The sequence below is a fragment of the Melanostigma gelatinosum genome (genome assembly GCF_949748355.1).
Source record: "Melanostigma gelatinosum genome assembly, chromosome: 8".
Classification (NCBI taxonomy): Eukaryota; Metazoa; Chordata; class Actinopteri; order Perciformes; family Zoarcidae; genus Melanostigma; species Melanostigma gelatinosum.
Genome location: NC_136641.1, coordinates 16,414,467 through 16,486,555, shown reverse-complemented (window position 1 = coordinate 16,486,555; position 72,089 = coordinate 16,414,467). Strand labels below are relative to the sequence as shown.

Here is a 72,089-nt window from a genome sequence, read left to right as displayed (position 1 = left end):
ATGTCTGTTCTGACGTGTCGTTAAACAGCCTCCCAGCTAAGCTGATAAATGGAGGGATTGCAGGCATGGTAGGAGTCACCTGTGTGTTCCCAATAGACCTGGCCAAGACCCGCCTACAGAACCAGCGCAGCGGGCAGCAACTCTACAAGAACATGTAAGAGCCACCCAAGCCAAAAGAAAAGATGACGGATGGCCCCCTTACCCCTTCTCACTATTTAGTATTTACCTTTTTAATAATTACCTACCACACATCATTTGAAAACTATCTCCTTGTATGAAGACTCTTCCCAAGTTTTAATTTTCCAAGCCCTGACTATTTTATTAACACTCACTTAATTATAATATGCATAAACATGAGGGTATCCTTTAAATAATTTGCATAATTATCAATGTCTGTGTTTTTTCTCCTTCAGGATGGATTGCCTAATAAAGACAGTTAAATCAGAGGGCTACTTTGGCATGTACAGAGGTAACACTATTCTCATTGTTTGTAAAATACTGACATTTTTAAGATGTGCCTGAATAGTCTCCTTGAATAGAATATCAAGACCTGTGATACACTTTGATTGGCCTGAACCAAACTTACCAATTTCATCTGACTCCCAAAGAAGGATGCTTTTCTTATGCCACGTTTCTTTAATTATTATTGATTTTCATCTGCCATGCTGTGTCATGGCTAAGTGCTTGGATCAAATTCCATGAAAATAGATTAATCAGTGGTTCATCTTTTGTGATCTCAGAACCACAACTCACTGCACTGAAGCAATGGACATTTTATGCCTCACATAAATCATTGTTGCTTTATCTGATTGACAACCTCTGTGATGTGGAATTCATTTCTTTAACAGACATCTTGCTACATCAATGGTTCATTAGTATTAAGTTTGTCAATGCTTGTTGCAGGCGCAGCAGTAAATCTCACCCTGGTAACTCCCGAGAAGGCCATCAAACTAGCTGCTAATGACTTCTTCCGCCACCAGTTGAGCAAAGATGGGTGAGTAGTACCACGGATTAAGCCGGACAACGTGAGTCCCTTTTTTTTTTTTTTAAATAACCCTGTCCATGTGTTGTCAGTGGCAGGTTGACTGTGTTTAAGGAGATGTTGGCAGGATGCTGTGCAGGAATGTGCCAGGTCATAATCACCACACCCATGGAGATGCTCAAGATCCAGTTGCAGGATGCTGGCAGGCTAGGTAATTACAAGAAAGTCAGCAGCAGCAAATAATGCTTTGATGTGCTCTTTACGTCCTCAACAGTTACCCGAAAACAGTTACAATATGTTTCCTCTCTCTGCCAGCGGCCCAGCAGAGGGTGGTGCCTAGTGTAGTGACGACTCTAAAGATGGGGGGGACCAGCGCTGTTGTTAGCCGTTCCTACAACGCCAGCCCTGCGCCTCAAGTCACGCGAGTGTCCGCCACACAGATCACCAGAGAGCTGCTGAGGACCAAAGGAGTGTCAGGACTGTACAGGGGACTCGGAGCCACGTTGATGAGGTGAGATGGGATTTCATGCTTGCTCTTGCTTAAAGCCACAGTTGACAACTATAATAAAATTAAAGTTTTGTCAAATTTGCTCAAACTGTCAGTATATCCTGACGGTACATGAGATGGATAATCTGTGAAAAGAAATCAGGTTCCTCTGCCTGAAGGAGCGGCCATTCTCTGCTCATGAACTCCTGTCAAACGAAGCAGTGCAGATCAAATATGAATCAAGATTCTGTTACTGTATTGCGTGTTTCTTACCTGAAATGTTTTCAGAAACATGTTAACTTGTACTGTTGAGCTGTAAAATGAGTTTGCGACCCGGCCGCCATGTTTAAAATCAGTCGAGCCAAAACCAAGCACCGCCCACAGAGCGCTTCTAATTTTGCAGCTAAACCGTAGACGAAAATATGTTCCTGAGAAGAGAAATAGGCAATGCAGTAACAGAATCTTGATTCTTCTTGATCAGCGCTGGCTAGTTTGACAGTTTGATTGGTTCATGAGCAACGAATGACAGTTGCGTTAGAGACTCCTCAGGTCTGATTGGTTGTTTTTCTTCGGGCGCTTGATTCTTGCAAATGCCATTGGGAGCACTAAATGTTCTCTTTCATGGACTACTGTCAGGATATAGTGACAGTTTGAGTAAATGTGACAAATATATTTGTATTACGTTAAGTTGCCAAGCAAAGCTTCAACTGGTTTTCCAGTTATTGTGGCTAACATGCAATTTTTTTTGTTGCCTTTTTAGGGACATCCCGTTCTCCGTTGTGTATTTTCCTCTTTTCGCACATCTGCACCAGCTCGGCCAGCGCTCATCTGAAGACCCATCTGTGCCCTTTTATTGGTCCTTCATGTCTGGCTGCCTGGCAGGATCCATCGCTGCTGTGACTGTTAGCCCTTGTGACGGTCAGTGACTCAATCTATGATGATAACTGGTCACCAAACATAAGCATTATTGACTGAAAGTTTAAAGTTGTTTCAAAGGTTTTTATCAATTCTCAACTAATATGCTTGGTATGTCTGGTGCAGTGGTCAAGACAAGGCTACAATCACTCAAAAAAGGAGCTAACGAGGAAACCTACAATGGAGTGGTGGACTGCATCAGGTAAATAAGTCATACAGTCATCGAACAGAATGCCTTTCCTTCCACAGGGTTTGCATGAATGGCACATGTTGCATGCTAACCCTGCACACTCTCCTCAATTGCAGAAAGATCCTGAGAAAGGAGGGTCCTGGAGCGTTCCTCAAGGGGGCCAGTTGCCGGGCCCTAGTTATTGCCCCACTCTTTGGCATTGTACAGGTTGTGTACTTTGTAGGAGTCGGAGAGTTCCTGCTTGGGTACACGCCCTCCAACATCTACTCTACATAAACAAGCTGTTTCCTAGTCTGTCGACCGCTTTATTAAATTACAGGCAGCTATGCACTGGGCATAGCCATGGACCTAGTTCTCTACCACTGTGTACCTTCTTTCTTTTTGGAGGCTTTCAGATGAAAACGATAAAGGGACCAGAGAGATGCCATTTTAATAAAAAATGGTTCCTATTGTGCCTTTAGCATGACTTGGTCTAATTTAAGAGATTGAAACCTGTATTTCTATCTGGGCCTCAGTGGAGCATATTGTGAGAGCAGAATTGCTTTCCTCACTAAGGGACTAGATAGACCTACATTGATCACCACTGCACTCAGATCAGACTCGAGACCTGTCACACCAAACCCTTCCCATGTTTTCCTAGATTCAGCCCCCATCCCTCATTATGCCCCATATTAATTGCCCTTCACTGCAACCCTAACCTGTATATCCCCTCCAACTGCCCCATGTTGGACACCACTAGGTCTAACGACGATGTTGCAAAAGAGACCTCACAGTGCAAGGGAGCGTCTACTGTGTAATAACAAAGGCCGAATGTTTAAACATTACTTGAATAGCTTCAATCCTGTTTTAAAGGGTTACACGTGAAACAACATGGATGTTGACCCCTATCATTTGATAAATAACATTTTTGACAAAATAATTGTCAGGTGTTTTCCTCCGAACAACCTGGTCTGGAAAACTGATTGTTTAAAAGGTCATAGCGTTCGACTGAATGAACATTTGGACTTCCTGTTCACCTGTATGATACAGGAATCCTCTGTTGAATTACTTTCTGTTGCAAGGAGTAAATTCCCTGTGTTATTGAACTGTTTGTCCATTCTCTTTGTCTACACTGCTTTACAGTTTGTCACTAAACTGAAACTGTTCATCTGTGCTTTCTGGTGTTTATTTCTCAGGACAATGTTGTCGAGGTGTTTGGGTTTTTTAATGGACACTGTGGGCAATCTCTGTGGGTCCATCAAACTCTTTTTTTGACTTTGGAGACCTGCTTTTTGCAGAGAAAGAAATGGCGTTTGACGGTTAGTCTCGCCAGACCTTTCGCTGTGGTCTGGCTCCACACATTAACATTATGCTGTAGGGGAAAATGCCCCGGCTTGTATTTCTTTAAACACCTCACAATTGTCTTGCAGCACTAAGCACAGGATGCAGCGATGGATAGATGGTCGATGGAGAAGAGAATGCTGGCTGAAATAGGCGGCCAGTGGTTGGCTTATATACCCACAATCTACATCTGAGGCAGACTAGATGGTGGTAAACTAGTCTAATGATGGACAAGACTTTATTTATGTGATTTGATATGTTTTTTGGACCAAATCTTCTGGAAAAGGTGTATCATGACCTATAAACAGCCACTTTCTCTTCGTTGACATTGGTTGTTCGTGACTGGTCAGGTGTTCTTGTCTGTTAGAGATACAGGAGCCCTCACAAGTGTATCGTGTATTAAGAAGCAGAACGGAGTGCAATTTTGGGCTGCACTCACCCCCTTATGGAGAATTTCATTGGTCAAACTGTTTTATGTAAATGTGTATCTTGTATTTTTCATTTGTCTCAAACGTTGCCAAGTTAAACTCAAACTGAGAGCAGTTAACATTTTAATATGTTCAAAAGTGTTTTAACCAGTTTAGAGGACAATTCATTATTTTTAACTTCATTGGAATGAACTTAATTGAACTACGCATGTAAATAGATTTGTAAATGCTGAATAAATACTTATGAATGCAGTGTTTACTTGCGTTATTTGTAGAGTGTGTGCAGCCTGAAGAGTTGCATATTCAGTCATGTATTCTCAGGTAGGGCTGTAGGGGATAGTGACAGGTTGACTGTAGACGGTGTCATACTTTTTCTGATGCAATCTTAAGGGGTGTTACCCTGCTTATTTACACATGCATCACTGGCACGGATACGTTTGAGGCTGTACAAATGCTCATGCTGCAGCGTTGGGGTAACTCTACCCCGGGGAGTCCTGGAGCCTCTGCTGCATCACAGGCGTAACTAAATATTCAGCTGTCCTTTCAGCTCAAGCGCAGAAAGGTGAAACTCTGACATGAAACACATGCGACCAAACCTGGAAACCTATTTAATCAGAGGGTATTTAAAATCCTATCTGCTGGGAAGGAAAAAAATAAATAAAATCACGTTATGATGGAATAAGTCCATGTGTTTCTGCAACCATCATTTTCAATGGCTACATGGGTCATTTTGACTACAAGCTGCTTTAAAGCCATGTTTAAATATAACTCATTCTTGGATCTATAGCACACTTCCTCCTAATGCATATTTATGTGCTACAGTGAATTAGTACTGTCTTATCTGGAGATTACGTGATTCCTTCAAAAACCTATAAAGTAAGCCTACCATATTAGGAAATCTACTTAATGTGTTAATGTGGATTTATTTTTATTTTCCGTAACCAATAATTGAAAGAACAAACTAGGCCTTTCTTCATTAATGAGTGTAAATAAAACACCACCATATTCAGATAAGATCTGATGAAAGTATCGGCCTGTTTAAATTATATTTGGTAAGGTGGGGAGGTTATATTTCAGTGTTGGAAAGGACTGAGTGCAGATTTAGCCAGTGGAGTACGTGACTCAGTCTGTGTGTAATGGAGTTTGATATCACGACTTAGAAATGTCTTTGGTAACGAGATCTAACAAGTTATTCAACATGTCAGAATCAGAAACGCAAATGCAAAATACTCAAACCCCACCTTCCAACCTTGTCCAAAATGTTATCTTTTACTTTGCTGAGAAAAACACACAAACCCATTAAATCTGGAACAACTGATGCAAAGAGCTGTTATGTCTTTATTAGCCAAGTCATGCACACAACTGCATCACTATAGTCTCATCACTTTACTAATAACTGATCTGTTTCAAAGATTACTACTTATTTCAATATAGCAGGAAATACATATAAACTATCATGCATTGTAAACCCCTGTGAGGAAATAAGACACAGGAAACGATGTGAACTTTAAAAGCTTTATTAAACTTCAAACTATCTTCTTGAGAAGCCTGGAATGGTATCAAAATGAATTAACACACAATCAACTACGAAAGGCTCGACTGTGTACACGGCGTCTTTTTATGTGCACAGTACGTTACATCTCCAGAGTTGTTCAAACAAATACAACTGAGAAACAGCAACAGCTTTGTGGATTGAGTCACACTTAACTGTGCCTAGTTCATCCGATTTGAACCTCACAGAGCCTGTGAAGTAACAGTCGAGTGACTCTGTTGTGTCACTCAGAGTAAACGCCACCTTCTGGAGTGGGGGGAAAAAAAGCCTTTGTTGTGTCACATGACACTGAAATGTTCTAAAATGACCAAGAGGCTTTTGAAACAGTTGGCAGAGAAGTGGTTGCTTTCACCATCTCTCGGCAGAGAAGAAGTGTCGCACACCAAAACAATAATGGCAAGTCCAATGTGTGTGACAAGTCCTTGCAGTCCAACTCTACAAACATATGTACACTTTTGCTACGTTCTGACAGGCCCTTGTTCAAATAGCTCGTTATTAAAGAAAGGCACATTAAGAAGCTGTTAGTTGTGTGGATTTGCTTTGACTATCGCAAAGTCATGACTACATGAACACCATACTACTACTACAAGCTCATATCTACACACAGCTTGTTAAATAGTGACTATCAAATCATCCACGAATAACGTACAACTACAAGAAAAGTCACATATATTTACATACCACAGTCCTGTAATAAACCCTGCAGAGTTAACAGTGGCCTGAGTGAACCTGGGTAAATAAAGGTTATTGGAAGTCGGGCATTTCTGTCTGCTGAGGTTGAAGAGATGAGAGGAATACAGGGGTTTTAAGGCACAGAGGGGAAAAAAAGATGGAGGTGGGAAGAGATCCTACTGGTTTGAATAACCCAATTTCCCAGCCCCAGTGCCTATTCTCAGTTGACTGGCTAGCCTATATTTAGCCTGTAAACATCCACATGATCTTGACATACAGTCAACATAGACTCAAGGATACTCTCTTCTGTAAGAGAGCATTCATATAAGAGGAGCTAAAATAAAATTTGGTTTTCAGTTCAGCTGGTGTGCGCTTTCTATTTTTGGATTTACATTTCCGCTCCAGGCAGCTTTTGACTCTTGGCTTGAAATCCACCACATACCTGCATTGTTTGAAAAATATAGAATGCACGGTTTGTTGTAAATGGACTAAAACGTAAGGAAGAGTTGGGAAAAACATATTCACATTATTGCCAAGAGTGAGATGAGAAGATCAATACCACTCATGTCTGTAAAGTAAATATGAACTACAGCTAAACTAAGATAATCCTCGACAACACAGTGAATAACTGCAGATTTTTTTTGTCGAGGAAAATCTATGTTGATTGTTAAGTTCACACAGAGATTGTATACTGTATGTGTGTGAGTGAGGGCACAGGGGCTGCATGATGGATGCATTCCCGAAACATTCACTGGCCATTCCCTCTCGACACCAGACTCTGATTCCACCAATCAGGATTCACTACGAGGTTCCAGCCAACCTTTTTTTTTTTTTTTTTAAGGCTGCGATCTCATGTAACACAACATTGCTTTCACCTCTCGGGTTTGCTCTCTCGGGGCTAACGTTTCCCACAGTCGAGGGGTCAGTGTCAAGGCTGTGTGAAAAAGAATTGACACTACTGCGACAGTATGTGGGTTAAAATGTATAATGGTGACCAAATGGCCATGAGGAGGAACACAATTTGACAGATTGTCAGGTCAACATCAGAAATCACACTGATCCTGCTGTTTTGGTCTTATCAGAATGTTCTGGAAGGTAGAGGGGGCTACTTTGCTTGTACAAATAATAAAAAAAAGAGAAAATAGTGGAACATCAGGCCTGGAGAGCTGGTTTTAGCATCATAGTGGAAAGGATATTTTTGAACATGATCTATTTCCTGGCTCCCTGGATGGATGATGGACTACGGTTGAGATTTGATCTGAAGGCTGTACAGTCTTTTGGGGCTGGGTGCAGAAGAGGTAGAGGTCGAGGGTCCAGCTTAGATGACCTCCCTGCTGTTGCGAATGGCACAGCAGAGCACCATACTGAAGATCATCCCAATGATCTGTTGGGACGAAAACAGATTTTGAACAAAATCGTTCTCGCTCGCAATGCGTGCGTATTTGCGTGTGTTTTCAAGTCTTCTCAGATGCTGACTCACCATGACTCCAGCGATGCCAATGCCCACGTATCCAATGATGAAGAGCTTACTGTTGAAGAACTCCTTGATGCCTGTCTCACAGTCCTGCAGACCAAAGATAAGAGGAATCAAGCAGTGTGAAGTTGTCGTGAACCAGGATGATTTGTGTGACGCCATGACTCAGAGGGCCGGAATTTTATTTCCTCCCCGAGTCTGGAGCTGGTATCAGATCTTACCTTTGTGTCTGCTGCGGGTTCAGTACACGGGCTTTCTATGGTCCCACAACAGTTCAGCTGAAAGTGGAAAGATAAACATAATATGATGTATGAGCAGACATAATGCATTTTCTATGCATTAAGAAAAAAGTGTTGCTCTAAATATTTTCTTTTAATACTTACTACTTTCTGGTATGAGATGATCAATGTGCTGTTATTGTTTTCATTGTAGGTCGTTGTGTAGAAGGTCTGAACGTCTTTGATAATCTGTGTGATAGTGGACAGTGCATGATGTGGTGCCATTAGCATTCATTTAACTAAATGTACTACTTAAGCTATCAAATATTGGATGTACCTTGTCCTTGTTTAAGAATCCAAACACCCCTGCTGCCAACTCCGCACCAAAGATGATCAACAGACAGGCAAAGAACTGAAGGAATCCACAGAAACAATAAAGAGGGACAACAAATAGGAAGGTGAAATATATGTCAACTTAAAGATAATTAAAAGGTATCGAACTAAGACAGAAGCATTTCGGTTCAGATTTTGCTCTTGTGGTACGTATGCATTTGTATACTCACTGAACCCAGCAGGCATTGAGATTCCCGAACAGCTCCACAACAGCCAAAGAAACCAACCAACATCACCAGACTGCCAGCACCTATCAGGATATAGACACCTGGAGGAACACGGAAAAAGACACTGATGCAATTATAAACAAAAATGCAGGAAATAAAGATACACTCTATTCAGCAACGTAGAGAAAACATGCTCAGATTTCCCCATCTAATTCATCTGGCAATTAAGATCTATAGAAGCACCAGCAGAGGGAAGCACAGAGCTAGAAATGTAAGTCATGATATTCTAGGTTGCCGAGCAGACTGGTGACGATGGTATTCACATTTAAGAATGTGCTCTTTCTGTGGTTAGTGCTTAGATCCTTATTTTTTAGGAGTGGATCCACTTATTGTGCCTTTTAATTGGGTCCTCATTTGAGATGCCTTGTAAATAGCCTTGTTGCCAACAGCCTTATTCAAGAGAAGCTCTAAGTGGGACCTCCTTAGGTGCACTGATCTCCCATCAACCCACTCATTGGGAAAACAGGACTCATACAGGTGGGGTCTGTCGCCAGGCGACAACTCTGCAGAGGATGGGGTGAGTGAGGACGCGGCCAGCCCCCTGGGTGATACGTGCTTAGATGGAAACAGGAGAGGAAGACCGTTTACAGGATCCTGATGTGTCAACAAAAAGACTTGATGTGACACAATAATTGCGTTGGGTGCGTCATTTGTTTTGTTAGGAAGGAGAGTTTAGCTGCCGCCTTAAACTTGCTCTCCCTGCGGTCCGCGAGCTGTCTGTTCTGGAAAAACAAAATCCGGTGTTCATACACAGCCAATCGTTTATAGTCGTGCACATGACAGGGTAGTGGTCCATGGATGGGTAAAGAGAAAGGCAGTGGGAGACAAGTAATGCAGCTGCATTCACAAACTGAAAGAGACGCTGTTTCTCCACTTGGGTTTCCCTTCAGCGCTTAGTCTGAAGTTGTTTGTCGTGTTCTTATAGTAACTGTTGAGCGCTCTCAGCTGTGTCTGTGGGGACAGCGCACTCAATGTCAAAGCCATGTGCAGCACTATACTCTGAGAGGACCTCACTTCAAGAAGCCCCCCCCCCCCATCCTCAGTCAAACCGCATAGACACCAGAGTCTTAGTTCCCATACAAACGCACAGAAACAGGAAAGACCTTGAAGGTATTACAGGCTTTTGCAAGAAAAAAAACTCCTCCTACTGACCAACATTACACAACCTTCAGAGAAGAGAATACAGTAAACATCAGGAGGAGGATGGTTTAGTCTGGAGATTGTATAACTGACATTATAAGTATCACACTGATTGCTGTGACCAGAGAGAGGACGTGGAAGAATAGTCCGACACAAGACAGCTCAGCACCTCTTTCTTTTCCCTTTTTGTCATTTCAATTGACGTCCCGTGTTGTTTTTCCTTCAAATCTTTGCCATGGATCCGCATCTGTTTCTATGAGTGACCTCTTCCAAATGCTCTTTTAACCGTCCCAACACTCAGTGTCTCCTCCTCCTCCGTCTCAAAAACAAAACAATATATAATCACGAGCAACAACAATACGTACAGCATGTTCTTACACACTTACACTGTGTGCACATTGACTGTAGAGAGGACCTGAGGTGCGTTGTGGTACTCACCAATGAAGAACGTGTCTGGAGCCTTGTCAACATTGAGAAGAGACACAGTTTCTGGATCGAAGCGCAGCCACAGTCCCACTGCCAGAACAAACGATCCCATCAACTGCAGAGAGAGGAGGACTTGTAATAAGCTAGACAATGACCACTTATTTCAGACGCATTGAACAACAAATGCAGGACCTCTGTAGACAAGTAGTCCACAGTCATGCGCTGTCGAGACTCATGCAGGCTTCAATTGTAACTGAACCCTAATAAATAGCAACTATAGATGTAATAAACGTTGAAATGTCACATGGTTGCAGACGGTCCTCAATTCAGTCAGTAAAGTAGAAAATCAATGTTCTTGGTTTCAGCATTCATCACAGGAGTGTAAGTGCATGGGTTTTCCAAATGGGGTTTTCCACATAAAGCAAATGGTGCTGTGGAGTTTCCACTCCGACCCTCCACCCTTTGCACGTCGGCAACAGGAGCGTAATCTCTGTAAGAGTTGGCAAAAATGGAATGTTTTTTTGTCAAACCAATGGTATGAATACTTGTCAGTATCATGGGTGAATCATATTTGTGTTCTAGATCCCAGCGAAATGTAACTTTTCTAACTTTGAAAAAAAATAAATAAAACGTAGCGATTTTTGGCGTCCCAGTAGGGAGAAAATGACCCGCTTGGCTGCGGGCAGCAGTGTGGCACCTTGAGCTTCAACAGGCTCTCCTGTTTGTTTGGAAATGTGGCTACATGTTGCTCATAGTTTCCTTCATCTAAACCACCATCAGCATGCATTGAACAAAACCCTACTCCCTGCAATGGTCTGGCAAACTCACTGCAACAAAAAACTTTTATTCTCTTAAGTGGTCAAAAGTTGAAGACCTTGAAGTAAACGCTTCGTTTTCAAGAGATCTGAGATGCTCTCAAGGACAGAGACTGTGGTGGGCACACCACTGATGGATCAATACTGAGAGGTTCTAATGATCACTGAGCCTATGCCCCCTGAGGATTATGGAGTCTAAAAACCTTCCGAGCTGAGCTTCAAAACAACACAGTGTGTGTGTGTGTGTGTCTGTGTGCAGATAAATAAAATGATGTGTCGAAATGGAGAGTATTAAGGAGTGCATGTCACATGGTCTCTCTGTGTGCTAGATATCAGAATTGATGTCGTGTGACTATTTGTTTCTGTGTCCTCTGGCTCGGTTATGTGAATTTATTTAGAGAAACAAACCCCATTCCAAAGTTCAGACAAAAACAAACTGCTCCACGTTCGTCCACTCAAATCCACTTAAAAAGTCTGCACAACTTTCTACACTCCTCTCCTCCTCCACTCCAGGTCCTCAAGTTATATTGTACAGTGTTGGTCTGAAGTAAAGCCAGTAGCTTATAGCTGTAACGCATCGGAATAAGACAGGTGTTGGGAAGCAGGCTTCCTCCAAAACTAAAGATTTAGCGTCATGCGTGGTGATGTGTGGGACAGCTGAGCTCTTGGGGTTTCAGGATTAGCAGGTCCAAAGTGATAAAGCACATTAAAGTGAAGACTGCAGATATGTAGACTTACTGAGCCAGGCTGGATTAGTGCGTATGAGGGGCTCTGGATCTATTTAACCCTGGTATTTGTCGGAGCACCCGATGGTGCGATGGCGTTGTTGGGGGTGTGAGGAGAGGACTGCTGCCCACTGAATCGTGTGGATGTGCACACAGCGCTAAGTGTTGCTGTTGTCCCCAAGCTAGGTCGTGTTAGTGGTGTAGGAGGAGCAGATGGTTGTTTCACAATTGCAAAGAGCTCAGCCGAACCTCATTACTATGACGGCTCCATTTAAAAGCCTTTTCAACACCAGATGCAGTGAATGGCTACCACACTGAAAGTTCTCATTTTAGAAAAAGGCATCCAACACTGCAGGCAATAGCTGACATATTAAGCACGCTCTCAACTCTGGCACTCACTCAGTCATCCCAAAGGTCCCATTAACCCCCTCACTGCTTACATACCCCCTGCTTTACCCCCCACCGCTTCATCCGCCATCATCACCCCGTCTGACACCAGACACACCCCTCCCCTCCCTTCTCTCGGCCCCTCTGCCTCTCAAATCTACCAGCCCGCCCCCTGATTTATCTCCATGTATACCCCTCCTCTACCCCACCTAATCTCACCCCCCCCCCCCCCCTCCCTCCAAACCTCACCCAAAGGACAAAGACCCACTGTCTCCCTGTGACTATACGTTTTGGCGCACAATAGGAGGGAAACAGACGGACACAATGAAAGAGAGAATGAAAGAGGGGAAGAGAGAAAGGAAAAGAGAGTGTAAGTCGTTAGACGACCCATCATCTTTTTTTCTTTGCCTGCGGACATGGAAGACAGAAGCATCTTATTCAGAGACAAAGTTGAAACTCCAACCTGTGGCCTGTACAGGCCCTGCATAGCGTATGTGTCTCTAAAACGCAGATGGAAGTTAGAGTCGCAGAGTTACCTTACTCTCTATGCCACATGTGTCAAACTCAAGGCCCGCGGGCCGAATCCGGCCCGCCACGTCATTTTACGTGGAAAAGCGGTTTTCCAACGATTCAAAAAGATCGACAAATCATCCCAAAATGTCCACGAAGAGAACAATTGATGCAGAGGGAAGAAAATGTAATGAAAGATGGGAAAGCGAATACATGTTTGTGCTTCAAGGAGAAAAACGTGTCTGTCTTCTGTGTTATGAGGCGTGTCGGTGATGAAGGATACAATTCACGTCGGCATTTTGACACCAAACACGGAGCTAAATTTAGCCTCCAAGAAAAACATCAAATTGTCCAAGAATTAAAAGGCAGAGTGCAATCACAGCAGAATATATTCACACAGCTTACAGCCCAGTGCATGCTGAAGGTATGTGAGCAGAGCTCCGACCACATACAGACTTTTACAAACGTCAGTTTGTGAAGAAACACCATCGCAGACCGAGTTCATGAACTAGCAGCAATCTAACAACACAGCTAGCTAAGAGACGAGCAGGTACTCGTCTTCTTCATTAACTGTTGATGAAAGCACAGACAACACGGATACAGAGCATCTATCCATGTTCATCAGACCTGACTCTCAGTGAGCAGCTCTTGGATGTAGCTGCCATGCACAGGACGACGACAGGGAGGAACATTAGTGATGCAGAGAGGTGACACAAACAGCTTTGAACAAAGTTAATGCAATAACTTGTGTTTGATATTTGTCTTTGTTATTTTCTTTAATAGTTTGATCTTTGATAGAGTAATGTGGGTTTCTTAACCCTCAATTAAAATGATTTATGTTATAATAACAGAAATGTGCTTAAATATCATTTTACATTGATATAACTGCATGTACAATAGTTTTACACTTGAATAAACAACAATCAAATGCAGAGACAGTTATTTAACAATATGTTAGGGAGAAGTTAGTGACACAGTCTTACAGTTACAACCGGCCCTTTGAGGGCGACCGTGATGCTGATGTGGCCCAGAGTGGAAATGAGTTTGACACCCCTGCTCTATGCCATAACACCTTGGAAGATAGTTTATGTGACTGGATATTTCTCGACAGGGACACAATTCTCACTGTTGCAGCTTTATTGAGGTTATTTTACAGGAACAAGGCCTACTTTTTTAACAGGGCAGTTCAATTGTGTTTTTGTGAGGGGGATTTCCATGAAACAGGGGCTGAGCTGACACAGGACTGTGGTCTTGGTCAGAGACAGTCTGAGCCATTATCCACTTTCTAGGTTAGACCTTATTTTCAGGAAAAAACAAAAAAGCAGTTTACAAAAGCAAAACATCTGTGGACTACTTTAAACCGAGCAGTAATTATTGAGTGATTTAAGCTTGTCAAATATATTTCAGTCTGGCATATGTTTAGGAAAACATATGCAAGCGCACATTAAAAAAGATAGGCAGAGGGAAAGTGTAAACAGGAGGGGGATCATTATGGGTGGAGTAAATCCTATTGTACTCTGCCACAGGGCGAGGGTGTGGGGGGGGGGGGGGGGGGGGGGAGTGTGGTGGCACACATCAACCTCCGCAACACAGACTCGTGTGTTTGTGTCGTGGTGCTCGGTTTTTGTTTGGGTTTGTTTCCTGTATTAGTCCGCCCCGCCCTCATGACTTTCACCTGTTCCTCGTCAGTCATGCTGTGACCCGTCCCTTGTTATCGGCCTCCTTTCCTGCCTGACGTTTGTACTCTTAGTCTGGAAGCTATTTTTGTTGCGTTCAAATATCATCGCTGAATCTGCAAGTCTCTGCATTTGGGTTCCTTCCCGCCTGTTCTGCTCCAGCAGCCGTGACAGTTTGTAGGGCTGAATATTGGGATAATATATACTGCCAATGCTGATTTTTACCAGAAATCTTCAAAATGTTGGACGCCTCTTCACAATAAGCATCCTCACTGTGTGTCAATTGTGATAGTGAAATTCTTTGTTACAATCGATAAATCCATCTTTTAATCCTGTCTTACCTTATTGTCTATAAACAAGTGAGATGTAGGTGTCGTGTAAAAGTGCCTTCTATCCACCCGACACTTTTACACGACACCTACATCTCACTTGTTTATAGTCCTGTCATCTGTTCGTTGTTTATAGTCCTGTTATCTGTTTGTATGTGCACTTTATTTTATATTTCATCTTTATTTTATATTTCAAATATCTTAATTTTCTCAAAAATAAACATCTCAGCTGTTTGATTTGGGAAAGTCCAAGACATGAACTTGCCTCAAAGCTGTTTGAAACTGCGACCGTATTACGGGAGAAAATGTTTTCTTCGAAAGATCATTAAAAATGCTGTTCAGTTGGGAGTGTCATTTTGGAGACCAGGTTGCTCATTTCAGCCCTCAGAACTCTCACCAGAGAGGGAAGATGTTGGCTCTACAATTGCTGTATGAGAAAAAACAATGACCTTTTTACAAAATAATTGAATGGAATACAGACAATATAGGGGTCAGTCCCAAAGTGTGTCATATCGGTTGTTGTTGATTAGTAGAGAGAACACTGGGATATTTCACACACATCACGAGTAAGCAACGCTTGCCCCTCACTGTTAACCGCCCAGGCTTTTTGACTAAATAGGGCAGTCAGTGAACTACAGCACACAAACACAGGCCAGACAAGCCAGCAAGGTATTGATGTTCCGTCGTAAGCTGTTGTATTTGGAGCTATCAGCGTAATATATACAATCGTGTGGCCTGCATTACATTGACGCTTTGGCGTTGGAGCCCTGCAGGAATCTCACTCCATCATGCTGAGACAGGGAGTCATCGAGATGCATGAACACATAGCCACTTTGTACGTGTTGAGTGATGAGCATGTTTTGTTTGTGCTAAATGAGGATGGTTGGATGACGCTCTTAATTATTTTGGTAAAACACAACTTCATTTTGTGTTTTAAGTGTGTGAGTGTCAGCATGTCCCAGGGGGGGATTTGAAGGGAAACATATCTGCCCCTCCTCCACACACACTCTTCTCTCATCATCTCGCACTCTACCATCAACAGAGGGGGGGGGGGGGGGGATTGGGATGCAGTGATTATGAGAGTGATCACTGTTCATTAGCAGCTGAAAAAGTGCAGGGAATGTGCAGAACTTGCATGCAGTCAGCACCAAAAAGTGGAGCACCCATATTGGTGTTTCTGTGCAACATGGAACACACACGCACATCCACAGAATATCCCGCTATCCTCATACCGATCTGACTTTCTATCTTTATCTGGGTCAGCTGTCCCTCTTTTGCCATGTGAGCGCACACACACGCACATTAATATCCCTCTCAATCTCCCAATGACCCTTTTCCCTCCTCTCACATTTGCTGTCTTCCTTTCTGTTTTTCATGAACAGGTCTCTCAGGCAGTCACGCATCCTCTTTTTTCCACCTGTCTGTCACCTCTCATAATTCACCTCTCTGTCTCTGCAAGTGCCCACATTCAGTCAGATGTACTGAAAAAAATGAAGAAGCAGATTTCAGCAACAGCCACACCCATCCTGGATGTGGGGATAGCCGGTAAGAGGCGATAGAATAACTTGATGATTGGACCGGTGGGGTCGCTGCATTAAGGGCTCCGGCAGGCCTGATGCTTAGCCAGGCAGGAGCAGCACCCTGAAGTTATGCTGCTATTGTCCCGCTGTCACAATGGATCCATTCACGCTGCACTCAGCGCCTGATCCACTCCACAGATGCTTGTTGGAAAATCTTTCTCTCGCTCACACTCACACACAAAGGAGCGTCCCCTCAGTGGAGTGAGAACAGTGGAACAAAACATATCCCAAAGTGCACTTTTACACATACACACAAGGTTATCCAGTAACTACTTGCAGATCTGAAATTAGAACGTTCATTTACAGTATGCGGTGAATGGACTTAACAAGGATGGCAGGGTTTAAGGAGGGCAAAGCATGTCTGCAGGACACACAAACACACGCACACCTTTCACATCCACCAGACAGTTTGGGTAAAGTGACTCTCTTGTGCCTCCATCTGAGTGCCCGAGTGCTGCTTTGTAAAACAAAAGATCAGCAGTTGAGCTGATCTTGTGCTCCTGGTTGTAACTTCCCGTTTATCAATCAGCTCTGCAGCTCTGTTTGTGAATGTGGCGCGCGGAGCAAACTGCTGAGTGTGTTTTCCATTGCTTTCGCTCAATCTCTCCCCCTTCTCTTTGTCTTTTCATTCAGTCTTCCTTTTGAAAAAAAACACGCTTCCCCGGGAAAATGAGGGCGGGTTTTTTTCCCCTCTGTGGAAAATCTGATTTGAACCCGGTGAGACAAAACGAGGAACCTCTAGCCGTCACCGTTTTCCGCACCACGCTGGGTAAACCCACGCCGGATGGTCGGCAACTAAATAAAGCACACAAGAAGATGACAGCAAGAACGGGAAACAATCGAAGCGTCGTCACTGAAAGAACACGTGGGGGTGTGAACGTCAGCTGTACAGTACTGTGAGTATAGTCTGCACTGCTGCACTTGCTCCGTGTTCGTTTACGCACGCCTCGCATAACATCACCACACACGCACTCACACGCACTTACCCAGAAGATAAAGTTGAACACGAACAAAAGGTATTTGACACATTTCATTCCTCCTTCCACCTTCGACATCTTGGCTGGATGTTGTTTGCCTTTATTCCCGCAAAATGCTCTGACGGTTGTGTTGGCTCCGCGCAGTGTGACAATAACGGTCTCAACACTTGTGTGCGTGTGTGTGTGTGTGTGCGTGTATCTCTCTCTCTCTCTCTCTCTCTCCCACACCCACACCCACGCACACACACACACACACCGCAGGATCTCAGACTCTTTCCAGACCGCCCCTTTCAACAAAGCAGAGGGGGGCTGAAGGGGGTACCGAGACTACAAGGACCGGTGGGGTCGCTGCATTCAGGGCTCCGGCAGGCCTTAATGGCATCAACAATTTGTATTTCAATTGTATTTAAGTGGTAAAATCTTACCGAAAAAAAAGAGATGAACAACACAAGAAGAAAACAACAGATCACCATACTTGTGTTGCTGTCAGGGCTGATTGTTGTTATTAGTGTTCGTACAAACCACAATTTCTGTTCATGTTATATGCATTTTGAATATACAACTTGTAATGTTGCATACTATGGCATTGTGGTTGAACTATGCTTTGCCAAAGGATACCGTTATCCCTTTGGCTGACAGTAAATGTATCCCATAATAAGTGTAAAGTAAATAAGTGTTTCATAATCACTATATTCCCACCAAAATTTGTTTGTAGAACCACACCCTCCCATTATCCTCACACACCTTCCATGGCAACGATAAAGAAGTAGTTCAAGTTTGGTAGGTTTACCCATTAAACCTTGAGAGATTTGTCAGCCAGGATGAAATTCCTACACACTTATAGCATCTTTTTGTGTTGTGGCCTATTTTTCACATGCATATCAGATTAAGACATATCAGGCTAATAATAATAAATGTCATCCTGCACATATAAAGTATGTAAACCAGCCTATTTTCATGACTACTGCATTTTTATGACTACTGCAAAGTCAAAGAAACTTGTGCCCAAAGAAAATAGTTATAAAGACAGCATCTAAACAAGGGAAAGCCCAGCCTCTATGAAGAAAGTAGGTGGTTTGTGTTGTAATCACATCATTTGATCACAGGATTTACTCAATTTCCTTTTAAGATGGTGAGGCATTTCATAACTGAAACAGCACAACAAGCCTTTCCTCTTCATACAAACCGGGTGTCGGTGTAGCATTATAAAGGTGTCAAAGACTTTAAAAACCAAGCTGCCTAATCATTCATCAATAAGAGAGTTGACTAATTCTCAACGGATGAATATTGAGAGCTACAGTAGTTTCCACTTCTTTCTGTTTTTATCCCCGTGGCATTAAATTTAGTCCTGGAGTGATGAGTAAAAGATGAGTTTTTCATCCACTGTCATCCTCTTTTCAATCTCTAAAAATGTCATGAAAATGGGTTCGAATAAGTAAGTGCGCTGGAAAAGGTCTGAATTTTTATCACAACAGAAGTCAAAGTTTACAAGAAAGCTCACTAAAAATCACTTGACCTGCTCATTTAAATTATTTACATTTCACTTCATTTGAAGCACAATTGACCTCTTCTTCCTAAATACATTGCCCAACCTTGTGCAAAGCATCAGCTAAGTACAACCTAATTCTACTATGAGTGGAATGGAAAGAGTAGCCCCTGATGTCTTCCCTCAGTGTCATCAGTGACTGGGAGCATGAAACTCAGCAGCAACGCCATGTTCAACATCAATATTTCCCCCACAACCATGGAGAGCAGGGGGAACGTCCAAAGAGTAGTTCATTTTATCACCGGGTAATTAGGCACTGGTTAGAAGATGTCCATATAGAGGAACAAAATGGTCTGCCAAGCTTAATGCTAGAGGGAAGGAGGAGAGAGAGAGAGAGAGAGAGAGAGAGAGAGAGGACTGGCTTAGATGATGGATTTACGTGAATAATCATCAACATGTGGCTCTTTTCACACACATGAAGCGAGCCGTCTTAGACTCTCAGAAGAGCAAAGTTTGTGCCGTGACACTTCTTGAGGGAATCGTGCGGGACAGAGGGAAAACAGATGAGGTTTAGTTTGGATGTTAAACATAGCAGTGCCATAAAAGGAAAGGCAGATACGACTGGGACAAGAGCACTGTGTCCCCCGCTTGTTGGTTGTTGTTGGCCGCCGGTGGCTCAGTTGCTGTGTGGCTCCAAACTATGTGAACAAGAACAAATGCGTGCAGGTCATAACCCCCATGAAGAAAGACAGCAAACGGCTGGCTGGATTGAATTACAGCTCAACATGATGTTTAAACAGGTTCATCTTGGGGCTGGCGTGGTAGCTCTGCTCTTACTAGTGACCCGGACAAATGTACTACTGTAAGCATGTTAAGAATTAGAATAAAGTCCTGGTTTTACTCCTCTTGAATGGGTGGCATCAGTAACAGCTCTTGTTATTGTGTTGTTTGTCTGACACCCACGCGTGGGCCAGGGCTTGGACCCTGTTCTCCGGCTCTGTGGTCATTATTGACGACAGACTGCGATATGCTTTGTCGGTGATAGTCTCACGATGTCAGGAGGGGAATTTAATAGAATTGTTACGCTATATTAGTCGTTGAAAATAATATTGATAATGCCTTGATCATTTTGCTTTGATGACTTAATACAACAACAAAGTGGCAGGAGCCTTCGAAGAGATTTCTGTCTGTGGCAGCATACCGCCACCTACTGGTCACACTGCAAACATTGACTGTGTGGCAATTTATTTTCAGTGAAAGTCGTCTGAGCAGTTGTGCTCTTGGTTCATTTAGAGCTGAGTGGTACAAATGCAGGGTTTTCCAAATGAGAAGCTGTGACTTGTTTGAAGGCTCTTTGACAGTGAGTGCTGTGCATTCACTGTTTATATATCCACGCCCGTGTTCGCCTGCTTGACCTGGAAACAATTTAGAAAGTATAAGAGATGGGAGGCAGATTTTGCTTAATCTTTCTCTCTTACATGCAGGTTATTGCCTTGTATAATAACCACAGAGAGAGAGAGAGAGAGAGAGAGAGAGAGAGAGAGAGAGAGAGAGAGAGAGAGAGAGAGAGAGAGAGAGAGAGAGAGAGAGAGAGAGAGAGAGAGAGAGAGAGAGAGCGCTCTGTCAGTCTTATCAGTCCTCGTTTTCCTCTTCGGTGAAGTGTTGTCAATGGGACGCTCTAGTGGAGTGTATATATATATATATTACCTTGAGAGATAACTAACGAGCTCGTATTCTGGTGCAATTCTTTAAAATCCTTTTTGTTTTGGTTTCTTGGGTCGTGAAACACAGTCACATATTATCACCTCATCGGGTTGATATGGAGAGCTTGTAAACAAGCAGTTGCCCGTTTACACATTGAGCAGACACAGAGCAGCCTTGGCATGAACTTGATTTGTGTCTCTGATGAATGTAAGTCCAACACTCACTCTCTACTTTGGGGAAATATGTGGCTCTTTAGCTGCTAAATGCTCCACTATGTTCACCAGCTAGTAGCTACCTTTGTTTGGTGCTCAGGTATTGTACAGTGGCTCGATCAGACCTCTTCACTGTCACTGCGACCGACCCTTTTTCATATTTAAAATGGTCATTTAATTCATCATTAATATGAAAATATGAATAAGACCAAAATATGAACATCAACACCATCTTAAACTGACACAAGAAACCAGGCAAGTACTGAGGTGTTTAATAAATAACAGCATGAAGAACACAACAATAACAACAACATTAAAAGCTTGAATTCATTTTGTATATATACACATACTGTATACAGTATATTTTCATATTTGACTGTATAAACTATAAATATGACATGCAGTCCTCATAACTTAAAACAACCAGGACTTCTCAGACTGAGGTAGGGTCAGGGGCCAAAGGGTTGGATGAATATGAAGCTGTTTCTGTGTGTGTGTGTGTGTGTGTGTGTGTGTGTGTGTGTGTGTGTGTGTGTGTGTGTGTGTGTGTGTGTGTGTGTGTGTGTGTGTGTGTGTGTGTGTGTGTGTGTGTGTGTGTGTGTGTCTGTTTGGAGGTGGGGAAGAGGATTACAGTATTGGCAATAAAGCTGCAGTGGCAGTAGAAATGTGTGTGCTTGGTTCATAGTTCAGTGGTCAGGAGTCGTCGTCCTCAGTCAGTGCCCCAGTCGTCCCGCCCAAGACTTCCTGCTGAGAACACACACACATGCAGCGTTGATGCGGATGAAACGCCAGGCTGTCCGTTCCTTGAAGATGGTCAGGGCGCTCACGAATATGTGTGTGTTGGTGCAGTAGGAGTTCCAGTGGCGACTGTCGATGCCGAGACAGCCCGAGGTGCCTGATCTGGTGCCCTGTTTGCCACCCCGTCCCCCTGGCCTTCCCCCGTTTGCAGTCCCGGAGCCTCTGTGCGTTGGGGACCGGCACGTAGTCTGATAGAAGAACTGTTTCTTCACCACGTTGTTGATTGTGACGTTGGGCAGCACTGTCACCTCATTCCCAGCTATGTCTGTGGCTCGTGTCAGGTTGCCCACCCAGGTATTCATGCTGTCACATACTGAGTACTCTCCTCGGTGCATGGTATGCGACCCTGCTCTGCGCCTTACCCTCACGCCACTCACCCCTTCAATGTCATTGCCCTCACCTTCCAGGGCATCATGTGATGGGGCCACCTCGCTGAAGACAACACGGGGCGAGGAGCGGTAACGTCTCTTGGAGAAGAGCTTGGGGTCCACTATTGGGTTGAAGGGGTCTGGGGGGGAGTCTGACGTAGATTGCCTGACGACAGGGCTCCTATCCTGGGTGTATGAAGCTGCCCGATGGGGCCTCTTGGTCCTGTGGTGGCTGGTCCTATGATGCTCTTGTGAAGAATGGTGTTCAGAGAGGTGGTCCCCCGCTGTGGTCTGCTGCTGTCCTGCTCTGTGATTGGCTGCCGTCTGCTGTCCGACTTTGTGGTTGGCTGCCCCGGCGCACTGGGCCAATCCACCTCCCATGTTCTGTACAGCCTGGACGCCGATCAGGAGGAGCAGGACCAGTGGTGACGACCTCATGGGCACACGTCCTGAGCCAAGCACAAGGGGGGGAAAAAGTTCAGATATTGTGCCTATGTGTCTTGCTTACATTGAAAGGAGAAAATATATATTTTTCATTTTTCACTTCACATATTTTGTTTATGTTTTGACGTGTTGAATAAAAAGTGAGTGTATCAAACATTTTTGGAAGCTCAAATGTCAGGATTTGCTATATACATTTTTGACACTACAATAAGCAATTTGATGGCATTTCTTATGGCTCTGTCATTTATCTTTATCCAGTACTGGCTGATTAGCATCAGGTGTTTTCAATATGCGTCTCAATGATTGGCTCATTCACACATCGACTAAGACACTCGTGACATCCAATCATGTTCATGTAGGTGCACAGCGCGGGCATTACAACCTGTTACTATCAATGTCTGTTGGTTTGAGCCCATACATTCATGGCCTGACACGGTCCTGCTTCTCGTATTGGATTACTTGATAAAAACCCTGGGAAGTTTCCTGGATTTGCTGTCGGAACGAGGCAGTGTCCGTCACGGGGACTCTTCGCTGGATTTCCACTCACCATTATGCCGGGGCCAAACCTAAGTACCTGCTGCTGCACTTCTTGTGCTTTCACTCACAGCCGGTCAGTGACATTGCATGTGTTGCCAGGTTGTGTTTGCTTGGCGATGCCATTAAGATGCAGCTGCATCGTTGTTGGTTATTTCTCGGTTGAGCCTGGCTGGCTGTGCTGGTCAAGAGTCAACTCGTGATGAGTGAATGACTTATTCGCATGTATGGCTCCTGCTTGCAGCTGATGATGTGTTGCTGGCTGACTTTGCTATGCTGCTGAGTCTGTGTATTCATTTGAAATCTCTATTGCAGTGTTTGTTTGATTTGCAATGTGTATTTATTTACATTTGGTTTTGTGGTTCGACTTGCTGTGAATGTCCTAATATATACATTTGTTTACATCTGATTGGGCTCAACTTGTTTTGGGCACATTTTTCCCTGGCGGTTTGTAATTGTTTGTTGCTGTTGTTGTCTTTTACTTCAAGCACGTGTTTTATATGTGCACTAGATTATTCGTTACGACTAAATTAGCTGCTGAATCCTTCAGTCCATTTTCTGCATCACAGGGACGTCTTTGGTCCTCGTAATAGAACATGACTTGTTTTGTTTGTTGCTGTGCTGAGTGTTGATGTGTAGCCTACCTGTGGAATGTGTCCAGTTGAAGTGGGAGCCCCTGTGGACTCTAGAGCCAGACTCCAGTGCAGGCCGGGCCCCTCATGCCTGCCATCTGGACCCCCTGAGCTTCAGATCTGTAACACAAAAATACAGACAAAAGACTTAACTTAAACACATTGCTTCACGATTTAGCCTTTTATGTGCAGCAGTGAATTCTATGTTGTGGGATCCATATTTTACTGAAACTGGTTACTGACAAGAAAACAAAAATGGAACTAATTAGTTGTCCTTGAGATGGCCCATTGGACATATAGTATATGTAAAGCTTTCTTTTTCTACTGACATACCGATACAGTTACCAGTTAGAACAAGTAGTAAAGTACTCATTCCTATCAAAACTCATAGACAACCACTGCTCTCACAGGCATACAGAATTTACCTTTGTCTGACCTTATCTCATACTAAGTACACACACACTCACCATGTTTAACTCTAAGAGTTTAGACTTGCCATACATTGGAATGTGTGGCATTCCACACCTCCGTTTATAAAAAAAAGAATATATATATCTCTCTCTATCTCTATCTCTCTCTATATATATATATCTATCTATATATCTATATATCTCTATATCTATCTATATATCTATATATCTATATATCTATATATCTCTATATATCTATATCTCTATATCTCTATATCTATATCTATATCTATATATCTATATCTCTATCTATATAAATAAATAATCATCTGAAGTGAATCATGATGTTTGCAAAGATGAAACATCTAGTTTTTTATTTGATCTTTTGTGGGACTTGGGTCTTCTAGATTTACTTGCATTGAAATCCTCAGAGTGTAGCATATAACAACCAGAAGAGGTCAGTGTTGTCTGCTTAGACCACAAATCAAAGACAACGGACAGGCAGGTGAGAAATATCAGGATGTCACTGACCGTGTTCCCATCCGAAATAGAAACTCTGATGCATGAGAGGAATTTAACTTGTCTCACTTCAGTTATTTTCCAACAAACCAAGAGTACTTGTTAGTCTGGCAGCGGTAGAGAGAAACGATAGTAATGTCTACTTATACTCTCGTATTGTATTTTAAGAAACTTGTGCTTGAGTATTTAATGTTTGTTTATGCTTCTTTTCCACTACCTTACTTTTACCCCGCCACATTTAAATATAGCTATAGTATATAAGACAGGCTTCAGCTTTTCACATGCATCGTATTGTGATTCTACTGTATGTGATATATGTGCACGGGTATTTAAAAAAATAGTTTTGGGAGGTAGAGAACGCCATCGTTTTAGACTTTCGAATGATATATTTTGGTTTCAATAAACACAATCGTACACATGCACGCCTACACACTCACACACACATATGGAGCTGGTCCAAACAGGCAGTGAGTTGATTGATCCCGGCTGACGGGCCGCTCACTATTTACATGGCCCAGGGTGAGCCTGGAGGATCTTAATGTTAAAAATATGTGGCTTGTGTTTAATAACAGTGGAGCCAGCGTAAACACTGCAGCGTAGGAGCACAGGGGTCAGAGCGGTTTAGAAAGCACCTTTTGACTTATGGGATTACTTCAGAACTGGATCACAATCTGTCTGGCTGTCCCTCTGACCCCCCCTCACACAAATACTGTATGCAAAATAACAAATGGTGTGAGATGCTCCTGTGGCTTTCAGTGAACAGTGCTTAGACATCCTCCGAATGTTGTTTGTTTGTCATAAGGTTTTGCGGTTTCTGCTCCATAAATTGTGTAAAAGTTAGAAATTTCAGCCACATTTTTCGGGTGAAGGCCTGGAATAGGAAATGTTAGCTGAAATAGTGCAATGGATTTTACGTGTAAGCGTACATCCCACATCACAGTGGGGGGGGGGGGGTCCATATGGTACTGATAAAACAGGAAGTCTGAGTTCTGTGTGAGGCGCCCCGCACTTTGACGTGTACAGGACAGTAAGCTGTTTTCCTCTTTAGTGTCCAGGGCAGAAAAAAAGAAATCTCACAAATGCACATGGGAGATGCCCTGATGAGTTGGAGATGGTTCTGCTCACATGTACCAGCCAAATAATGACAAAGGTATTCCAAACCATTGAAGCAAATACCACAGAAATGACAGACACAATATGGTTCATATTTCCAGACACTGAACATACTGTATTAATACACATTGGCATAAACAAAGCAGTTGTTGGATATCCTTGTGTGATTCATGCCTTGTACAGTTTGCACCAAGGAGGATGTTTATGAGAACCGACTTTGTAAAACGGCCTCATGTGGCTTGCTGCAGCGTCCCCCTGCTCGAAGAAGGTTCCCTTTCTCACAACACGCAGATTCCCCAGCTTTGCCAAACTGTAAATCAAGACCATCTCCGTTGAGTCATGCATCACTTTCAAATGCAACAAAGGCATGAGCGTTCAAGGCACCACGTGGCACTACCTGGTTCAACAAGATTGCTGAAGTTGATGAAAGTATGTGGAATGAAAAGATGCGTCACACAGCTGCGAGGTCGTGACCTGGAAAACCAATCATTTGGCAGCACGAGAGGAAAACACTTCAGCCAGAGACTAATTACTTAGCCCAAGGCAGTGGAGCCCAGCCACACATTTACTGGTACTGACAAAGCAGTGTTTGCCAGTAACACATTTTCATTTAGTGTGCCAGTCCACAAGATGCTCCATTGATCAGACTCTGGTACCTACAAGCTGCCAAATGTGGTTACAGTGCGGTGTGTTGAGTGTGATACAATGACCACATGGCAGGTGGGACAAATCATGAGCAGTTCAGCAGAGCGTCGCCTGCCATCAATCCGAGATTAGTTTACATTTAGCGGGGGCTTCTTCCTATCTGTGCGGTACATGAATCATGAGATACAAGTCCTTGTTAAAAGATGTGCGGGAGCGGCACGTCAACAGGTCTCTCGAACAAACTCGCATCTCTCTATCGGCGCGATGACAACAGCATCAGATTATGAGGGGGTGATGACGAGAGACTGACAGCTGCAGAGATGGAGAGAAAGGTGATGCAGAGGAAAAGAGAGCAAGGTAAACAGTGTCTCTCATCATGTCAGTGTCGTGCAGTTCCTCCTGCTGTCATCCACGGGAAATGATTATCAAAGAGGGAGCACTGCCAGGTCAACTTGCTCTCTTTTCCTTTTTAACCGCATCCAAATGTTTGAAGATATTTATTTCCTCTCATGAAATAGTGTGTAAACTCGTTACTCAATGCTTGATCATTGCAAGGACTTAAAAGGATCGGTCTTTGAGTAACTCCTACGTTTGGAGAGTGTTCCACTGGAATTGAAACTCTTGAGGGTTGCAACAGAACTCGTGTGTGTGTCAGATTCCTTTTTACATTAGAGCCACATTCATAATTGCAATTTCCTCCATTTGCCATCGAGTCACTGTTTCAGTCACTGTTGTAATTGAAGCTTTTCAACCACTGAAAAACAATCTGCTCGTGACAGGTCAGACAAGCCACCTCGTGGCCTCACTGCCATGAATCAAGTATTTTTTTTTTTGTCACGTGAAATGATGTCATGCAGCGTCTGTTAAAAGTGCAATGAAGTTACACTCTTGAGAAGCTGTCAGTGAGGCTGGCTATTCTTGGAAACACTTTAAAAGTCTTGTATGTTTGATACGCAGCACCGGTTGGACAGTCAGAAAATTCCACCTTTTTAAAAAATCTGTATAATTTTGCTTGATTTTATGTTAAGCAACCATTTAAGCACTTGACTCCACAGTGCAATTACAAATGATGCAAGATATGCAGAATAAAAGACACTGTACAAACTGTTATGGCAGGAACTAACCAACTCCCACAATGTGTGGGGAAAAAGAACGCATGTGCAGTTTTTGACATCCGCTTGTATTGGCTTCAGCTTAATGTTTTTACTGGGTGCTGCAATAAAATATGCCTGGCGTGTTCATCACAAAGCTAAAATGTGTTTCCAACTTTCTCTCAGAACAATCTTTCAAAAGACTGACCTTATATTAAACGTGTGTGTGTGTGTGTGTGTGTGTACATACATATACATACACATTTTGCCTTGTCTCCCAGGCCTGGCAAATAAAATGTGCTACAAAAAAGGTTCCTTTCCTGAAGCACAACTCAAAGTTTTCACAGTCATTCAGCCAAAAGAAATCAACATCAATGGAAGTAATTGTACTAATGAGTACTCGTCCCTTATGTCCTCTTAGATAGGAGAGTAAAACAAAAAGTGCACCACATTCTCAATTTCCCCCGAGGTAATGTTCCCGAGCATAACTGTGCACATTGGGATCTTTGTCTTTTATTATACTTAAAGTTCTGCACTGTAGTTATTCTTTATGAGACAAAAAGTTTGTAACTTTTGTTTACACCATATATCAACAGACAGTTTTTCTCCATTCATAACAAACAGTTTGGCCCTAATCTCCTGAATATTACAAAGTAATGTGGTCTGGAAAATGAATGACGACTTGTTCATATTAAACAGAGGTTTCAAACCTTTAGCCCAGGGATGGCCATGCATAATACACCCCAATGAAATATCTTTTTGTCAGTTAGTCTCTGATCAAACATCTTCACAAGTCTATTCTGAAGACGAAGCATTTGGGTCTGATGTTTGGAGGTTCTCAACCTATATCTCCCCAATCATTTCCAAAACCGAAGTAGATTTGTGAACTCCCAAGAAGGATCTAATAGCTCTGCGATGCACAGTGTTACAACTTGTGTGGTCGCGGAAACCACAAACACCAGAAACCTAGACACAGGCCATACGCATGAAGTATAGAGTTGTGTGGGTAGATTAATCCCAATGTTTAGCTTTGTTCAGTACAGATCCCAGTGCTCTTCCCACTGACTGAGCGATTAAATGTCATGTGCTCGTCAAGAGTAATGCCAAGATATTTATACTGGTCAGTGTATGATAGCACTGTTGAACCAAAGTTAAAAACAACTTAACTTCTCTCTAATGATTTTCGTCTTTAAAATGTACTATTTGTGTTTTGCCTTGATTTACCACGCGCCTCCATTTCCAGCACCACTGCACAACAACGCTCAGCAAAGTCTGCAGATCTTTTTCCTGTTCAGCAAGTAAAACTACATCGTTCGCATATAATAATATGCCCACCGTCTGATCATCAACTTCAACACCCAAATTAGAAGCTTTCATTTGAAGAGCTAAATCATTGATATAAATGGGAAAACAATGTTGGAGAAAAAACAATCTCCTTGCTTCACACCAAATTTTTGGGGAAACCAGTTGTGTATTCATTAACTTCAACATGGGCAACAGCTTCTAATAACCTATATTGAAGAAGTTCCTTATTAACCCAGTCAAATGCCTTCTGGAAATCAGTAAAACACACAAATGTAGACCGATTCTCCTTAATATTTGCACGTAAAATAGAAGTGACTACATGTATATGATCAATACATGCTCTGGCTTTTCTAAATCCATTTTGCTCGTCCACAAGAAAACCTGTCCTGTCAAGGTGGTTTACCAGTTTGTCATGTAAAAGTGAAGAATACAATTTACACACACAGCTAATAAGACTTCTGCCCATACAACTGAGAGGCAGCTTAGGGTTGTTTTTTGAAGCTTTAAGAATTGGTTTAATAACAGACTTCTGCCACTGAGTCTGAATAATGCTTCCAACACTTCCAACAGCCTCGGTGACTTCAACAATTGATTTGAAATATTTGTATGAATATTATTATCGATAGAACATCTTTTCGAATTTGTTTTTCTTTTCCTTGGATTCTATCTTCAGCCCTTCGTTCGGGGATTTGTTCTTACGGCTAAGAAATGATTTTTCAGCTGTTCTTAGATTGTCTCATAAAATCTGCAAATCTTGGTTCCAGTAAGGTTTGTAAGCTTTTTCTCAAGCCTTTATGGCTATTACATATTCTCTTAAGACATTTATTCAATGCTGTATTGACACCGCCACTCAATGTATCGTACCAAGCGTCCAGATCCTTTTTAATGTATCCCAGCTGCTCAATAAGGTCCAGCAATATGTTACATTGGTTAGAGGACATAAAATGATCAGGGAGTTACCTTTGTAATGCAGTTTCTCTGGTGTATGGTACTTTAACAAACATTGTATATAAATCTATTTATATATATATTAGGGGTGTAATGGTACGCGTATTCGTATTGAACCGTTCGGTACGAGGCTCACGGTTCGGTACGCATGACGAACCGAATACGTTTGGGGAAAAAGAAAATATATATATTTATTTATTTATTTTTTTTAAACCTTTATTTAACCAGGTAGTCCCATTGAGATTAAAAATCTCTTTTGCAAGATGTAAGTAACAATACTACATAACATTAAGGAGCAGTTTTTGTTTTTTATGCTTATGTGTTGCTAAGAAGACACCCCAGAAGATGAGTCACTCAGGTATAGTTCCATCATTGTTCAAAGTCAAAGAATAACTTTATGATGTTAGTTGTAATGAATAAATATATTTTAAAATCAAGTACATTTCTCTGGCATTTATAGTTTTCTACTGTACCGAACCGTGGCTCCACTGTATCGTACCGAACCGTGAGTTTTGTGAACCGTTACACCCCTAATATATATATAGATCTATATATATCTGTGTTCAGGGCATCTTGACAATATCAGGGAAGCAGGGAGCCAAGGTGTGGAAACTAAAAGGAACAGACTTTGGCAATGAGCCAGTGTCTTCATCCTGCTGTTTTGTGACTTTCTATGGTTCTTTCTGTCTGACAGTCTGTCTCATTTATGCCGGCTCTCCCTTTCTGCTCCTGGAATCTGACCTATTGTTCTTCTTTTCTCTCACGCTTAAAAGCCAGAGGTGACTTCATGGATACACGGCCATTTCTGTGTATTGCAACTGTGTGCAGGTGCAAAGCACTGCTCTTGTGGATTAGTTATCATTTCCTTGTGTTTTGGGAAAATTACACAACAAAACCGGTATTCGACCTTTGCCGTATCAATCCAAGACTGTGTGGGTTTGTTTTATTGTGTTGTGGGCTACAAATAATTGGCTACTGCTTCAGAAGCTGTAAAATAATTTCTCTAAAGACATGCCAAAAACCGAAACAATGGGATTTTGATTAGCATAGAAGGAATTTGTCTCGGCATCATTCAAACTGTTGGACTTGGATGTCTGCATATGGCTCCATTTTTACTCTTTTTTTTTTTTTTCTCACTCATGCACAAAGTCAAGAGGGTAAAACTGTGCCAATGCAGTTTAGCTTGGTATTATATGCCTTCTAAATGTGTCCCACATTGCTGTCAGACAATAGGTTCAATAATATGCATTATGTACGTATGTGCATTTTAAGTCAACATACACTCCTATTGTCTTGCTTTCTCTTAGATGTAGCAAGGCTCAGAGGAACTTCAACATTGACGAGGCTCCGATTCCTTTCCAAGATACTGAACTGCAGTTCCAGGAACCACAGGCTTTAAGTCTGGCATACACTGTATCTCTCTGGGCTTTATCTTATTTTCAGCTGAGACTTTGCACGTCTTCAGATATGCGTTCGTGTTACATATGGTACAACTTTTAAGTCGGCTCTTGGCACAGTATGTGTTCAAAGTTTTTTTCTTATTTGCGAGGGCAACCCTGAGACAAAGCAGAGACATGACTATGTAACCCCAGTATTTTCCCAGTTGTCACACATTGTCCAACAGGAAGTCAAACACTGATTCATTGAATCCTTGTGGTGTTTGTGAATGGAATCCTAAATAAACAGCGTTTTTGCTGAGGGCGAAATTCAGCAATAATCGCATTTGGAAGAAAGGGACGAGTAACAAATAGAAACTTTAAACAATGCAGGACAAGACAATGCAGCACTTTGTACACAGATAAATATAATTTTTTTGTTTTGTTTAACAATGTGGTTTCTAGCTCGTTCCCAGAAAAAAGAAACGGCCTGTTATGTAATATAGATATTTTTGTAGATGTTCATGAACTGGCGGGCAATATGTTGTGGCTTGCATCGCAAATAAGTAAGATATATTTCATACAAAGGCTCAATGGCAATATGAATGAGCCCTTTCCTCGATGTAATGTGGATATATATTCACATTGCAGTGGAAAATGAAGAATATTGTGCTTCGTGTTCCATGTTGGTCGGCACTCCCAGCTGTACTAACTGATGCTTTAATGTTACAATGCTAATGTTGCTGGCAGTAGATCAGTCTGTTTCAGAGACTCTGTGTTTTTTGTAACAGATATTTTGCCAAGTCAAAACCTTCTGTTTGTCTAGTCTTGATATGAGGTCTTTTTCTTTGTACAGTTCTGAAAATTCAGAAACAAGTAATACGTTTTTCGGCCATCTTTCAGTCCAAGCAGTGGTCAACAACGATTGGATGTGCCCACACAAAGGTCAGCACAACTCTGGTCAATGCCTAACATATTTTAACTTTTGGTGCATCGCAGAGCCATCGCAACACACCACATATTGGAGGTGTTTTCCTGCAATGATGTGAACTTTGAGCTTTGTGTCTTGATTGTACTTTCAAACGTTTGTCACAAACAATGAATTGTAGTGGTATGATGCTGTATCATTTTCTTTTATAATTAACTCTGTCTGAGTTTTCTTATTTTGGCAACAAGGCAAGACCGCAGCCACAACCCCCCCCCCCCCCCCCCCCCCATCCTACAACCGGGCCCATCCCCAGTCAACCCACCCTCTCCCTGTCCTGGACCAACAGACGTGGGAGGCCAGTCCTCCAGGCCTTGAACGCAGGCCGAACACAATGATTAACATGTTTTCCAGACCCCTACTTTTTATGACCTTGACATTCAACAATCTTCTCATGACAAATGTTTAATCTTTTGGCATGGCCGTGGTAATAACTCCCCTTTCCTTGTGAGAATCTAACATCCCACAGTGGAGCACTGAGACGAGGAGGACCAGAGGCAGGAATGCCTGTCTTGCCACGGACGGAGATGTAGACAGAGGGGAGAGGGGATGGAGAGGAAGGAATCAGAGACATCAAGGGATGGGGAGAGGCAACAAGTTATGGAGGGCGGGGTACATATGGGCAATGAGATGCCTTGGGAATTTGGCAAATAAAGAAGGATGTGATACAAAGAAGCAGAGCATGGAAGTACAAGGTTGTCGGGGAGCAGAAATTGAGACAAAGAGGAGTTCAAGGACTGGGAAGGAGGGAGGGAGGAATTAAGGCTCTGGGGAGTTGCAAAGAGTTGAGGAGTAAGAGACACATGGAGTTTCATTGCTGTGTCTTAACTCTCAATAACTTTCACAGAAACCAACATTTCTCCCCTTTCTGCTCCAGCAGGCAGAAAACCATCTGTCTCAGAGGTCTTTTAGCTCATGTTGGTTATATTCTCCCGGGGCATCCACCGAAGCAGAACTTCAAAAGATTCTATGTTCTCCAAGCAGAGGTTCACTCATGTTACTAATCCACCCGGAGAGTATCAGCATGCAAGTGATTGAAACACTGATCAGGTGAAATAAATCTCAGTTGTGTGTCTGATAAAGATCACTGAATAATGTTAGAGTGAGTCATTAAATTCATTATCTTGAGTTTTATTTGACTCATCTTACGATCTGGTACATGCTCTGAATGAGTCTTTCACAGCTCGTAGCCTCGAGCGTATGGATTTGCATTTCACACTTTGACTGCACGCTGTCACAACAGCAAAACAAAGCGATTGTGAGTGAGTCACCCAGGTAAATTCGCTGGAGTACATGAAGTAAAACGTGGGCGTAAATAGACAGATGCACTCACTCAGACACCCAAGTTTTTCCATTACGTCCCACTTGCGTGATGCCATGAGCATGGGTGTTGGCCCATAGACGCAAATTGGGTTTATGTTGCGTCAGACATTAACATACGCATGTACAGTAGTACTATTGTCTTGCGTGACACAATAAGCATATAAAGATTCCCCACATCTGACGGGTAGCTAGGGTGGAGAGCTAGTCAATGAGAGAAGTTCTGTGACGATAATGGGCTAAATTTAAGATGAAAGTCTCGAATGTATTTGAGAGGAATAGTTAAAGTGCTCGGCTGCAGGCTAATGTTCAGCTTTGCCTTTCAATTTAAATTGGTGTAACATGGATTTGATTTGTTAAACTTAATTCAATTTTCTTTTTGCCCGGTTGTTTGGGGGCAAAGAGTGAGTCAGCCAGCCAGCCTCTGAAGCATGTAGAGATTAAGTATCTCACTCCAGGATACCGAAGTAAAATAGGTAAAGACCTCACTTGCATGACTACATCGTCCTGCTGCCATGTGGCCTTAAAGAGCAATCATGCATAACTGTCAGCCTCTTTGCAGTAACCTCAAATCCTGATTTTACCGTTATATTTAAGCCATGCGTGGCTCAGTGAATAGCAGTGTTGGTTGGTTGGTTGAGACTACAATATCTCAACATCTATTGGTTAGATTGCCTTAACATTTTGAGCAGACATGTATGGTATTCAGAGGAAGAACGATCTCTTATGTGACATATATCTATGCTTGAGTTTATAACTGATGTAATGACAACCTTTTGGAGAATTGTGACATACTATGTTTACAAGAGACATTCTTACCGAAGCAAGACTTGGAAAAACTCAACTCTTTTAATGATAACTTTCATGGTGCTGGGGAGTCTACAACTGACTTTGGCTTGGGAATAGTCAGAGGAAGGATTCCAGGGAGTGTGGCTATTCTCTGGAATAAGAAGCTTGACTCTTTGATAAATGTGGTCAGGCTTGGTGTTGGCTGGTGTGTTGCAATACAGTTTACTCATGATGATAAGGTATTCATTATCCTAAATGTTTATACACCCTATGAGTGCAATCACAATGAGGATGAATGTCTAAATAGGCTTGCCTTCATCAATTCCTTCATTCAAGATACTTCTTCTAGTATTTATGTTATTGGGGATATGAATGCAGATATCTCAGACACAAGCTCAGTATTTGTCAAGCACATGGCTCAGTTTTGTAACGACAATTATTTTATATTATCAAGCGAAGTGCTTTTGCCTACAGATAGCTACACATACATTAGTGAGGCCTGGCACACTACATCATGGCTGGACCATTGTATTAGTACAGCTGATGCTCATGCTTCATTGGGATGTATGGGCATTCTTTATGGAGCAGCAACAACTGATCATATACCTTTTGCTATGTCGATAAATGTTGAACATCTGCCGGCGCTATCTAGAAATGGAAATCGTGTCAACACAGAAAAACTTGACTGGTCAACTCTCACTGAAGAGGACGTCTTAGTGTATTCTGCTCGTACAGACCAGTCCTTCAGTCATATTCATCTACCTAGAGATGCAGCTATGTGTACTGACGTTAACTGTAAGGATGTGGTGCATAGGAGAGATCTTTGCTTCATGTACAATGATATAGTAAGTGCTCTGTATAAAGCCAGCAAGCCCTACTACAAGCATCATAATAAGACTCATAACATCAAACCTGGCTGGAACGAGTATGTAGCTGAGTATCGTGCTGAAGCCTGTGAAGCCTTCAAATCATGGGCTCTAGCTGGTAGACCCAGACAAGGACCAGTGCTTGAGTACAAGAAGCTCACCAATGCAAGATATTCATTTGCAAGAATGATCAAGCCATGAGGGCTGACTCCATGGCCAAGAAGCTGCTAAGCAACAACGTAGTTGATTTTTGGAAAGAAGTGAGAGCTCTTAACTGTAAAACATCTTTACCATGCACTATAGATGGAATTTCAGGAACAGACAACATTGCCGAGTTATGGCGACAGCATTATAGCACCTGATTTAACTGCATCAAAAGTGATTTGTACAGCGTGGACAGTTCTGAGAGTCATGAGTGAATGGTAATTACATCATATGAGGTGCACCAAGCTATCAACAAACTGTCTGAAGGCAGAGCAAGTGGTTTAGACCGTATTACTGCTGAACACCTTAAATATGCTCGTCCGAGGTTAGCTCCTCTCCTCGCTATTTGTTTTACTGGCTTCATGATTCACGGCTTGTTACCAGACTCAATGCTGTCTGTTCTCTTAGTGCCAGTCATTAAAAACAAAGCTGGTAAAGTATGTAGCCTAGAGAATTACAGGCCCATTGCTTTGGCCAGCGTCCTGTCAAAAGTCCTTGAAAGAATTCTGCTGGACAGAATACAGGACTTCATCACCTCCACAGATAACCAGTTCGGCTTCAAAGCCAAACATGAGACTGACTTGTGTTTATATGCCTTAAAGGAAACTGTAAACAAATACAGAGGTCAAAACTCATCACTTCTTATGTGTTTTATTGATGCCTCCAAAGCTTTTAATCGTGTTAATCATCGTAAATTATTTTTTAAACTGAGCCAAAGAGGTGTCCCCACATACATAGTGAGAATTCTGGCTTACTGGTATGCGCACCAGAGTATGCAAGTAAAATGGGGTAAAAGTGTGTCAGCCCCATTTGGGGTTAGCAATGGTGTCAGACAAGGGGGAAATTTGTCCCCAATTCTGTTTAATCTGTATATTGATGATCTGTCCAAGCAACTGAAAGCCTGTACTACTGGGTGCATGATTGGAAATACTCTGGTTAATCACATCATGTATGCAGATGATCTGGTGATCTTTAGTCCTTCTAGCGCTGGTCTTCAGCAGCTCCTCACTATATGTACTGTGTACGGTGTGGAACATGACATCAAATACAACGCCAGTAAGAGTGCTATCCTGATCTGTAGAACTAAAGAGGACAAATGTCTAAACTTCCCTGACTTCAAATTGTCTGACAATAATCTTGGTGTCTGTAGTGAAGTCAAAGTTCTTGGTCATTTTTTAACAGAACACATGTCTGATGATAACGACATTTCCAGGCAATGTGGTATGATGTATGCACAAGCAAACAGTCTCTCACGTTAGTCTGGTCTGTGTACAGATGGAGTGAAGATGTCTCTGTTCAGAGCATATTGTACTCCACTCTACTGCACACTTGTGGTCAAACTGCAAAAAAAAGAGTCTACAGAGACTTCAAGTAGCGTACAATGACGCCATGAGAATACTTTTAAAGAGACCGAGATGGAGTAGTGCCAGTGAAATGTTTGCGGCTGCACGAGTCAACACTTTCCAAACTGTTTTAAGAAATCTCATGTACAAATTCATCTGTAGACTGAATGACTCTGTAAATGGGATCATACTTGTTTTAACCAACATAAGGTTTAGCACCACACGCTACCAGTCCCAGCTGTGGCGGCATTGGTACAGCTGTCTCTTTGTAAGGCATTGCTAGGCCTATGTACTTTTATTGTTTGTGTCTGTCTTTTTATGTATCTGTCTGTATGGACCCCGAGTCTGAAATAAAGTCTATCGATCTAAAAAAAAGAACTAAATGCCAGTAAAATAAATGACACTTCCTTTGGCCTCTGCTGTACTTTGAGATTACTGCTGATTAGTAACTCTTAGCTCATATCTTGGCGCTAACATGGTAAGCATATCTGCTTAACATCAGCATGTTACCATTGTCATGGTGAGCGTGCTACCATTCCTGAAACCACTTGGAGTCTGAAGTTGTGTTCTCCATTTAATCAAACTGTGCAATCCACTTCTTGCTATAGAGGGCCTTGTCAGAACTGTACTGACTCCTCTGAAGAGTGGGAAAAAATATGATCTTGTCGTCACTTCTAGCGTTTGTTTGATTACAGTCTCACCCCTCTCACTGAAGACTTGACCCCTTGGCCTTTTTTGTATTCTGTGTGGTCTGAAAAATCCTTCCGTCATTTCTCTCTCTCTCTCGGCTTCTGTGTCTCTCTGCCTCCCTATCTCCTTCAGTCCATATCTCCCTCCCCTCCCTCTTTTACCCCTCTAGCTGATGTCAACCACCTGTCTGCTTGGGACCTCCCAGGCCCATCCTCTGTCTGTTAGCAGCATGCCATGTTCAGCGTGTGAGCAGAGTTATGGTGAAAGAGATGTAGAGGCTACTTTCCAGCAAGACTGCATGTGTGTTTGTGTGGATGTGACCTGCGGCGGGGCTTTATATGAATTAATATTTGCTGTGGAGTTGGATGCGTAGGCTTAATCCAGCAAAGAGAAATGGCTTCCTACAGCGTCATCCTCCCCAAAACTCCTCATGACACACCATTAATCCTCGAGATTTAACTAAAAAATAACACGATGACAGATAAATCAGATTGTTTGAAAGCAGAGGTGGCGAAACCGGCTTAGTTTTTCAGATCCTGTCTTGGCTAAAACAACTATAAGAAGAATGGCTCCTTATTAATTTCTGCTCATTGTGTGGGAGACCAGTCTGTTATGACTAGCCAGTGGCTCTTTCCCCTGCACACTGCATTCCCAAAGCGGCAAAATACAAATAAGTGATTTTGATTGTTTCCTCGGGGCATGTGGGTGTTTGAGTATCCAACATAAACACATGTGTACATATACACATCATTTCTTTGTTGGAGTAAACTTGATCACTCTGGGAAATTGTAAGTACAGATTATTACATGGCTGAAACAAATATATATTTTTTTAAAACAAAGCATCTGATAGCAGCTGCTAATTGTGAGGCTTTGGAGTGAATTCAAACATTTGAAAGGATCAAGTATTCTTGTTCTGTTGATGGCAACGAGGGAGAGTTTCATGTTCGGACAAGCTATAGACAAACCTACCAATGGGGATAAAGGGGAAGGAAAGTGAGAGTGAGACGTGCCTTCATCGAAAAGTACACACACTCGCACGTAGAAAGTGGTTTCAGTGAAACAGTTAAAAACACCAGACGGGCACTAAGTCAACAGATTAAGACCACAACAGTTGTTATTCTTACAGCCCTGGTAATTTGGTGACTTACCAGCTACTGTGTGTTTGGGCTGCGTGCACACGCATGAGAGGAAAGCGAGCCATAACTGAAAGTCATAGAGGCATTTAATGTGGAATGAGCAGGCATGTCTGCACATTTAGTTGTAATTTTTAGTATCTATACACAGTGTACACACACACACACACACACACACACACACGAGTGGATACATAGAAACAGGCAGACACAGGCAAACATAACCCTTTGATGGAGCACCTGTGGAAATCAGATCTGCAACACAAAGACTGACTTGCATTAACAGTCCTGGATTCAGTTTTCAATGTAGAGAGAAGTCCAAACACAGGAGTGCATTATCTTGATTTTGTATGGTGCTGAAAACTAGGTCCATATGGAGGGAAAAGGTGCTGGGACAAAAGAATCTGCTCATGTCTGACAATTCTGTTCAAACCCCGTAAATTGCAAATGTCAAACAAAGTTAGTTGTGATTTCTGTTGAGTAAATTTCCCCCCCAAACATTGTGAGAAGATGTTTGTAAAGGAAACGTCAACAAGAATTACTGCAGCTCTGGGGCTGACGTCAGGTTTCTATGTTTTCCACATTGCTCCAGTGCCACACGGTTTAGGATCCTGACCTGCAGCGACCTGCTGGTCCCCGTTTTCCTCCACAAACACAGACGTAACCCCCTAGTCCAAACTCTGACCTCTTACCTCTCCCACTGGTTTCAGACAGAACACTTCAGCTGGTTCACTTTACACCAGATGTTGTCAGCCAAGTCTGTGCACTGACCTGTGCCAGACCACAGCTCTAGTGACCCAAAAGATAACCGAAGCAGGGTCTGGGTTTACAATTTGAACCATGAATCATCATCTCCTCATTTTTCCCAAAAAGAGAAGTTTTGTTCGGGATGTTTAAACATCACCACTTTCTCACAAAGAGATCATTTTTTACCTGATAATATGCGTTGTTCTTAAGGCAAACGCATGCATTGAACGTGTATTACACAAGATAATAGCAAATACAAAGTGGCTGTTGAATTTGAAAAATATGTGACTTAAAATGCTTGACTGACATGTGAATGTGGCACAGAAAGCCTTACGAGGCGAAGATGCAAAATGACACAAAAATAATGTAATCAACAATTTAAAAAAAGTATTTTCAACAAGTCAATTTCCTTGGATTTGGGATAAAAAACGAAAAGGATCATATTTTGCTACCTGGGTAAGGAATGGATACATACACACTTTGTTACTTTTGTAGAAAAGTAAGATTTCTTTAGTAACAATAGTCGAGTCAAACAAAGTCTGGTGGTATGTTGGTAATGAGGAACTTTTTTTTTTGGCCTGGAACAAAAACAAAAACACAATAGGACATTTTCTCCTCAACATGAAGAATATAATTTAACATTTTTAACCACATCATATCATTACAATCCTTACTGGTCTAGATCACTGTTCTAAATTGGAGCTGTCTATATTAGACTGATGAAAGGAACAATACCGACGCTTTACACTGTATAAATATAACCCTAACCCTATAATTTTGGAAAAATGGATTTAGAAATGGACAAAATAGAGTATTAAGATCTACAAAATACAGGCAATAGTGAACTTGCCGAATAAAAGCCACAATGCAAATCTTCATTCCTTATTTTATGTCGGGACATTTTTGTGCTTTATCGCTCAAAATCCAGCACAGTGCATTTGGGCTTCACAACGGGAGTTACGAGAACAACAATGTTTGATATGGGCTTGTGCTTGCTTGTGTTTAGGTGGCATTATTTCAATGATATTTATGTTTGTAGTCTTACTTTATAGGTTAGTGTGGTTGGTTTTAACTCCTCAGGTTAAATGGAGGCAATTAAATCGACTGTCCAGGTGTGCTGTCGCAACTTCTCCCCTGCCCAGGTGTCCTTTACAACACACTGCAGTTAGACAGCTCACATCATTCCATCCTTTATGTGTTCAGGGAGTTGAGCTGCTTCATTCTGTCATAATCTGAGTATAAGTTGCATGCCTGTTGAGCTGATGGCATTGTATTACGTCGCCACACTAGAGAGCACTGAACAAAGCCACAGTTAAATCAAAAAACATCTTTAAATCTGACTGTAATGCGTTGACATTTGAGCCGTTTTATGAACAAGCACAACTGCTATTTGTCAAATATTTGCAATTGTATGACATGTATGATCATTTATTGGACACAAATAATCAATTTATTAATGCACCCACGTAGCTAACTATGCATTAGGGCATATGCATCTTCATGTCGTGAACTCTTGAGATAAAACGAGAACAAAGTACACACAATCCCAAGATACCACTGACCACTGTCTAGTCACCCAACCTGAGCTCGTTGGAAAGCGTATTTTAGGGACATTCTGCGGGTCGTGATTACGCACTTTGGGCTTTTTGCTGTTGTTACTCTGAAAGGGCTGCAGTTAGGTTTAGGAAACACAACTACTAAGTAAGGTTGAGGAATATCCTCAGGGTTGGGCTTAAAATAAGTACGTAAACTAAGTAAAACATGCACAACACAACATAAGGATGGAAAACGTGTCACGAACATCACTTACATATAACTCAATAACTTAACAACACTTTGGGACACAAACACCACAAGTCTCCTGATGGAAAGTAAGATTGTTAATAATAAGATGCATAGATAAGAATATGAATGTAACTGTAAATACTGGCTTAACTTTACCCAATACTAATGGGTTGTTTGGACCCAGTATTTGTGTCATTTACTATATTACCATTGGGTAATTCACTGGTTATTATAATTCACTGAGCAAACTGAAGTTGTACCTTATAACCGTCACATATGCATTGTTGCTTGTACATAACAAAACAATGCGCGTCTGACAAGATTATAACAACCATTCCATATTTTTCTTTTGGGCAAATAACCCAAATGTTACATAGAAAACAACCCATGGTCTTCGTTCAAATATTTAAATAATTGTAAAGTATCACCTTATATCACTTGCTCACTCGCTCACTATACCTACGTATATGCACACACGCGCACACACACACACACACACACACACACACACACAGGTGCTAACATAGGGAAAGCTGTAATTCAGCTTCAAAGGGAAACCTGAGAGGGTCATGAATAATCAGACATCTTTGTCTGCAGGGGAAAACAGCAGTGTCCATCTGCCCTCCATACACATACGCACACTACTTTGTAGGGCTTGAGCTGTTTTTGCCATTGGGAGATCTTCTGGATTTAATGAGCACATTGAGAGAACATTTGAGATGGACATTTCTATGTTAAACTCCAGCCAAAGTTACAGATATCATCCCTAATTGCAATTTAATATCCTGTAACGTTAATGTGGAACAAATGGGGGAAAAACTGCCGTTAAAGCGCGATCACAAGTGCCCTTTTAGTCGGCAAGCTTCTGGATCATTCTGCATGATTGACGTGAGTCACACATGAGCCAGCAGTGGAGCCAATATACATTGTAAACAGCAAAGCTCTACTGTACATTACAATTCTGGGAAAAGGCAGTTTAATTGTTGGTTTAAAAACAGCAGATTTTTGAAAAAACTCGTTGAGAAAGGACTATTCATTTAGCCTGCAAAATGATGTTAGTGCAATTTTTCTACATTATTGTCTCTGCTATATCTCAGGCATTGTGGTAGATCTACTGTATTAACTGGTAGACATACTGTATATTTAGTGGGGTTTACCATTCATGGCTTTGTTGTTGGCCGTGTTTCAGGCTACCGTCATTATTCATTCACTGTGACAGAACCATGACAATGAACCCGTTTACACATGGCTTGATTTCATGTGCAAAACCAGTGGGTGCCTTCATGAGACCATCACATGTAAAATGTAATTTCCTGCCTTTTGGCTAATATTTTTTTCCTTTTAAAAGAGGTGACGTGAAATGTAAATTATAAAGAAAATCTATAGGAGGCCTCAAACACCGATGCGTCTTCATTTTAGTTGAGCTTTAAGAGAATGCACTCTGAATTATCCCGCGTTAACCACATGCACACCATCTCTTGAATGTCATGTAAGATATATAGCCAGACTGCTGAAGCTTTTTCTTTCCACTTCCTCTGTGAACCAACAGAGAGGTGATGAAAACACAGTCAACCCCCCCCCCCCCCCCCCCCCCCACACACACACACACACACACTGGCAGCAAAATAGAAGCTCGTAAACAACTTAGAACAATAATTTTGTACAGGACGTAGCACCTTTCTCTCAAAAGAGATCTTTACTCCTTTGCCTGCGCTGACGGTTTTAAAAAGGTTTTCTTATCCGACACACACACACACACACACACACACACACACACACACACACACACACACCACAATGCTATTGAAGCAGACGGTGTAAAGATACAGTGTGTGTGACATAAATATGGGCTTTTTGCATTTTTCAAAACCCCAATCCAACATCTATATTTTTACATCTTCTTCATATTCAAATTAAATCAAAATAACACAAGAGGTTTAACGTGGCTGGCCAACCTGTTGTGCCTGTAGGTCACTGTTGAAGCCTTTGGTGTGTGTGATGTTTGTTTGTGTGCGTAAACGTTGGTCCGCGGTGACATTCCTCCCCTGTCAAAGCCCGACAGGAATTCCCTGGTAGGAGTGGCGGGCATGAGGTCTGTGTTTCGCGCACATGCTTGCATACACACACACAATTATATATCGGAGTGTAAAACATTGATCAGCTGCACACCCATGCAAGCACCAGGCCCCACCCAGACATACGGATAACCTCAGCAACACTACTTCATGTCGGGTATTGGAGCTCATCAGAATCTACAAGTCCTTTAAGGGTTGTGTAACATGAGCGGAGAGAGACAGATAGAAAAAGAGGGGGAGAGAAAGAGAGAGACAGACAGGAAAAAAGGGGAGAGGAAGAATGAAGGTAACCTGATGTCCCATGAGTTTTCTGAACAGTGAACTGGTTCCCATTGAAGTTTGGAGAACCCCCTTTTTTAAAAACCTTTACCTCTATTCACTCTACATCCTCTCCTCTTCTATCACCTCTCTCCATCTGTGTATAACTGGAAAACTACTGTGTCTAAGTGAACATTTTATAACCCATCTAAACTTTTCTTAGTACCTCCTGTGTGTGTGTGTGTGTATGTCTGGTTGTCAGCTGAAATGTTCTCCCCCCAACAGAGAACTTAACTGGCTGCTGCTGAGCTCAATCTCAATTCAGAGGCTCCACTTTCACTTAATGACAGGTACGGAGAAAACTTCTCTTCTGTTTCTATGTCCTATATGCACACTTACATTCCCCACACATTAACATTTAACATGAATGTTTAATTAAAGTTAAAAAAGAATAAGGTAAGACTCACCACCCTGTTAATGCCTCTCTGCTCTCCCAGTGAGGGAAAACTTCCAGATGAACTCTGCTATATTCCACCTCACGCTCTCCAGGCCAAGGGCAGAATTATCCCAATCTCCAAATCCCGCTCCTGCTTTTAAAGTTGTGAATCCAGGTCTTGGGCCATTCACTTCTGTCTGTCTCCCTCCCACACTCTTTGTGAAATGGATTGTTCTGAAAGTTTAGTAAAAGGAGTCCCAAAGCTGCTCCCTCCCTCCCATGTGGCTCACTTCAGGTCCTAGTGCCTACCCTTCTCACGTGCTCTGTAACGAAAAAGAAAAAAATGTACAGCTGCTCATAATTTGCAACTAGCTGCTGTTATTCATCCTCTCCATTCATGTTGGTCTCTTTTGCGCTAATCTGTGGAAATAAACTTTCACTCGGCGATGATTCAACTAATTTGAGACTTGGCGTCACCTAATAGCGAGGTCAGGGTATATCCTGTGCAGTGAAAGCTTCCCAAGATTGTCATTGTTGTTCCAGACCTGATTCATTTCTATCTTGGCATATGTACGTAGATACGCTTGGATATGGACTTGGGGGTGCAACTTGCGTGCATTCGTCATGCATGTGGTTAAACCATCAACGTCATTGTTCCACCATTTCGGAAATGTAGTTCACAATAGCTGACGTTGTAAATATGCTGTCTTTTGCTGTTCAGACATTGAACACGTCTACAGTCCAATTCATGGAGTTACAAGAACAGAACTGTGATGGTCTGTTGCAGCCAGGAATTCATCCCCTGCTACTTGTCAATGTCAAATGAGAGAAATTGGTAGATAGAGCAACAAGCAAACCACGCAACTACGATTATCCCCCTCACCCTGGGCAGAGATCAGCCACACCCTGCATTCAGCAGGGCCTCCAGGCTCCAGTATCACAACAGTCCCTCTCTGACATTTCTCTCCCTCTCTTGTTTATGCATCTTTATTTTCAAGTCTTGCCTTCTCACCCTCTTTCTGGTTCTATGCGTTTCTCTCTTTCACAGCTCTCTGACCTGAACCGTATCGTTGTCAGAGCCCCCGGCGCTGAGCAGACAGCCATCCCACCCCTCTGCTCCGACAGACAGATAGTTGAGAAAGAAAAGAGAGAAAGGAAGGATTGCGTGTCAGTGTCATCCCTTTCTCCTCCTCTTGGGAAAACAGAAATGCTTTTACCCAAGTGGGCATTTCCCTAAATCTGGTGGGGCTGTTTTTGAGGCTTTCTGTGGGCGATATTTTCTGTGTGTGTGTTTCTGTGTACAAGCTTGTGCCACTGTCAAAACTGCTTTGACCCTTGTTATCGAGGCTGACCCTGAAAGGGGAACCCCCCCAGACAGTGAACCCTGACCCTGCACCCCACACGGGTTAGTTCAGGGTGAGAAATGCAGTGGAGGGGTGAGTGTTTTGGGTTGGGAGGGTAGAGAGGAGGTCAAGAGTGCACCAATATCCTCATATTTCAGACACTTGCATGCCGCGGCTGCTTCGGAGGATCCGCGTGCATGAGTTTGATCTTAATTTCTGGCCGACACGTAAATGCAGGTGACATTAAAAACTGCGTTGCTGAACAGCTTTGGGTAAGTTCTTGTCGAAGCAGAATTACGATGAGGGTTTGAATATTTTTGAACCTTTTTGATTTTGTCATTTAACATTTTAGTCACTTAATTATGTAATTTATAATATGTATATCAGTGAGATACAACTGTACAATAATGACGATGAATTTGTTGTGTGTTTATAAAAAAAAAACACTTTAAAAAACACACCTTCCTGTGATCATGAAAACAAGGCAGTTTGTGGTTGTGTCAGGGTTCGGTGCTGTAAAGTATGCTGTTACAGGGATGAGTCACAATCCAGCCCTAATGTGTGGTCTTCAATTTATAGCTCTATAAATTCCAGTGAATGCCTGCAAAGACCTGACGTCTTGTTCTTACCACCCAGTGCATAATTATATGTATAATTATTTGTATTCTGCACACATAATCTTCATTATTTGCATATTTTGAAACCATACAATTGTTAAATATGCAAATATTTTGGCTGAGGAGCCAATAGTGCGAAGCTACCATCTGTGGGACATGACTGAACGCCTCTAAGTCAGAATCCCGCCTAGACGTAACGATACCGTAGCGCCGCAGATCTTCGGTTGTAGGGCACCAGTGCAGCGTGCCAGCGTAAAATCAGCATCCAAACCCAAATACTGGTTTCTTCGAAACTCTTAACAGTCTAATCCTTAGCCACGCTCGATATGCATCTCAGTGATATCTGACGGAAGCGGTTGGACAGGTTTCTCCCTGGCACAAAGGTGCTGCACAGGCACATGCCTGCTGAAACGAACACATGCTCGTATTGAAGCACGCATCCTCATTCATCTCAAACATTTAAGGAATGACGTCATACTTCAATGAATTTGGCCGTCGCTCTGTTGAATAAGGTTCACAGTAATCCAGGTGACAGGTTATCAAGCCAAATCAGGGTCAGTTCACCCAAATAACAAAAAAACATTTTCTCATGGATCTATTGAGGCAGTTTTGGGTTTATGTATTATATTTGTGACACCGTTTCTGGACAAGATGTTTCTGCTTATTTTCTTTAAAAATAAATGTGAATTGCTTTTAGAACCACAATTACATTTCATTCAACAAGCAAGGTATTTCATGACCTGGCCAAAAAAACTGTATGAAGATACAACTAAGGGTAAAATAGAAACAGTTTTTATATTTTTTATAATTTCAGTAAACCAACCCTTTAACGTTGCGTGTCAGTCATTCTCATGCCGAGTGTGAATGAAGGGAGGCAGATATTTTTTGATAGTGATCACTTCCAGTGAAACTTATCATATAAACCATAGTTCTAAAAAGCTTCTAATGACACTAATAATCACTTTTGTGTGTGTGTGTTTGCGTGCACGTGCGTGTGTGTGTGCATTGTAATCCGAGCTTTCGGGGCTTTTTCAAAAAACAAAAAAAAATGAATAACCTGTTCGGCCGCACATACATGTGAGCATGTCCCTCTGGCACTCATGGCCGCCGCTCTGCACTGCGCTGATACACAAGTAATAGTTAATGACGCCGTCCAGACTAAGACATTGTCACAGAAGCGTACCTTCTGGTTCGCCCTCAGGTAAACACTGGTAGCTCTGTCAGCACTGTTGCCATTGTTGGCACTGTTAGAACCCTGAAATCATTAAAAAGAAGAAATAGTCATTGGTTTCCAGCATGGTCACATAAGCTACCTTTTTAATTTCCTTTAACTACATGACATTTTTGTAAAGAATACGATTTGAGCAAAATCTTCCTGCTGAATAAATGTACAAGCACACATTATGAAACTCCTTGATGACCCTCTTACATCTGATACCTGGCATGACTTTTTATTGCTGTTAATGGCCATGATAAGATCATGCACAAAGCACTCTGCGTGACGTATCTTTTCTTTTTTTGCACTAGCTTTGGTCAGACTCGCCTCAATGATTAATGACTCATCTCTCCTCTCACATTTCCCATAGCGCTCATTCTTTCTTTTCCTGACTAGCGAAAACCTACGCCAAAGAATCATCATTGATTAAGGCTTTCTGGCCCAGCTATCCATATACCACGAGGAAGGGGGATGAATGGCCTAATTTCACCTGCACCTTTTGTTGACTGTGTGTGCCTATGGCTGTCTGCATGTGCGTGTCTTCCTGCGAGGCGAGTGAATGGCCGTTCCTCCGCGCATTGTTGAGTTAGAGGGCTCGTCCTCCTACACCCTCATCATGGCCTTGCGCTGACGCATCCCAGAAGCCTCTTCACTCATTGACTCTTCTGTCCTCTTCCACCCACGGCCTAGCTGGGCAGAATCCCGCTATTGTCCAGCCATGCGGTGTACACAGGCTAGCAAACAGCCGGCCTCACACTCATACACACTGTGCGCACCATGCACGGGATGTATAGATGGATTCAGAGCAACAGCAAAAACATACCTGAAACTTCATAGAAATACACTTAATTATGTACACCATTTGCTCATGTGATATTAAGACGTTTGTCACAAGCTGGTTAGTTTTCCGGTTGTTCCCACCGTTTACCTTCCAATCTTAATCTCCTCTCAGAGGAAACCGAGCACTGCATTAAACCAAATGTCCCTGTGTGTGTTTATGCGTGCCTGTTTCTGTTACTGTGGTTCTGTGTGCTGGGTAACTGTTTTAACCTTCAGCCTCTCTCACCATTGTTTCTGTGACATGCCCCACTGCTACTGCGTCCCGTTCCCAGAGATTTTGGCAAAATGTTGAATCTACCATCTTGTGTTCATTTTGTGTCTGGGTCTGTGCCAAAGTTATTGGGATGAGAGTTTAAGTCTTAAGAACATATGCTGTTGTGAATCCCACAGCTGGACGCTGATATAGACTCCATGTTATTGTTGTTAGGCTGGCCCGCAGCTTTGGAAGTAGGAGGAGGACACAGAGTACGTGTGCCCAACCAGGTGTTTATTTCACCAACAAAACAACAAAGAAAGACATGGCATAACTTTTCTAGGGCCCACGGGCAGCATGTGGTCCTGGCAGCGACAGACTAGATGTAATCATGGCAGCCTTATATAGCCTGCCACTAACTAGGACCTCCACATCACTGCAAGATAGGCGACTCCGCCCCTCACTCTACCACACAATCCCCTAATCTACAACAATACATTAAAATAGATGCCTAACATTCTAAAGGTCAATTCTCTATCTGATCTCTATTGTGGTAAAACTTCACCATAGAGATCATCTCTAGCCCAAACAGAGGATTCAATTTTCCGACCACCCCTCTAGTAATTCCCACATGGTACATTCCCGGAACTATAAAATGGTGGGCTTGTACCCAGGGGGCTCTTTTAGGATGAACACCCTGGAGAGGAAAGAGGTAAGTAAGAGGTAAGTAAGAACATGCATGTTATTTGACAGCACCATTCATATATTCAATTATTTAAGTTACAGATAAGCAAACTAATAATATGTTTGTGGCTACAGGCCCGACCTTCAATAATTACTCCTGAGACCATATCAGAACCTTACAATAAACATTCAACTCAGTGTGCGAGTCTCTTATTGTCTGGACAGTCCACAAATGTGTGCAATGGAGAGGGTCTTTGTCACATGTTGAATGACTATAATCATTACATCTTTTTCAAGTCCAAGTGAATCCATACATTTTATCTTCTAAACTCCAACCTGTTAAACTGTTCAGGACTTTGCTGATGTTGGGATTTGAGATTTGACTGTTGTAGTGTCTGAAAAGGCTAATCTAAATCATTTATCTGGATTATAGTCATTCTCAGACCATACATTCATGGTTACCATGTCAGAATACCCCAACTCTATAGCAAAGTTGTTTAGTGCCTGGCTGTTTCTCACACACAGAGGGCATTGTGTCCTGTAATGGAGCCCTGGCCTCAGGGTCTGTTGCTTCACAGCTCACAACTCATAGACATGTAGGCTTAGATCTCTGCCTCAAAACACATTGTTGCGGGGGTAAATCCCTCTAAAGTACATCCAGTATATCACCCATACATTCTGATTTAAAAACTATAAGCGACAGGAGCCAGTAATGGGGTGCACGGGGTGCATTGAGTTGCATACAGTACATCTCCCATGTGGAAAAACCATGTATCAACCACGTATCTAAATCTAGTTTGTGGTCAACTCTCCGGCAGCAATCAGACGGTCATGCCAAAGATAGCGGTAATATGTTGAAAATTATCCATCATTTTTGACTAAATCCAATTTCCATCAATCCTCTCCTCATTTCTTTACTTTATTCTAGAATTTATTTGACCCCTTTTACGCAAATTCCATAGATATTAAAAACTTCTGTGACTCCCATCCTACCTCGGCACTTGTCAGAACATGTCCTCTCATGGCTACACATCACGCTAAACTGATAATTATTTCCCCTCAATTTGTCAAAGAATTTTCCACTCCAATTGAATATTTGTGGTCATTAACGCCACTTAACTTATGCCTGCAAGCACAAGCAGGTACCTGTTTATTTGTTGCTGTTGCCAACACACAAAATACAAACGTGACACCCATTGAAACTATTTTTTAAATGAGTCACTGCAATATCCTTATTTCATATCGCAATGTACAGTATCTCCTTGTATTTTTCAGTTGGCGACGCTAGTGAACGCACCAGAGTATTTAATAGTTGAGGAATCAGATATTTTGCCAGACCAGAACTGAAAGAGTGAATATTGGACTTGCACACGACAGGTGGACACAAACGCAACGTCAAGAGCTGCACTCTTGCACTTTTTTTATAGTTAGGCTCAATATCCCTGAAATAATTTTCTCGTAAAAGTATGATTTCCTATGATCAAAGAAAGTAAAATCAGTTTAAAATACTATACCACACTGTGAATGAGCCAGATCAGGTTGATTCCGCTCACGTTTTTTCCCTTCACATGCGGGGAAAGAACGAATCCTCGTACAACCACATTAATAATCTAACTGCATGGATGAATAAATGAAAACCTATTTTGATATGCTGTAGCATTTGAGCAAATAGGAATTTAATGACTCCCAACTTAATGTCTTGTCATTGTATGCTTGTGTACAGTCAGATTTTCTAAAATAAGCAGCAGAATTTTCTTTCAAAAATGTAAATATATTAGGAGAGTCAACTGAGAGAAATGTAGATGAGCATCCCTCTCGCTCACAATGGTCATTACATAAACACTGGCAGCCTGTGAAAAAGCAGTCAACACTCCTCTACCTCCATTTCATTAAACTTGTCAACGCACCAGTGATGCAGCTTCCTCATGTGCACCAGGTGCTAAATCTAGTGTAAATATCCTGTCATGGCTGATAAAGCTCAAAGGCACATTTATTTTAAATTAAATTACGTCTTAATGACAAAAAGCCAACAACTTGATGAGGAACGCAATATTACTCATTCTGTGTTTCACTGCCCATGAAGTACTTTCCGTTGTTGTCAGGTTTCTTCACGTAGTAGGTGATGTCTCTTACATACTAATCCGTTTATGTTGCCAGATGACTGTGCAGGTGTAAATTGTGATTTATTGAGGGTCATGAATACTTCCTGCTAACGTAGCTGGTAACGGTTTATGTAAAACTGACTTGGTGGAAACTTGGAACAGCTGGAATGTTTATGACAGTTTTGTCTGATCTGTAATGAAAACTTAAATTTATCAAGGGGACATCCTGTCATTAAGGTGGCATGGCACACCTTAAATAACACTTAGTACACTGTGAAATCCAATAATAACAATGTTGTAAATGCTTTCTTTGTTCTCAAGTTGTAAAACTACATTTACAACGTTGAATATAATAACATTGTAAAATTGTTCAGCATTTGGTAACAATGCCTCATTGCAGCCTGGTCTGTTAACAATGATGTTCCCATAAAACTAAAGTACTTTGTCTGTTGCCTTTCTCGGGAAACTTTTGCTCTCCCAGATTACGGAACCAATTCCGAATTCTGCGAGGGGAAGAGGTCAGAGTGGATGGATGGGTCATCCAAACGCATGACTGTCATCCAGGAGACTGCTGTTTCGGGTCCCATATATAATACTTTTGTTGTGTTTTTGAATTGTTTAGTGTCAAATCACAATGTTAAAAATGTGTTGAAAGCTGCAATTCTAATGCGGGAGAAAAGTTTCCCTCGAAATCCAATGGAGAATGTAGTTTAGTTGACATTTGACAGCTATATCTGACACATTTTATGACTGACAGTGTTGTGCCAGCCATATGCACACCCATTCATAATGTTAACAGCTTTCATGTTAGCACCGTTGAACCAATCACCATCTTATCTTCATGTAGTTACAATATGACAACACCTATTGTGTGATTAGGGATACTGATACAGTGACTTGTCGGAAGCAACAAAAAATTGGCGACTAATCATCGATGATAACTGGATGCAAGTACGTCGGCCAAGTTTGTAAAAGGTTTATCATATGGAATCAGACATCAGTGGTTTCAATAAAGCGAATAAGGTGTTTGTAGGGAAGACGGAAACTAATTTTGAGTTAGATAAGAGGGTTGAGGTGAATTGTAAAGGGTGAAAATGGGAGGTGGAGGAAGGAAGGGCGGCAGGAAGTTGTGAGGGATACCTGGGAGAGAAACAAAGAAGCAGCTGGCTTGGCTTTACTCCTTGGAAACCTCACAGGGTCTTTTTAAAGGGCTACATCGAGTCAACGTGTACACTCTTGTATACATATACACTCACGTACACATTCACAGGTGAAAAAGACAGCCTGTATAGTGTGAAGTTGTGTTTTCTTACAGTATGTAAGCATGAAATAGGTTCAATGTTACATGTTGACACTGAGATGCTCTATTTATTGCCAGTGTGCAGCGTTTGTAGTAAGGGTCTACAGTATCTGGCATGGCAACTAGAGACGCTAATTAGAATCTCTATTGCACCCGACTATGTTACTGTACACCAGTGATTACAGGCCATGTAATAAATAACCTCCCTAAATTAAAGAATTGGGAAACTACCTGTTTACACGTCAGATATAAAGTTGTTGTATGGCAACCATGGCAGCCATGGCGATCCCAGGGTGTTTCCAGCTCTGACTAATCTGAATAGTTTTGCAAACAGGTAAAAGCTGATGAGCACCGCTGATTACTGTAAAATAGTTGGCATGCAACAGAGAGAGAATAAGATTGGCATGCTTATTACCTAGTGATCACACTCTTTAGGAAAAGCTCCAAACCTCCAGGCATGATCTCACACCTCTAACAGTCGAAACACTCCCAGTCTGTGAGTTGTTTGGTCTCTTGCAGCTTCTGTTGATTCCTAGCACCATCCTGTAAACACCAGATACAGGAAATGAGAGTAAATGCCGGAATGACATTAAGTTGAACCTGAAAATCTAAGCAGCAGATGTTTTTGTTCCAAAGCAGTCTAGAAAGCCACTGGTATCTACCGGGAACCTTGTGAACTCAACACAGATATCTGACTGAGTATAGAGTGCTGCAGGGATGATGTATTTCTGTATTCCAACCCTGAAGTTGGCATTGCACTAGTTTCCTTGGCAAAAAAGCCAATGGGACTCTTCCATTGGATTTTGCATTACTGCAGAAAATAAGCTCTGCGGCAAACAAACATTTGTGATACTCGCATGTTTTGTTCAGTAAAATCTTCGTCACAAATGAACACTCCTCTGATTTTTGAAGCAGAAATGCAATCACCAGAAGTAAACCGCAATGACTAATTGGTAAGAGACGTGTAAAAAGTGAGAACCACCAAACCGTTTAATAAACGGAGTGATGAGCCTCGGAAGAATGGCATTGCAAAAGAGTTAAGTGGCTTTCGTCACTCACACCAACATATTGAAACTAAACGGTGCGTTTGATGTGAAGGTTTTATAAGCTTTTAGGCTCGTTCCTTTGTCCTGAGCTGTCCTTTCGTATGCTTAGACAAAAAGACATCAGTGTCAGACAGAGTCTGCAAGGGGATTAGATTGGGAATACCAGCACAACACACAACATGTAATGGAAATGAGCTCACCAGCTTGCTGTGGAGCCACCAACGGACTGGGATGACTTGCGAGAAGGGACAAATAATTCACATACACACCAGCACACTTCCACAGTAAAGAGGGACACACACCAGATCTACCATGACCAAGCTTGTATAAGTCTTCAAGACTATTTTTGTCATTTGTTTAGATCTTACCAAAGCGCAGAGTTTACTGGAAAGGCCCTGGTCATAGTGAATTACTGATATAAACAGTTGGATCAGTAATGGTACAAATTCCTCTGAACTCTTTGGTTTGATGCACTTGTTTCTTCTGCTTTGGAAAAATACACTTCAAATAACTCTTGATGGTTTTCTAACAAACAGAAGAATACACTTCCCTGATATTGCACAAGTCTTCTCCTGAAATCAGGAACAATCCTTTCTCTTCTCGTCTTCTTTTAGATTCATGCACAAATTATAATTCAGGATGTCTGTATTAAGTGAAATCAGGACCAGTGTGTAAAAAAAAAAAAAGTTCTTCTGCAGAACTTAAATTAACACGACAGTGTTTTTTTTTTACTATTTCAGACAAATGCCTAACATCTGCATACAGTACACATCAGTTTGTTCCATTCACTTCCCAAAGCATGCAGATATATTTCAGTTTTTGTAATATGTTTCCTTTTATATCGCACATAGAGGTTTGACATAAAGTAATGGTGTGTGTATGTGCTGTTGTGTAGCTAGTTCAACTTAAAATCTGAACTCTGCTACTTTTCGTTAACTATACAGAATCACCAATTGTCAATTGTATGACAAGTTTGAATTAAAAGTCATGTTTTTTTCAGAATTATTAGTTTTTACTGTTGAGTTTCCACATATCATATCATTTAAATGCAATGTATGTGGCATTTGTAAGACTAAGCTCTGTTGTCAGACCTTAATTCCAGCACCCAAATGCACCACCAACAAAAGGTCACAGTTCACTGCACACTTTTAAAACTCTTAATTGTAGTAACTTTAACAAAAAACTGTGCAGATGTGTGTGCGTGTTGCATTGTGATGCATCAGCTATGTTGAGCAAGTTGTGTCACAGCTACACTTTTCATGAATTGGAAAAATGGATTTCATGAATGTAAGTTTTCGCACTGGATTGATTATGTGAAACCACTGGCACAGTGTGGTCTGTGTGTGGCGGCTTGCAGCAGACATCTGACAGACAGCAGGGCTGGTGCTGCCCTACAGGGCTTAGTTACAGCCATAAACAAAAACCCAGAACACATCTACTGCCGCACAGTAGCTACTATCTGCTGCTTCAAAACAGCATCTGCTAAAGCCATTAAAGCTCCACGGTGAAGGTTGGACAGAGTGAGAAGAGGTGAAAAGAGAACAAAAAGAGAGCAATGAACAATATGTCCAGGAAAAAAAACAAGTTACAGAACACTATGGACTGGCCTTGACAGAAGGTGCAGCATGGAGAACTTCTTCCAGCATAGCAACATTGAGCACAGATCATGAAGAATAAGGCTGAGGCAATACAAATCTCTGATAAAAGTGTTGAATATAGTGTTGAATATTTTATGCAGCCAGTCTGTAAGCACCCCCTTTAATTCTAGTGCTACTTAGCAGCTGTTAGCACGCTAAGTACACTAAGATGGTAAACTTCGGAAACATTATCAGGGCTCGAGACTAACTTTTTACACTGGTTGCACTGATGCGCCAGCTCAGAATTTAGGTGCACCCAAAAAGTCTTGTTTATTTATTAATTGATTTAATTGTTAATACAATGACGATCAACCAAGCGGCTTTATAACAAATAAAGAGTTTTAGAAATAATTTTTGGAGAAACTGAAATTCAGAGGGATTTATCCTTTATGTTACCTGTATAGATTAGAGCCTGCTCTTCCCAGAGGACGTTATAGAAGGTTAATGTTTTGCGATATAGCTGATGACACACAGGCCTACACACACAGAGGCAGACATGGCAACAAACATGACAAGTCTAAGTTTTAAATAAACCCAAGTTAGCCTTTTTTTTTTAAGTTAAGTATGAGAAGTTCCCCTGAACTGTCAGTTGTAAACATGAATCACAGTTTAAAGTATACCCAGTTCAACTTTGACCTACCATTCTTGCTTAGAGGTACACAAACAGAGTTTTCCTGTGTAATGAGGGACTTTAGCCAACATTTTAGTTTGGCTCCCTTTCAGTTTGGCTTGTTTACTAAACTACTGCAGTGCATGTTCGGGGCGTGCTCGTTCAGATGGGCCTATTTGCTTGACTCCGGGTTTTGCTGCTTGCAAAGCATCCAGCAGCAAAAGTGAGCAGCCCGCTGCAGGCGATATGCTCGACTCTGAGTCTGCAGAAACCTGAAGCCGCACCCTTGCTACTGCACGGAGCACTGTCCACTTGTTTATTCAAACTTTATTCATGTTGAATGTGTCGCTTGTCCAAATTGCACCAAAATCGACTCGGCACTTCCTTGGGTCCCCATACACCCGCCAAGTGTGCCAACATATGTTGTTTATGATGCATGTTTGTTTGCCCTGTCAGACTTATTTGTAGTGATGCTCCTCCGTGCCTAGATCTCATCAGTTACTTCGGTGTGCACCATGTTATCCAAACCATAGAAATGGCTTAAACCATGAAAATAAGAGTCGAGATATAATCATTCTGAATCTTCCTTTAGAAGCCAGCTGTATTCAAGTGGACGGCAGCAATGGGATGTTCTCTGTCAGAACATAGCAATTTCTAAATAATAACCGTTGAATAAAATGTTTTCCCTTGAGCTCTTTGTCCAAAGCGCTGTTCAAAGTAATATTGAATACAAAATGTCTATTTTCCAAAAATCTCTCACTTTCTGGCCCTGACATGGATGAGGATCATCTCTGCCAAAATACTCACACAACATCCAAAGCTACTCAGTTATCTCGGGTCAATGTGCGGGAAACTGAACCTTATGAGAGGAAATTGGTGTCAAATCGTCTACTAAAAGAACATCCTTGGGGACATTTTTTTTTCTTTTTCATCCTCTGAGAAACACTTTCTTTGAGTTTCATTGTACTTGGCGCCTCATTTGACATGGGGATAGATCTGGACAGATGTTCCTTTCAAACACATCTGTCTGATTTTTTTTTTCTTTTCTTCTTTTCCTTGAGATATTTTCAGGTGGGAGAGGCAGAGTCAACCGGTCATGAGGATTATATACTCTGAGGTGCTGGATGGCAGAAAATTATGAAATGGAGAAAGAAAAGAGTCCACAGATGCTGGATGATGAGTGAGATATCCCCCTGCAATTTTCCTGGCTTTGTGGTTTTGGGCGAATTTAAATACATTTAAATACAATTGTCATCCCAGCAGAAGCTCAGTTGGAGTAATTTCTGGAATATGTTAAATACAACAATCTGCTTTGTGCTGCTGAAAATACTGATCAACTCTCATGACCTTATCACTAAAAAACTTTCTCAAGATGCTGCACACCCCATGAAATCCCACGTAGATCGAAGGAAACGTCAGCAGAATGGAATGAAGCTGCTAATTGTTCCTGAATAACTGGAAATGATGTGGAACCCAGACTCACTCCGATCTGCGGTTTTCATTTTAGCTATGAATTCCCAAAATGAAAAAGAGTAGTTCAATTTTCATACAGTCATCTTTTAAGTATAGGCTTAAGAAAATGGTTCTTTTTCATTTGATTCCTGTGTGTGTGTGTAACACTTTTCTTGGGTAGTTGAAGCTTGGCAGACACACCCTGCCTCCAGACATTTCTCTCATCAACGCAGGTCACTGGCGTTAGATGGCTGCTCTCTAAGCCTCTTTAACTGGGAAAAGATGGAACGGCGTCACCCTTTGTTCGGCACAGAGCTCAGTCACTTCACTCAAAGATGGGGACTGTTTCAGAATCCTTTCATTTTGGAACCCAAAGAGATTTCAATATCCTGTCTCTACGCAATGAAGGTGCTTACCGTGTTACACTGCTGAATGTTGCAGTAAGCATTTCCAGCCCGCGTTTATGGCCAATCTTAACTTTCACAGTAATTGCTGTTGCGTTTGTTCCACTCGCTCTTTGCCATTAAAAACATTCTTATTAGATGAAGACCACGTCTTGCTTGATTTTCTGTGATATAAGGCATTCACTTTATCACTTTACCGCTTAGAGTTCACAGAAAGGGACGAGAAGCTCAGCGAACGTTTTAGCAATGGATACCCTTTCAAAGTTCATGCGTGCACACACACACACACAGATACACACCTTCAAATCCATACACATCACGTTCTGCTCCAAGCGGTCTGCTGAACCGAGGTCTTCTGGAGTTTCGTGTTGTCTAGCGGCGAGAGAGGGTCTCGGAGCCATAAAGATGTCTCTTCCACGCCATTCATAAACCTCATCATCCTGTGACCACACTACGCCCAAACGTGGCTACCCTTTACCAATCTTCCATCAACTGCAAAGCTGTATTTCACAACCGTCAAGGAAAAAGACCGAAATAGTAAGAAGCACCGTAGTGCTTAGCCGTCAATCGTAGCTTCACATCAATTTGTATCTGTAAATGGGCATTTTTGCAATGCTTCAGATGTCATTAGACCAGTCTGTAACTCGACTCTGCAGTCAGCTAGAGTTCACCATGAGTTGAAGTTCCATGGCTGTAGATAGCTTCTGTTTTAGGTCTGTGCTGGAGAGCACAGAATATGAAGAGCAATCTGGGTAAGAATGTATCAACAAAAAGACAAACAAAAAGAAGCGCATTTACACCCTTCCACTAACAATTTGTGGGAATGGAAATCCAGAGTTGAGCCTTTCTGCCTGTGGACAAGATTTAAAGTTTCTTACTGAATTCCTGTGCTTTTATCTCCTCAATCTTGACAAGCGTGCAGCGCTGAATGTTTGTAAAATGACATCACCATGAACCAAGCCACATACAGCACATGCCTCTAGTATACGCCCTCGTGTACATGCGTCTGCATGTGAAAGAGAGCGATGGAAATGGGAAGTGCAATGATCAATAACAATGTTCTGGCATGAGTCATGTATTTATATGACAGCATCAGTAGCCTGGTGTACAATAGGGACGTGAACAAACCAGAAGTCTTTCTTGACGCACTTTATCAGATGACACGCAAAATCAATATCAGCACAACATCACATTCAGAAACTGTTGCTTCTGTCGGATGAGAAACTACATTCAAAAAGCTTGTGGTTTTAATTGTGAAAACAATATCCCATATGTGGATCTTTATTCTTTTTATTTCATTGTTGGGGAGATCAGAGCACAGGGTCAGCTCTTCAGCAGCACCCCAGGAGCTAGTTCATCATTCGGTCTTGCTCAAGCACACCCTGTTGGCCAAAACTGGAAGTCAAATCCAGAATCTCCTTCGGAGGGATGAGATGAGAGGAGCTTCAAAAATATGAACAAGATATTACATTTAGAAATTAGAATTATGGTTGCAGACAGTGTGACAACAAAGAAGCTTGCAAGTATAACAGCAGAAAGAAAACATATCTATAAATCATAAGAAAGATAAACGTGTCAGTCCGGTCAAATTCACATCTGGCCTCTCAATTAATGGGGGTGAACAGTGTCATACTGTTGTATGGACAAATTTAAACATCTTAATTCTATGAAAAACTAGGGGCTATATTTCAAGGAAGCAACTTTGTAGCCACAAAAGACAGAAAATAGTCAATGAAGTTCATATCAACCTGACAAAACAGTGTCTGAATGACAAATGTCCTGTTTGCAACATGTCCTGCGAGTCCTTGATGATCTCACGTATTCCTGCTGCCACGTCGGAGGTTCTGCAGAGTGTCGGCCACATGTCGGGCGGAGGGCTGGGTTACAGTGAACAGCCTTGGCTTTCACACACATTTCTTTGTTTGTTAAGAGATGCTTATTGTAGCAACAACCTCATCTTGTGTGTCGCCGTCGTGGCCAGCTCTGGTTTACATCTTGACTGGAAAACGGAGCAAGGAGAGAACGGAAGAAATAAAGATATAGACGGAGAAAAAAAGGGAGAGTGAGAGACACAAGACAGACAAAATTAAACTTTTTTTGTGAAGAATGACATGGCACAGAGACAAGGCGACTATTAAAACCAGCCGACGATTCCACTGATTGATTTCACCACATCAGAGATGGCACTGAATCTGCGTCTGGCAGAGCGGAGTATAAGCATGAGTATAAGTGCAGGGTATAACACCGCCACTGACAGCTATGTTAAGCCAACAACCTCCAGCGCCTTCTGAAACCACACTGAGTGCTGAAGTTGAAGTGGGCAAACAAAACAGAGTGATGGGTCTACGCTCGCAAACTGTTTAAAAAGCACAATTGCGGTTAAGTGTCTACAGATACACACACCCGTGCTCTCTCAGACAATCAGGGTCCAAACTACACAACTAATCAGCATTGCTTCAGTGTGTAGATGGAGATATATGGTGAGAGGCAGGTGCTGTCAAAAACATGTCATGCTCTGCAGGAAACTGTATGGACTCCATTGGCTCTTACTTTACAAGTTGTTACAGTATCACAGAGCTTCAAAAAGAAAACATGTTACTCAAGATAGTCTGTTTTTCTCTCCTTGACAAGCTCCAGCTTTTACCTAGAGATTGACACGTTGCGCCGTAAAGGGGCGCTGAGCCTCGGTACGGGCCAGAGGTGGCAGGAAATTGCTGCCGTTGTTTGGATCAACCCAATGGCTGCCATCTTTTGTTCCACTGTCTGCTCTTGTCAGTGTCAATCCGATGGCTTACTCCGGTTCGACAAAACAAAAATCCTAAAGAATCCCAAAGTTTCCGTTTCGGTGGGTTCGTAGACAGCTGTGAATGATTACCTGGGCTCAATAGTATGCCAGCGTATAGCAGATACCATACGCTGTGACATTAGCGTTACTTCCTGAGTTAAAGTTCTGATGTAATATGTCAAAAGTTTGAAAAGTAAGTACGAGACAGCCTGGTTTCCCGTTAACTTTTGCTCGTGGCCCGATTTCTCTTACAGGAAACACTTAGTTCTTTGAAATGTGTGATCTGTCGTTTTGAGCCACACAATTCCTTTCTGCTCACAGCTATTTCATTTGTAATACATCAGAGCAATGCAAGCGGAGCTATGACTTTGAAAATACTTTATTTAAGCTAGAAAAGACCGTATTTAAGCTAGCATGACACGGTAACCACAGCCGTAATGGTTGAACGCCCGTCAAGTTTCAGAGGTAGATTCGACAAACGCCGATGAATGCATTTTTAAAAGTCTGGTTTCATCACACTTTGTCAAGTCCAACTCAATCCTCCTTCCTGCCCTGCCAATCCCTTCATGAGCCTTTTCCACCACACTAAAGACACAATGATTTTAACCCCTGGCCCTGAGTGATTGTGACCAGGTGGTCTCCATCGCTAGTCTGAAGGAGGGATTGTGTGTGTGTGTGTGTGTGTGTGTGTGTGTGTGGGAGAGAGAGAGAGAAAGAGAGCTTGCACACATATGGAGATGACTCACAAAGAATAATCAAATGGAAAACCACCAACTTTCACTACGTACACCCACTCTGACAGACGCAGATGTGAGTTTAGCAGCTTATGGGACAAATATGTGTGTGTGTGTGTGTGTGTGTGTGAGAAAGAGGCCCTACAGTGAAGTATTCACAGGTGTCCATAGCCATTAACATGTGTTTATGGCTGTGCCTCACACTCGCACAAGTATGGAAGCGTATTCCTGATGTCTGCGGTCGGGTAGACAGCCATGGAAAATCACTGGCACAATGTTCTCAGAGACAGTCAATTCAACTCAGCCTAATAAGTGCTGTCATACATATTGAGTGGGTAACTCACTGTTACCAGACACTGGCAATTATATTACAGGTCAATGCCTGTAGATTACCGATTTGGCAACTATCTTCCCTTGTTGACCAAAATAAAAGAGGCAAAGCTGTTTATCCAGGACATTGAAGTGGATGAGAGAGGGTTGTGTGCATGTTTCCTTCTCATGATTTACATTTTGGCTACACCAAAGGTGAAATTGGGGTCCTTGGTTACGATTTAGCTGTATGGCACTGGTCATATCAATGTCAGAAACCCAGGCAAGCTGGAGTCTTGAGAAGTAACTCAGACAGCATGTTAAGTATTCCCTACTCTGGTAAAAGCACTCCAGCCTTATCGTAAATGTGGAATTCATGCTGTGAGTGGACTGAAATGCCATCACTGGACCACGACTGCTTTTGCTTACAAACCATCTTTACAAACCTTTTCAGTGGAACTGCGTTGCTGGAAATACCCCTTGAGTCCAGCATACTTCCTGTCACATAGCACCAAACACTGGGAAGTACGCTAGGAATCGTTAAAGTGTTTACATTTGAGGAAGTTGGAAAGGTGTATACAGAACTCTTAGAGAGCCTGCATGAATGGCTTTCCAGGGTCAATTTTATAATCTGGCTGCACGGACCTTGAGTTTGCCTGAAGATGAAGACATTAAAGCATAATAATAAGTTATCGATAGCAGAAATTAAGTTCAGAAAAGAGTGCAAGAGTGAAAGGCAAAATGGTGATAAAAGCGAGTGGAATTGAAAATCACAGACACCTAACACACCAAAAGAGGTATGTATGTATATATATATATATATATATATATGCAGAGACAAGCATCCGTCACAGTCAATTTTGAAGGAGACGATGAGATAAACAGTAGACGATTAGATCAGCGCTAATGTAACCCAGAGATTTGTCCTGAGTAGGGTTTTGGCCAGAGAGCACATCTTTCAGACCGAATGACTTCCTCCCTCCTATGAAGTCAGCTCACTGGAGGATTCCTGCTTTGAGTATGCTGGTCAACATGTTGATGAAACATGTGCTTGTAAAAAAACATTTATGGCCAGGTTACATCTTGAATTCATTTTATTTATGTCTTCCCGATGAGGAAGATTCAAATGTAAAGGCTTTCAGGTTATCTCCATATTGTCCTGTCTAGAGACACACTATAGTCCAGACATACCTTGATAGCTTATTTTCCAATATTACTTTCATAAAATAAACAATACAAATTGAAGTTGACATGAAATCTGTCTATACAGAAGATCATCTAACCACCAGCCATGGCCGTGTACTCAATGCACACTGAGTGCGCTTGAGCAAGACTGACTCTAATAGGAGGTAATTGTCGTGTTCCCCCCTTTATTTTTAATGATGTCAGGGTTATTACAAGAGAGCATCCAAGCCTGTGGTTTTGGGTTGCATCTGTGTGTCTTCATGTTCAGATGAGTGTGACCAGGGGCAGTGACATCTGCTGAATAAAATATCATCCACATATGGATACACACGGTGATACACACACACACACACACACACAACAGCAATGTGGCCCATGCAAGTTTTGGCTGCAGTAATCCGCCAGAGTTCATCAATCACATTTGTAATACTGTTGATTAGTGTTCCTTCATGTTCCTTTAAACACACGGGTGCATGCCCTCATGACAGACACACACACACACACAGTCCACTAACAACTGACGCATGCTAAATAAAACATCGGACTCTAGTAAAACAATCCTGCCCACATATGCTGAGCACAGCATGGCGAGCACACTGCATTGTATTGCTGTATGACATTCTGCGGGCTTAAGTTTCAATTTGGAAACCATAACACGGGTCAGAGCTGGGGGGGGGGGACTATATCCAGAAAGCCCATTTGACTCTGAAAGCGTGAAGAAAATCATGTCGTTTGATATGCCAGGTGATAAGCTGAAGTTGCACAAGAACTTGGAGTGCAGACTCAAACACACCCGGTCCCATCTGGAGGAATGTGGCTGAAGATGAGGGGAAACGATGAGGGCTCGGAAGGCTAAAGTGAATATAAACATGGTCCATACTGACAAATTATGAGAGTTTTGGAAAAACTAACCCCACCTCGCTCTTTGTTCAGTGTGGCTCGTTACCATTTCATTGCATGAACAAACTGTTTACAAGGCATGATTATGCAGCACCATAAAACCCCAAAAAGAGAGACCGATCTGTTATTGCTGATCACGCTTTTATTAACCCACACCGTGTCCAAATGTTTTTGCACTGCTGTAATGAATGGGCAGGATATATCATGCTTTACCATAAGGCTTTGAGGTGTGTGTAGTGGTGATAAACTATACTACAACGCTAATGACAGAGGAGATCTCGTAAGGAGCTGCAAGGTGGGCCTGTTTCACAGTCATGGCATTACTGCCCAATTTAGCTAAATAAGCAGAACTGCGTAAACCCCCCACTGCTTTGTGGGTACTAGATATGGAAATTGAGTGGAGATTTGCTGCCAAAACCAGAAAGCCTGAGCACAATGTAAATGACTTCGATGGTGATGTCATAACTTGAAATGGATAGATTTGAATTGCTCGGTGGGTTCAGGTTAATTGATGTGACTTTAGCCTTTCAGGAAATGCTGTGTGTGTTTCTGCATGCGTGCAACAGAGCATGCATACTGTACAAATGGAAGGTGTTAGCTGCTGATGACTAAACTCATGCTGTAAAGGTCTCACATAATGAGCTGCTGTGCGTTTCATTAATTCACCATAAATAAAAGCATATAGACCACCGTGGATCCCAACATGCTGCTCTGTGAGAGCCACTTTCTTAACCATTTAGTTGGCATGGCTGCTTGTTGCAAAATCAAATATGTCAAGCCAGCGTCTGTGCCGCACAACTATTGATTAAAATGAACACTAGAGTTACACATCCTCTTTCTTTCTGACTTTACAGCTGTGTGCACATTACAGGCAACAGCTCCAGACACAGGTGCATGTTTAGAGTCTTTGACTCTGTGACAAAGTGGTGCAGCCTGCCCCAGAGACACCTCTGGGTCTGACCGTGCATGATTTACCTTTTACACACACACATGTGCACAAAGCATCTTATGTCAGAGTTTTTTCCACTTGATTGCTGTCCAGACGTTTTATGGACGCATGGGGGATTCAAGAGTCGAAAGGAGTCACAATTCTGCAGATTCTCAGGATCGTTCTACAGACTAAAATTCAAACTTACAGCTCTTAACATTGGCTAAAATATGTCTCTGTATATATATATATATCTGTATATTATGTCCTCTGATGTCTCAATTGAATACATTATTGGAGGACTTTCTTTGGTGTATGCTGCCGATTGCTGGAAACCAAAAGCACAAATCAAGGACTTTTTTAGGGATTTCTTTCGGACTCTGTTTCTTTTAGAACACTCGTCGGTCCTTAAAATATAATTTAGTTAAGTTTATTGGAACAGTAAGCCATGCATCAGTGGACTTGCCTTCATCATTGCACCAAGGGACAAGGTTTCTCCATTGCTTCATAAGGCAGGGAAAGACTGAGATAAACAATTTGTGTCAAACATTTTCTTACAAATTTCATCATTTGCTTTTAGTTTTATAACTATTGTGGTGTTTGACTCGGACTCAAACTTCTGAATGTCAACGTCAAAACAATGTAATAAACATTCTCTTGTACCTCTGATGGGTACAGTAGAGGATATGCTGTATGATTGCACACAATTTGTGTTTGTGTCTGAACAAACAAGTGTTAATCACCTGTTTACATGTCAGACAGATGAGACAATCAGACAATCGGGGCCAAGGTAGTCCTTTCACATTCATAAAGCCTGAGTGCAAAACAGCCGCATCCGCTGGCAGAAATCCCACCTGCTTGGAAGGGGATTGGGCCTTTGTTTGAACTGTAAGAATTCCTACCATTGCTCCTGAACACATTAGGCCCCCAGGGTCCACGTTTACAACAGGTCCAACCTGACCTTGCTCTGACTCAAGAATTTCATTCAAAACACTTTTCACACGCAATGACAAATTGCTGAGAAAGAAATAAATGCACAAGATAAAAAGAAAAGCCACAGCAACAGAGAAGTAGAGGGAGAAAGATAATTGGATGATTGTGTTGATGATTGTAAATAAGAGTTTATTGACTGAAGATCAGAGATATTTATCAAAACGTACGTCAAACAAGTTCAGAATCTGTGAACTGCCCGTTCACAAGTAAGTTAGTATTTAGTGTGCGTGCACACACCGATGAGCAATCATCACTCGCATTGTACATCCAACTTTCTCTGGATGTCTTCATGGAATGAGCCATGCCCCCAAAATGCAACTCTGTCAATAGACTTGTCTAAAACATACAGCAACTGAGAAAGATAAGAAGACAGATGTCAAAGATGAGATCAGCGGAGGCAAAATATTTGACTTGGCATTCATACAGACAGAAATCTCATGTGAAAACCCAAATTGTGCCAAATTTTGCACGAAATTGTGTGCTCATGTAGTATCACATCATTTATATTATGAAGCTGATTGAAAAAACATGTTTTAGTGCTTTAAAGTGATGGAAAAAGCAGTTCACAAAAGAGATATCCGGCACCGTATCAAAAACAACAATTTCACCAAAGAATATATTTTTTTTCTTGTTTTCAAATTAAACTGAAGTTCCTGTGACCTTGTGACAGTCTAATTTCAGAAAATGTCTGTTCTTACAGTTTAATGTCACACAGGAGTGAGATATTATTGTTTTGTACCAGCAATAAAAATGTAAATTCACTGTTCAGAAAAAATTAAGCACCACGGGAGGAATTTAAATAATTTATTTAAACTTAATAAAATATACCACAGAATAACAAAAAGTCCAAAACGAAAATAAAAAAGACAGCCACTTCAACAATTATAAAACTCAATAAATAAGACAGAGGTTTAAAAAAAAAAAGTGTATTAAAATGGCAGAAACCACTGAAATGTACCCAGGTAGATATGGGTTAATTCAACAAAATACAAATGACTCCAGAGTCCAAATGACTCTACTGGGTCATACAATTGTTCAGGAAGGGGAGTGGTCTACTTATGTTCCAGGGGGTAGGAACAGCGTTGACCATTCCCGTTTGGCTTCTCTAATTTTGGATCCTCTGCGTCTCGTCCTCACCGCTGCTACTCGAACTGCTGCAGCCTCTGCAGAAGAGAAGGAAGCACCCTCAGGCGCAGGTACACACAAATGGCTTTCCGTCCGGTACCTCGTCTCCGGCTTTATTTCCGCTCTGCCGCCCCGGCTACCATCAGCACACTTTTCCAGCGGAACAGCTTTAACTCTGCAGTCCAAACTCTGTGGTGTGTGTAACTCTCCAGGGTCCCCGGACAGCCTCGTGTCTCTCCCCCCTGCCTGTTCGTTGCCTTCATTTCTGAACCCTTAATAAACACTGACAAATCCACCAATCCTGACCTGTGTGGGGGTGTGGTCCAATTAATCAGCTGTTTTGCATCACCTTGATTCCCAATCCAAATGAACATGAAATGTAAAAGCAACTTGTTTGCAATAATAACTCCAAATATAGAACTATACTAAAACCATGCAACACACACCCACACACCTAGTGTACACACTTTCTCAAGCGTAAGAAGTAAGAACAATCTTAAGCGTGGAACTGGGGCAGGTAGGCTTCCGTTTATACACACAAATCTGCAGTTCATAGATGAGGCCCCTCATGCAGAGGATTTGACATATGAGTAGACCACAACCTCCACCCCAGCCCACCTGACCGCCTGTCCAGCTTTACCTTTCCATTGAAACACGATCCATGGGAGAGAGAAACAGGCAGAGAGAGGGGACCAGGATTCTGCCGATACCCATCTATTACAAACATTGTACTCCCTGCCCACTGTCCTTCCCCAATGCACACCCCTCTCCTACCGCACCCACCTCACCCAGGGTGGGGATCAGGTGTTTCCCTTTGAAATCTAGGATGGGATCAAACAGGACGCAGGCATTCGATAGGGCAACCCCACTGCCACAAGGACCCCTAATGGAGGAGTAGCATGACTGGGACCTGGGCCAAACAGTGTGTGTGAAGAGAAGAATGAAAGAGAGAGAAGGAAATTTACAACTAGGAGCTGTGCAGTGGGGCTGCTGGTGTGTGCTTCGAGTGCCGTGGGTATATGTAAGAGCTAATAGGCTGACAGGGAGGCTGCCGTCTTCTCTTTAGCTCAAATTTTGCGGGCGAAGCTCGACTTGCAGACACATCTGGAGCGTATTGGCTCATCATGGATTTCACAGTGTAGTCATTCTAGGAATTCATTCAAAGAGCAAACAACAAGGTAATATGCAACCTGGGAAGAGGCTCAAATCCCTGGTCAATGAAAGAAGTTTGAGTTATTTCCCAGAGAACATTGATAATAAATTCATTCCTTTGGATCAAGCTGTACCATCACAAACCCCTAAAGTCTATGTCCAGCCAGTCAGCCTCATAGCTCAAAGCCAGTCAGTTGGGCTCTGCTGGGAGCACATACATGAAAGCCATCAGGGGAATATAGGTGGTATGGACAGTGGCCAAAAAGCTACATACTCTACCCATTTATTGAAATGTGTGTTGTTTCTGTTCTCTCTCTGCTGCCCCCAGTAATTGTTTTCAGATTGGTGTTCTGGGACTTTTCAAATCTCTCTGCTTTAACTATGGTTCTGCTATTCTACACTGTAATTTAGTCTTTGTTTTGTGGTCAATTACAGTGGCATGTTTCATTTTAAATTACAGCTGTGGTAAATGAAAGAAAAGATACAGACGGATCATATTTTGTTTGTTTTTGTGGAGGAACATTGTTCCACGCAGTAGTTCTCTGTGGAAAAAATGTATACGTGTGTGGACGTTGTTATGCAGTGGGTAGAGCAACAGCTCACTTTATTAGGTCAGGGACGTGTACTTTAGTCTGACTTTCAGCACAGCAATGCATGGCCAAACTATGATTGATAAAACCTTACTTCTGTCCTCCTATTAAAGGCAAGTTTTGCTTGTACTTCTTATTACATGCGTTCCCAATCAGCCTTAACCATCAGAGCTGCATGCATAACCCCAACCCTAACCTTAACCCAAATCTAATTCTCACCTTAACCTTAACACCAAGTCTTAACTTGGAAACAGCCCTTTGAAGGAGTCAAGACTGGCAAGAATGTGCTCACTGTCCAACATGACAAAGTGTCTACAGCCAAGCGGCTCTGCGAGGCTGTACTAACATGCTCACAATGATGATTTTGACAGAGTGATATTTAGAAGGTGATGTTCGCCACGTTCGCCATGTTTTGTTTTAGCATGCTAACATTTACTAGTCAGGACTGAACCCAAAGTACAGCTGAGGCTGATAGGAATGTTATTAGCTTTGCATGTATTTGGTCATAAACCAAAGTATTGGGCAAATCTTGATTTTTACAAGATTTTTGAAAGATTCGTGTCATAGTTGTTGGAATGTTTTAGTCGGTACCAAAGTAGTGGACCAATCAACTGACACTGTTGCTGTTGCTAAAAATGTCCTCTCTGTCGAGGTCTAAAACTCAAATGAGTCCACACGAAGATAGAAGCACACACAAGCAGATATAAAACCAGGACACTAAAATAAATAGTTACTGGACTGGATTCTTGTCCCCATATGGAAGACGAGTCTCCACATGTGATGACGTGCACATATTTTATCCCTATATAATGAATTGCACACAGTCTTCTTAGAAGTGCAATGGAAAGTGTCATGGCAAGATGCCAGATAACCCAAAGGTGTTGCCTTTTTTCGTACCACCTCTTTCTAACCCAGGCCACATTCCAGGCCTTTTTCATCTTCTACATATGAATACAAATGTAGCAAGAGAGGGAGCTGGTTGTTTACTGTAAAATGATAACAATAACTGTCAGGATGAGCAGACTCCCCCAGGATCACTGCTGTATTGTGTTCATATGGTCACCAGGAGCAACCAGAATCTCTGTAAAGCAATTCAGGTATACTTTAAGGTTTCAGACTACTCGCACCCACACAAGCACAGGCACAGACCACAATAGTGCTGCAGACTGCACACAGAGTGCAAGTCGCAGACAAGTTCTCACATTTCCCAAATGCTTACATTCCACTTGCTAGCTCGTTCTGCCCCAGTCTCAGTGTCGGGCTCCTGAGTTTAAACAGTCAGAGAACCAAGCCAGGGGATGACAAGGTGACATCCAAGGCTTTACAGCTCTGATGGATACACACACGGAGATGAATCGGCTGGTATTTGTGTCTCTGGACAAACGCTTGTAAAGCTGGGTTAGTAAAGCTCTCTAAGACACACACCTTTAGGGAACAGACATGAGAGAGACTTTAAAGCTATAAAGAGTCACTGCAGGATTCATGTGGCTGAACTGATTTCACTGAAGGGCAGATTAACCTCTGTATAAAGCCAGTGCTGCTGTTGAATCTTCCATTATTTCCCAGCCAGTACTGCTAACTGTGTATACAGACAGAAAGTACACATGTATTACAGAGTCAATCTCTCCTCACCTACTTAATAATGTCTTTTTTTTTTCCACCGTGGATTTCAGCATGTCAGATTTGGCAAAATATACAGTTTGCATTATAGTGGTTGTTTCGCTATGAAAGTGGAAGAGGACGTTCCAGCTCTGTCTTAAAGTAAAAATGCACACAATAAAGTGAAGTGTTCACTTTATTGTGTGCATTTGTTCAATTCAATCCTGTGTCATCTCCTGTACAATGAGGATAAAGATGGCTGGTTTCTGTCTGCCTATCTTCATGAGGACAAACTGACATTTTTGAACAATTTGGCCAGCTCTCACGTCTTCAAAATACTTTTTAAAATTCAAATCAGGTATGGTTAAGTTTTGGCAGTGGTGGCAAGACTACATTTACTTAAACACTTAACTTAAGTAGATTTCTTGGGTACTTTTACCTGTATTTTAGTGTTTCCATTCTTTGAGAGTGTACTTTTAACTCCACTACATTTATTTGACAGCTATAGTTACTAGCTACTTGGCGGATTGTAGTTTTCCACACAACAAATGAGCTAATGTGTGGTGCATTGCTATAGGTTTAAGTACCCAACAGTGTAGAACGTTGTTAAAATCAGCTTCACCTCAATCATCTACAACAGTGAAAGACTGCTCACACATTAATGCATCACTAATAAAAATCCGTTTTTGCTCCATTGTTGGTACTTTTACTTTTGATGCTTTTGGTACATTGTTGAGTGCATACCTTTGACTTGTAATGGCATATAAGTAAACGATCTTAGTATTTCAGGGGGTATTTACAAGTATAAAAGTATGTCTCTGTGTCTGCACATGCATGTGCTTAACTATGGTGGCAAATCAATAAATAGTCCATAATATGATAATGATAATATCTTATTTTCAGAGTTTGGGAAGAAACATTGTAGCATCAGTGTTATTTGCTGCCCTCAGGGGGTCATTTATAATACTACAGTGAAGCGCTATGAAAACACATCTGCCAATCAAACCCAAAGTAGGAACATAATTTGCAGGAAATATTCATTTTCAAATTTGACAGAAACATGCAATTAGCAATATTTAACATTTGCATGCTTCAACATGTCAAAATCATCCATTACGTTTCATTATCAAAATCCACAGTGTCACTTCGACTCCCTGTGTGGTAGTTTGAGACAGACGGCTGTTGACTGCTATCTAGATCGAGCTCCCCTATCTTCATTGATACCCACCACCCCTCCTCTGCTCTCTCGATCCCCTGGCTCTCTCGGGAGCAGCCTGGTGCACTGTAATGGGCAGCTCTGGAAACCCAAACCCTCATTACCTCCCTCATTACCCCATACTGCACAATGGGGACCTGTTTCTTGGCTTTCACCTCTTCCCCAGATGAAACGCACACACAGTTGCACAGACACACATACACTCAAATGCACCCCATGCCCTCGACCGTCTCTCTCTTTATTCCTGCGGGCTCTCTCTCTCTCTCTGGTCCAAGGCCTTGGTGATCAGGTGTCCATGGTTCTTTGTCTGCTCTTTTGTACTAGAGTACAAAGGCGGGCTGTCTCCCGCTATATCTCTTTTCTTTCATTCTTTAAAAAAAAAAGAATACTCCTTTTCCTCTACTTACCTTTCCTCCCTCCTTTTTTAATTTCTTAATTTTGTTTTACGTTGGTGTTCCAAATTTTCTCTGGTGCTTTTATGATGTGAAGCATGTGCAGCACTTTCCACTTATTGTCTTTACTGTTGGTTCCCTGTTCAGTTCGATTCAGACCACTAGGGGGCAGCAGTGGTCGATCTCAGTGGAAAATGGCAGCTGAAAAAAAAAAAAGGGCAACAATTGATCTCAGTGTCAGTCTGAGCCTTTGTGGTTTGTGAAGCCCCGGATCATCTTCTTGAGCCACGAGGATTAAACTCTGGAGACTGAGCATGTCTGTTTTTAGTGCCATGCTGTATTTAGCCTAAATGTTTTAAATGAGCTGTTTAGGAAGTGGAGTGTGAGTTGCCAGTTTGTTGTTTAGGGCAGCAGTAACTACAGATGCTGATCTCCCAGGAGTCTCTTTAAGATGTTGTGCTAATAGTTCAGTGAGAGGGTTACTGGCTCAGCCGCACAGACGCCACACATTGTGTCAGTGACATTCAGCCCCCCCCCCATGTTAAACCGGGGCTTGTACACATGCACATCATGCTCAGCTGTTTCGGCCTGTTGTCACTCGGAGTTGTTTTCTAGGTCACACTTATGAAGCAGATGAAACACAGATATATGCGTTACCCTAACATGAGGCTTTCCTGTAAACGTGCTCTCTATGTAACAGGAGTGCAGGTACTTGAGTAATGAGCAAGCTGATGTGGCTTTACAGACTATCTCATCTAATTAAGAGTCTTTTATCTTAAGCACTGGCTCCTTAGCATAGAGGGATATGACTAAAGGTGCATTATGCGTATAACGAGATGATGGAACATGCTGGTTTCCAGACTGCAGCAAGGCAAAGTGCATGTTTATCAATATCAAATCCTGCAACAAATCCTTTGAAAAAAAGCTGTGTTTCATCTGCCCAAACCCATCCGAGTAAGACGATCTGCTAAATATGTCTGTTGGAAGACATGGGAGGTAAGCTACTTGTTGATCATATTGATCTTGCATTAACTTGAAGGCGGTTTAAAGGATACAACATCAGTTTTAGTCAACTATCATGTGTTCAATGTACATT

At 42.0% G+C, this 72,089-nt stretch overlaps 3 protein-coding genes across 4 annotated transcripts in view; 1 reads left to right on the top strand and 2 right to left on the bottom strand.

Moving 5' to 3' along the window:
• The window catches only part of LOC306780420 (mitochondrial glutamate carrier 1-like), a 7,267-nt gene extending 2,740 nt beyond the window's left edge, over nt 1–4,527 (top strand). Inside the window, exons 5-12 of one of the 2 annotated variants that reach the window (XM_079272793.1) lie at nt 29–154; nt 414–469; nt 904–994; nt 1,081–1,193; nt 1,298–1,493; nt 2,230–2,387; nt 2,511–2,586; nt 2,691–4,527. In XM_079272793.1, coding sequence (XP_079128919.1) covers nt 29–154; nt 414–469; nt 904–994; nt 1,081–1,193; nt 1,298–1,493; nt 2,230–2,387; nt 2,511–2,586; nt 2,691–2,850 — 976 coding nt within the window. In that variant the 3' untranslated portion in view covers nt 2,851–4,527. Of the gene's footprint in view, nt 1–28; nt 155–413; nt 470–903; nt 995–1,074; nt 1,194–1,297; nt 1,494–2,229; nt 2,388–2,510; nt 2,587–2,690 lie in introns of both variants that reach the window. The other variant, XM_079272792.1, reaches the window with a different exon arrangement.
• Nucleotides 4,528–5,833: 1,306 nt separating this feature from the next.
• On the bottom strand, nt 5,834–17,635 carry LOC306780783 (CD9 antigen-like). Its single transcript, XM_079273268.1, has 8 exons — nt 17,433–17,635; nt 10,437–10,539; nt 8,802–8,899; nt 8,576–8,650; nt 8,404–8,487; nt 8,242–8,298; nt 8,027–8,110; nt 5,834–7,930 (listed from the first exon to the last, which is right to left on the bottom strand). Exons 1-8 carry the CDS (start codon nt 17,499–17,501, stop codon nt 7,865–7,867), a joined length of 636 nt encoding a protein of 211 aa, XP_079129394.1. The 5' UTR covers nt 17,502–17,635; the 3' UTR covers nt 5,834–7,864.
• Nucleotides 17,636–21,169: 3,534 nt separating this feature from the next.
• ngfa (nerve growth factor a (beta polypeptide)) lies at nt 21,170–43,832 on the bottom strand. The gene is made up of 3 exons (XM_079274423.1): nt 43,673–43,832; nt 23,614–23,721; nt 21,170–22,440 (listed from the first exon to the last, which is right to left on the bottom strand). Exon 3 carries the CDS (start codon nt 22,427–22,429, stop codon nt 21,539–21,541), a length of 891 nt encoding a protein of 296 aa, XP_079130549.1. The 5' UTR covers nt 22,430–22,440; nt 23,614–23,721; nt 43,673–43,832; the 3' UTR covers nt 21,170–21,538.
• Between the last annotated feature and the right edge of the window lie 28,257 nt (nt 43,833–72,089).

Coding starts and splice junctions, on each gene's coding strand:
- LOC306780783 (XM_079273268.1), bottom strand. CDS start 17,501: ATGTCGAAGGTGGAAGGAGGAATGAAATGTGTCAAATACCTTTTGTTC. Junction 8,488..8,575: donor GATTCTTAAACAAGGACAAG/GTACATCCAATA, acceptor ACTATCACACAG/ATTATCAAAGACGTTCAGAC. Junction 8,299..8,403: donor TCATCTCATACCAGAAAGTA/GTAAGTATTAAA, acceptor TTCCACTTTCAG/CTGAACTGTTGTGGGACCAT.
- ngfa (XM_079274423.1), bottom strand. CDS start 22,429: ATGAGGTCGTCACCACTGGTCCTGCTCCTCCTGATCGGCGTCCAGGCT.